Source organism: Neofelis nebulosa, chromosome 17 (assembly GCF_028018385.1).
Source record: "Neofelis nebulosa isolate mNeoNeb1 chromosome 17, mNeoNeb1.pri, whole genome shotgun sequence".
Taxonomy (NCBI): Eukaryota; Metazoa; Chordata; class Mammalia; order Carnivora; family Felidae; genus Neofelis; species Neofelis nebulosa.
In genome coordinates, this window is record NC_080798.1 from 5,659,173 (window position 1) to 5,731,261 (window position 72,089).

General features: G+C 41.6%; 2 protein-coding genes across 2 annotated transcripts; both read left to right on the top strand.

Annotated features, from left to right (window-relative positions):
• The first annotated feature begins 21,216 nt into the window (after positions 1-21,216).
• On the top strand, positions 21,217-50,197 carry LOC131500130 (zinc finger protein 420-like). The gene is given in 7 exon segments (XM_058708909.1): positions 21,217-21,222; positions 21,894-22,005; positions 23,509-23,645; positions 28,939-29,065; positions 29,558-29,653; positions 33,119-33,123; positions 48,203-50,197. Coding segments are annotated over 7 exon segments (2,478 nt in total).
• Positions 50,198-51,733: 1,536 nt separating this feature from the next.
• LOC131500131 (KRAB domain-containing protein 5-like) lies at positions 51,734-59,512 on the top strand. The gene is made up of 4 exons (XM_058708910.1): positions 51,734-51,737; positions 53,241-53,377; positions 58,674-58,800; positions 59,293-59,512. The coding sequence occupies exons 1-4, from the start codon at positions 51,734-51,736 to the stop codon at positions 59,400-59,402; spliced, it is 378 nt and encodes a 125-aa protein (XP_058564893.1). The 3' UTR covers positions 59,403-59,512.
• The last annotated feature ends 12,577 nt before the right edge of the window (positions 59,513-72,089 follow it).

Below are 72,089 nucleotides of genomic sequence, written 5' to 3' on the forward strand. Positions count from 1 at the left end.
CATTTCCATTGCAGGAGGGGTGGTCTATGGCCTTATTGCTCCTTGTGGGTTTTAAGTTTTATCATCTACTACTGGTTTTTAGTTAGGTCTTTAGTCAAATTCCTGAAGGGGAATAGGTGGTGTCTGTCACATTCTTAAGAGGAACCTGACAGCTAAGGGGGTTTTCTGTATTCAGACATTATCAGCATTGTTCCAAAATGTGTTTTCCCCACCCAGGGACCTCAGGTCCTAATGGTTCCCATTTTCCCTACTGAACCCTATGTTTTCCTACCAAATGCTAAGGGAAGCCAGAGTTAAGCTGAAAGGCTTCCCATTAAGTTATCAGAGTTGAGTGCAGGCTTTGGCTCAAGGGTCTCCAGTACAGGGGATGGGGAGGGTCAGGTCCATGTAACACACTGTTCCTATGCTCAAGCAGAATTTGTGGGCTTCTGTGGGAGGGGAGGCCCCCTGAAAGCAGAGACAGGAAACTCAGAGTCTAGTCTCCACGTGGGACACCATAGTTTCTGAATAGCTCCTGACACAAATGATGAGGAACTTGGGTCTTTTTTGCATTTCAAAGCCCTGCCTGCAGGTGACCAGGCTACTGGTGAAGAGGTTGCAGTGGTGGCTTTAAAGGCACTTGCTCCCACTTCAGCTGGGATTTCTCCACAAAAATCTTCTGAGAAAACTCTTGAAGAGGAGAGGAAAGGAGCAATGGCCAATTCTCAGGTAAGCTTCGGTCCATTGCAAGAGGACCTGTCACCTTGTTTTGAGGATCATCCATGCATGTAGAAATTGCAGGGCACCTGGGTGGTTCATTCAGTTGAGCATATGACTCTTGATTTAGGCTCAGGTCTTGATCCCAGGGACCTGCTATCCAGCCCTGCATCAGGGTTCCTTCTGAGCTTGGAGCCTACCTAAGATTTTCTCTCTCTACCTGAGTCCCTGTCCTCCATTTGCATGCATGCTCGCTCTCTCTCGCTCTCTCTCTCTCTCTCTCTAAATGAAAAAATTTTAAATACCAATGGTTTTATTTGTTTGGTTCTTATGGTTTTGCTTTAGGTTTTCACCTATTTTTTTTTTTAATTTTTTTCAACGTTTATTTTGTTGAGGCAGAGACAGACAGCATGAACAGGGTAGGGTCAGAGAAGGAGGGTGACACAGAATCTGGAACAGGCTCCAGGCTCTGAGCACAGAGCCGGATGTGGGGCTTGAACTCACAGACGGCGAGACCATGACTTGAGCCACAGTCGACTCTAAACAGTCTGAGCCACCCAGGTGCCCCAGATTTTCCCCTAATTATTAACATTTCAGAAATGATATTCCAGGTTATGTCTTCAGAACACTCCTCCCCTATATCCCAGAGACCTCTCTCCCTTTTCTCCAACCTGGCTTCTAGTAGGGCAACAGCAGTTGTCACTTTGAATTAAATTCCTACAAGTATTGAAAATATTCCCTTTGTGACAGATCCAGAGAGGAAGGTGTTGAGGCCAAGTGTGCTGTTGCTGATGGGGTCTGGTCCTGGGATACCAATCAGGGAAAACTATTCCCATGTAGGTCTTATCCAAATGCTTTCTGTGCCCCGGGTAGAGGAGGATTATGAAAATGCACAAATACACAAGATGGATATGAGGCAGAGAATAACTTAGAATGTTCCTGCTCTTGAGGATGTGGAAAAGCTACTTTAAGATATCCTAGATATTCCAGGACATGACAAGTATATGCGGTAAAGTCTGTATAAATCCACTGTGCTTAACTTGTTTATATTGTGATTTACTGTTTGGGGTCACAAGAGCACACCGGCGATCTCGTGTCCTGAGGTGTACCTTAGGCACTGATATCCATTTGTTTCCTTACAGCTGATGTTACCTTCTATCACTTGGGTTTGTGCTCTCTGCCAGATTCCTCCCCTGTAATGTTCATATTTTTCTTATCAGTTGTAATGATTTCAGCCAGATTCCCTGAGCAATTTCCAGACACCATCACATTTAAACTGGAAATATCTTTCTCCTAGTTTCTCTTTTCTTGCATTCTTTTTACCTTGTAGCTTTTTTTCTTTTAAGTTTTTAACTTTATTTTGAGAGAGAGAGAGAGAGTGTGTGTGTGTGTGAGAACATGGGAGTGGCCAAGAGAGAACCAAGTCCCAAGTAGGTGACACAGGGTCAGCACTGGGTGGGACACGGGGCTCGAACTCACAAATCAAGACGTCTTGACCTCAGCCTAATTCAAAAGTCAGAAGCTTGATTGAGCTATCCAGGCACCCCTTCCTCGTAGTTTCTGAGGAGGAGGACAAATGCAAAAGCAATGTGGATAAAATTAAAATTTCTCACAACTTACAAGCCCCGCAGAAATACTCGAGACTGGCCAAGGAAGATATTCCTCAAGGAATTCTCAACTGCTTTAATGGTGATGCTTTCCTAGAGGCAAACAGCAAGCTTAGGTTTACCCTGGACAGAATTCCAGGTCCTGGAAGTCTTCTTTAACATAGGAAATCCCTGTAGAAACTTATAATTCTTCCCACCCCCAACTTAAAGTATATAATCAACAGCTCCTCTCAATCTCCTTCAGCTCCTTCTTCCCACAGATCCTGTCCCTGTGCTTTTACACAAACAGCCTCGTTTACCAAAATGGCTCAAGGCTATTTCCTTGAACATTGTCTCCTGGCCCACCTCACATTAGTCCCCACCGGACAATGATACCGTCATTGTTGTGTAGTGGATGTAATGACCTCTACATAGAGGTTCTCAATGAGTCAGACCTTCATCCTGTAGCGTTTTGTTTTGCTGCATAGTCATGACACATGCATACTCTATTTACTTCTGTGTATTTCAGAAAAAGAAAGAAGAATCACATAGTACCAAGAATTACCATGTTTGAGTGTCTTAAAATCCTGAAATAAAACAGCACAAATGATGAATGAAATAAAGCTTTCAATGAGGGGCATGTGCATGGCTCAGTTCATTAAGCGTCGGACTTCCACTCAGTTCATGATCTCATCAGTCCTGAGCTGGAGCCCAGCATCAGGTGAACAGGAGCCATGCCTCTCCATTTCTCTCTCCCTCTCTCTCTGCCCCTCCTGGTATTCTCTCTCTCCCTGTCTCTGTCTCTCTGTCTCTCTCTCCTTAGTAATAATTAATTAAAAAATAAAATTTAAAAAAGCTTTCAAATAAAAACTATATTAGCAGATCATGGAGTACTATGGTCAAGACAACTCTTGAGATACTGTGTAGTGCCAGATAGTTTATTGAAGTAGCACAGGGCAGGACCCATGGGCAGAAAGAACTGTACTTTGGCTGCATGAAGCTTATATGTTCAAGGGGAGGGTAGGTGCACAGAGTGTTAAATCACAAATGTTTCCTTAAATTTCTACGTGTAAAAGTGCTTCTGCAAGATTTCTCTGGTGCTTACCATTCAGTTCAATATGAAGCAGTGGTGACATGTACCCGTGGTCATGAGACCCTGTAAAAGTGTAATAACCAGGGATACCTAGGTGGCTCAGTCACAGCCTGGAGCCTGGAGTCACAGCTTGGGGTTCTCTCCCTCTCTTTGCCTCTCCACCTTTCACACCGTGCTTACCCACGCTCTCTTTCACAATATAAATAAACTTAAAGAAAAATGTAGGAACCAGCCTTTATTTGATGAATGTCCACATAATACAACTGTATGTTAGCTTTCTGTGCTACAGGTGAAAAATTTTCGGATTGTATCCCTCATCATATTAGAGTCAGAAATAACTGTTGTATTTGTATCTTAATGTGTGTTTGTGTTGATAGTGTGAGTAAAAGACCTAAGCACCATTATCTACAATTAGTTTTATGAGTTTCATGTCACTGAAAATGTTTTGTTTGTTTTTGAGGAAGAGAGAGGCAGGGGCAGAGAGAGAGAATCCCTAGCCAGCTCCAGACTGTCAGCACAGAGCCTCAGGTGGGGTTTGAACTGGTGAACTGTGAAATCATGACCTGAGCCAAATTCAAGACGTGGACACTTAACCCCCTGAGCCACCCAGGTGTCCTTCATTGAAAATGTTTCCTAGTCACCAGTATACTTTTCTACGTTTAATATCTATACAACTTCTTTGAATATTTATGGATGTGAGCATGGAACATATAAAGGTGATCAATTTTGTGTGCATACCTTCTTTCCATCATTCTTCAGGTTTGACACCTGCTATGATCATTTGGTTACGGGCCCCTCCGTATATTTTAGGTGTCATTTTAGGTCAACTCCAGGTCAGATGACCTGGGTTAAAACCTGATCCCTACCACGTTGGATGCTTGAAAAAATATTCACATGGAAATAGAAGAATAATGTGTCTGTTGTCTTAGAATATGATTTATTTTCCAATAAGTTATGAAAAACTGTGAATGCTCTCTACTAACCAGGAAATGCTTGGAAAGGTTTATTGCCTTTCTTGCTATTCTAGTAAAACCTGTAGTTGCTATGAATCCCATTCAGTTCCAAGTTCCCCAAAAGTTCTTGTCTTTGAGTTCTACTTCTTCGCTATTGAAATATGTATCTCTTGGCCCATAGACTAATGCCTTGTTAGAAATGCAGACATCTACCCCATCCTAGAACTCCTGAACAATATCTGCATTTTAACAAGATCCCCAAGGTCCTGTTGTGAAATTCTAATTCATATTAGAATATGCTAAGTACATTTGCTAAGTGACAAATGGGGTGTTTCCATTTAAGAAATAGATAGCACATGTACTGTATGATGTAAATACAATATTCAAAATGTATATGCCTGTGTCGATGCCTTCATTTTAAAAATTCTCTTGAATAAAAACAGTATTTATAAAGGTTCTTACCTCCAAGGTAAAGAATATGCTAGAGAATAATACTGGGTGACAAATAATCTTACCTCATCAGGCAGGAACCTCACCTAAGCCAGAACCAGTTCTCCTGATCTAACTGAACTAACAGAAGTTCAGTCGTTGGTGGATCACAAAAAAGCTATATCAGGTGAGGATGTGAGCAAAGCAAAAATGATTTACAAGAAACATGGAAATCACAGGGAGGAAGTTCCAAATCAGATACTCACGGAGGAAGGCGGAATGGTGTCCTTTCATTTAGGGTTAGCGTGGATACTCAGAAAGGGGAGGCCATCATCTTATGTCAAGTGGAGTATAAGGTTGCACATAAGCCTTAAGAGAACAGTTGTGTACATACTCTGCATATTTCATAGGAAATGAGGTTTGTGCTCCTCCTTGGGTGAGATTTTAGTATTATAATGAGGTAAAAGGGAGCTCCTGGGTGACTGGGTCCATTGAGCATCCTACTCTTAATTTAGGCTCAGGTCAGGATGAAAGTCCTGAGGTCAGGCTCCACTCTGAGCATGGACCCTGGTTGGGATTCTGTCTCTCTCTCTCTGCCCCACCCCCACTTGGGCACGCTCTATCTCACTCAAAGACATAAGATTTAAAATAAAATGTATGTATGAGATGAAGGTAACTGTACTCACTCCGTAGTTTAGTCTATTATGCATTTGCTTAGGTGTGAGTCAGGGGTTAATCTCCAACTGAGTCCATCCAAGCTCTTCCTCAGGGCAGTCATTACCTTTTGTTGGATGGTTTCTGTTTCCACTACAGGAGACTGTACCCATGGGGTGTTTTTTGTGAAGTAAAAGATAAGATAGAAAAAGAGGTTAAGTAAAGTGTGGAACCAAGATCGGTGGGTACAAGCACAAGCATTAAAGTCAGGTCTTGGAGTCCGGCTGGTGACATTAACTGCCTCTTTCATTTGACCTAGCATTATGAACTCTGCCTGTGGCCACTTGACAAGTGTGTTTTTTATTGCAGGGATTGCTGACATTCAGGGATGTGGCCATAGAATTTTCTCAGAAAGAGTTGAGGTGCCTGAACCACAGTCAGTGGGAACTGTACAGGGATGTGATGTTAGAGAACTACGGCCACCTCCATTTCTTGGGTGAGGATAACTCCTTCCACGTTTCCCAAACCATACTCAGGGATTTGTTCCTTCCCTCGAAGACTGTCTCTTGGAATCTTCCTCTTTGCATGACTGGGATTCAGATCCCTGAAGTCAGGGAAAGAAGTATGGGTTTGTGGATGTACAGAAAAATCTTCATGGTGTTTCCTTTTCAGCTTTACCTTCCCTTCCTTAGGGTAACATCATCATTTCTGTACATTAATGACAATTCTAAAGGCTAAGTGGCATAAAACGGTATCTCTTTTGTCTTAAATACTGATTGCTACTCATTATTGTCATGGTAGTACTCGGAAGTGGAGGTCAAGATCTGAACATGGAAAATTTGTCCTGCATGTTCTAAAGGGGTTGTTGGGCCACAGCATTTGGGAAATCATTTTCTAGCTTCTACTCTGTCCTCTCTGCTCTACTGCGCACAATAGTGGATCAGAAGTTAGAATCTCCAACCACACTCATGTTCTGTTTTTCTAATAAACAGGTCTTGTTGTGTCAAAGCCAGACCTGGTCATCTTTTTGGAACACAAGAAGGATGTCTGGGCCGTGAAGAGAAAGGAGACAGTAGCTACACACCCAGGTAGGTGGAAATGAATCGGATGACAGAGCTGAGGTCCAGTCGTGAAGGAGGAATTGGACCTCAGAATGTGGTTGAGCAGCTCTCCTTGAATGCAAATTAGGTTGAAAAGGCCAGTTTCAGGTCTCTTCCTCTCACATCGGACATCTGCTTTCCAACATACCAAACTTTCCATTCTCTAAGGATTCTCCTTCAGTTCCACGGAGGGTTCTTCACATCCACAGTGAGGTCCTCCATAATCTAATTGGTTCTCCATTTGCTTTGAGGTCTTGCGGAAATCTCTGTATTTCTGAGGAACTGTACGCTAATGCATTTGTGACTTCTGTTTTGCTTCTTGTGTGAAGTGTGTCAGGATAGTGGTGGGCACCTTGAGGTGAGGTGCAGAAATCCCAGGAACGCTAGAGGGAGACATCACAAGTTTTCAGGTTGATCCTTTCCAGGATTAAGGTGGCTTTCATTTTAATCATACAAAATACAGACCCAGTAATCACATCAGGTGATAAAGCAACTCCCTAATATGAGGAAATCTTGTTCTTTGTTTCACTTCAAAAGTTCATTTCTTGGGTTGCCTGTTGGCTCAGTTGGTTAAGCGTCTAGGTTGAGCTCAAGCCATGATCTGACAGTTTGAATTTGAGCCCTGCATCAGCCTCTCTGCTGTCAGTGGAGAACCCATTTGGGATCCTTTGCCTCTCTGTCCATCTGGCACATGTTCTCTGTTTCTCAAAAATTAATATTAAAAGAAAAAAAAAAAGAAAGTTCAGGATGACTGGGTGAGTCAGTTGGTTAAGAGTCCAACTCTTGGTTTGGCTGAGGGCATGATCTCAGTGTTTCTGAGTTCAAGCCCCACATAGGGTTCTGGGCTGACAGCCCAGATGGTGCTTGGTTTCTCCCTCCCTCCCACAGTCCCTCCTTCCCCCCCCCCCCACCCTTTCCACACTGTTATTTATCTCTGCGTCTAAATAAACTTTCATTTTCTTTGTATTAAGTAAAATAAGAAATTTCCACTCAATGTTTTGCATTCCTCAATGGTGAAATAATGTAAAGCACCTATTATTTTCATATAATTCTATATAAATTAATGCCATAGGGGAGCTAGGATATTTAGAAGTGAAAACTCACAGCCTATAATTGTCTCAATTGTTACTTTATTTCTTAATTGAATCCTTTTATGAATTTATCTTGTATAATATGAAGTCCCTGTGACTTTGTCATATGTTTTTACTCTGAGTCGTTATATAGGAGATTCCTTTATGATGTGTTATATCAAAAGTCCTGATATACCATGGGCATTTGCTTTATAAGAAGTGAGGCAGACAATTAGGAAACGTCCTATGTTTAGAAAAAGAGTTCATTATAAATGTAATTTCACGTGAGAAAAAATCAATTATTATTTATTTACTCAGAATGTATCTGAATTTAACACCAAAGATTTTTTTTAAAAAGCGATTGTTGGCCTATTTTACATTTTTGATTGTGTTTGTTTATTTAGAAATGAAAGGTTTTGGGGCACTTGGGTGGTTCAGAGGGTTGAGCATCTGACTCTTGATTTCAACTCAGGTCATGACTTCATGGTTTGAATTTAAGCCCTAAGTCCAGTTCTGTACCCAGTGTGGAGCCCGCTTGGAATTCCCTTCTCTCTCTCCCTCTCCCAGCCTCCCTCCTCCCTCCCTCCCTTTCTCTCTCAAACTTTTTAAACATTCACAAAAAAGAAATGAAAGGTTTTTGTTTGCTTCATTCTAAAGAATGGATTATAGGGGACCTGCGTAGCTCAGTTGGTTAAGACTTCAACTTCAGCTTAGGAAATGATCTTGTGGTTTGTGACTTTCAGCCCCAAGTCTGGCTCTGTGCTGAGAGCTCACATAGCCTGGAGCCTGCTTCAGATTCTGCGTCTCCCTCTCTCTCTGAGTGTCCCTGGCTTGTGCTCTCTCTCTCTCTAAGATACATAAACATTAAAAAAATGAACAATGGATTATACCCTGAAATCTGTGTGATAGGAGGGATCTATTCACATAGCACATTGTTTAATGTCTTAAGTGCTTAATTCACAAAAGTTTTCATTAGAGGTTTCCATGGTTGATTTTAAGGAACATTCTTGACAATTGTAATGCCCGTGAAGACATGCCAGTAATTGAAAATGTTCCTTTTTCATGGGTACACAGTCACAGTTGAAAATTAGAGTTATAGCTAGGGGTGCCTGGGCTCCGGACATGATCTCAAGATCCATTAGTCTAGGGGCGCCTGGGTGGCGCAGTCGGTTAAGCGTCCGACTTCAGCCAGGTCACGATCTCGCGGTCCGTGAGTTCGAGCCCCGCGTCGGGCTCTGGGCTGATGGCTCGGAGCCTGGAGCCTGTTTCCGATTCTGTGTCTCCCTCTCTCTCTGCCCCTCCCCCGTTCATGCTCTGTCTCTCTCTGTCCCCAAAATAAATAAAAAAAAAAAAAATAAATAAATAAAAAAAAAAAAAAAAAAAAAAAAAAAAAGATCCATTAGTCTAAGGACTGCATTGGGCTCTGAGCTGACACTGTGGAACCTGCTTGGGATTCTTTCTTTCCCCTCTTTCTCTGTTTCTCCTCTGCTTTAGGAGAGCATTCTCTCTCAAGATAAGCTTTAAAAAACATCTACATTTATCATGGGCCTCTTTTAAATACTTCATCATTTTTATGTAGAATTTTTTGGGTTACATTTGTGTGGTCTTGCAATTCCATAATAATGTGCTTCCTTTTGTATGGAATTTCCACAGCATTATTTCGGTGGGATTTTGCTATTACCTTTGTATTTTGTTTTAGGGTCATGATTTTTTTAATTTTTTTTTACATCTTATTTTACTCTTGAAGGCAAGAGAGAGAATATGAGTGGGAGTGGGGCAGAGAGAGAGGGAGACACAGAATCTGAAGCAGGATCCAGGCTGTGAGCTGACAGCACAGAGCCCGATGTGGGGCTCAAACTCATAAACACCAAGATCATGACCTGAGCTGAAGTCCAACACTTAACTGAATGAGCCACTGAATCAACCCTTAACTCAGGACTTGAATTCCCAAACTGGGAGATCATGCCTTAACTGAAATCAGGAATTGTACACATAACCGAATGAGTCACCTTCGTGCCCCTAAGACACTGTTTTAAGCCGATAGTGTCAATTTTATACAAATTGTTCTACGTATCATCTCTGCACCTGCACCCACTTTATGTTGATGACATCATAAATTCTATTTTTATATTGCATATATTATTACCTAGATTTGATTTTTATGCTTTATTTAAGAAAAAGACTGTAGCAGAAATAAATGTGACGTGTCCTACCTTGTTACAACACTACAGGATTCTATTGTGTAAATATTTATACTTCTCAGAGCTTTAGGTTATGTGTTTTCAGTTACTGTTTAGAATCTTTTTAGTTCAATAAGGACGTTTTAAAAAAAATTTTTTTTCAACGTTTTTTATTTTTATTTTTAGGACAGAAGGAGACAGAGCATGAACGGGGGAGGGGCAGAGAGAGAGAGGGGGACACAGAATCGGAAACAGGCTCCAGGCTCCGAGCCATCAGCCCAGAGCCTGACGCGGGGCTTGAACTCACGGACCGCGAGATTGTGACCTGGCTGAAGTCGGACGCTTAACCGACTGCGCCACCCAGGCGCCCCTAAAAAAATTTTTTAATGTTTATTTCTATTTTGAGAGAGACACAGAGACAGAATCTGAAGCAGGCTCCAGGCACTAAGTCATCAGCAAGATAGTAACACAGGGCTTGAAGTCATGAACCGTGAGAACGTGACTTGAGCCAAAGTTGGATACTTGACAAACCGACGCACCCAGGTGCCCCTAGAAGGACTTTCTTTAACATGTCTTGTAGGGGCGCCTGGGTGGCTCAGTCGGTTGAGCGTCCAGCTTCGGCTCAGGTCGTGATCTCACAGTCTGTGAGTTCGAGCCCCGTGTCGGGCTCTGTGCTGACAGCATGTAGCCTGGAGCCTACTTCGGATTCTGTGTCTCCCTCTCTCTCTGCCCCTCCCCTGCTCATGCTCTGCCTCTCTCTGTCTCAAAAATAAATAAAAACATTTTTTAAAAAAGTTGAAAAAAACATTTCTTGTAGGACAGATCTGCTGATAAACTTAGAGGGGTTTTGCCTTGGCAAAGTCTTCATTTCTACATGCATGGAAAATAGCTGTGCCAGGTAGGGTATTCTTGGTGGATATTTTTTGATCTTTCAGTATTTGAATACATCGTTCAATGCTATTCTTTCTATAACATCTACCGCGAACCCCACTAACAATCTTGTAGGAGCTCTCTTGTACAAGATAAGTTGCCTTTGTCAAGCTTTTCAAAATTCTCTTTTCACTGGTCATTTTTGGTCGGTTAATTACAACTGTGTTCATGTCCTGTCTTTTTTCCTTCCATTTTTATTTAAATTTTAATTAGGTAATATGCAGTGCAATATTGATTTCAGTATAATTCATTCAGTGGCTCATCATTTGCTACAGTGCTCATCATAACAAGTGCTTTCCTTAATAGCCATCACCAAGCAAACTGTCTCTCACCCATTCCCCCCATTGATACTTATCCTACTGTGAATTTACTGTGCTTGTGAATTTGTCTCTCCTTTCCACATACAGGGGAACTACAAGCCTTTAGTCCTTCATGGAAACTCGCGGCCCCCTTTCACTCTGCTCTCTTTATGGGGTCCCCATAATGTACACATTGGTCCACTTGTAGGTGTCCCATGTGTCCTGAGTCTTTCTCCTTTTCCACATTTTTCTTTGGTCCTCTTAGGTAATTTAAAACAAGGGGTCTCCAGGTTGCCCAGTTCTTTCTTGTGCTTGATCAAGTCTGTTGCTGACTCCTTAGTATATTTTTAAATTCAAAGATTCTCCACCTGAGCTCCCAAATTCTGGGTGATTGTTTCTTATACTTTGCCTCTTTGGGTTTCCATTCTGGTCATGCATAGTTTTTCTGCTCTCATTTAGTTACCTGTCTGTTTTCTCTTCTTCCTCCATGGGCATCTTTATGATGTTTTCTTCTTGAATTCTTGGTCATACCATTAATACTTCCTAATTTATTCAAGGTCAGTTTTGGAGATTTATTTCATTCCTGTGAGTGAAACAAGTTCTTCTATTTCTTTATGGCCTTGTGGTCTTTTGTTGAGATTAGTGAATTTAAGAAAACAAACTCTGGGTTTAGGCTTACGAACTTGTTTGTACAGGAGAACACAAGTAATTGGTAATGTCTGAATTTTTGGAATTTCCCAGTTTACGGAAGTATAGTTACTTCTTTAGAGCCCATGATGCCTTCCTCTGTTGTCCTCAGCTCTGTAGTCTCTCCAGTGTGTAAACAAAAGCTCACCTGTTGTCTGAGCAGCCATCACAGTGCATCCAGCGGGTGCCCTCATTCTCTCTGCTTCCGTGTCCTTCATGACAGAAATAAGTCCCTCAGGCACCTGCAAAAAAGCCAGATCACTGAACATAGAGGTCACTCCTGTGTTTTCACCTCCTGATGAGAGGTAACTGTCTCCACACAGTGTTGCCAAGGAGTGTCAGGAAGGGTGAGTAGCTGTTGTGGACCAGTGTCACAAACTTTGTCTCTTTGATGTTTTTCTTTGTCTTTTGTACTTGCCTGCCTGGGTGGGGTTCTCCTAATTGCCTTATGGAGCACTGACAAGGTAACTTAGTCCATTTCTGTCTCCATGGAGGAGCAACTTCCCGGTCCTCCCTATTTCTCCACTGCTGATGTCCTGTGATGGGTGTTAATTTTGCATATTAGCATTTTCACATATATGCATGTGAGTGTAGTAAGTGAGAGAACTGATTGTGTATCTTTTACTTGTGTCTTTCCATAACACCATAGGCCTATTGGCAAAGTCAGGTAAGGAATATTCATTTTAAAGAGTGATGTAGGAACAATGAGATACCACCTCACACCTATCAGAATGGCTAACATGAACAACTCAGGGAACAGTAGATTTTGGCAAGCATGTGGAGAAAGAGGATCTCTTGTGCACTGCTGGTGGGCATGCAAACTGGTGCAGCCACTCTGGAAAACGGTATGGTGGTTCCTCAAAAAATAAAAAAAAGAACTACCCTGCTATCCAGCAATTGCACTAATAGGTATTTACACAAGGGATACAAATATGCTGTTTCAGAGGGGCACATGCACCCCGATGTTTATAACAGCACTATCACCAATAGCCAAAGTATGGAAAGACCCCAAATGTCCATCGATGGATGGATAAAGACGATGTGGAGTGTATGTGTATGTGTATACACACACACACACACACACACACGCACACACACACACATATATACATACAGACAGACAGACATACACAATCGAGTATTACTCGGCAATCAAAAGTAATGAAGTCTTGCCATTTGCAAGTCCGTGGATGAACTGGAGAGTATTATGCTGAGCCAAGTTAGAGAAAGACAAATATCATATGACTTCACTACATGAGGACTTAAGACCCAGAACAGATGAACAGAAAAGAAGGAAAGAAAACATAGTGTAAAAACAGGGAGGGGGATAAGACATAAGAGACTCTTAAATATGGAGAACAGAGGGTTATGGGAGGGGTTGTGGTGGAGGGGTGGGCTAAATGGGTAAGGGGCATCAAGGAATCTACACCTGAAATTATTGTTGCACTATATGTTAACTAACTTGGATGTAAATTTAAAAAATAATAGAAAAATTATAATGAACAAAAAAAAAAATACCTCAGGCAACCTAGAGTATACTCTGTACTGATTATTTCTTCACTCTGGCATTTTCTGTGCCCGTGATTGTCCTCATACTTGCTCACTCATGTCCCAGTGTACCTGCCCCACCAACATGCATCCAACCATGTTTCATGCAGCAAAGGGGGCAATGGAAATCTGACAGGATATAGAGAACTGGATCTGAAGTCTTTCTGTTTCCATTCAGGGAAGGCCCTCCTCCCCAAGTCACTACTCCCTCCAAGTCTTGGACCAGAATTGTGATATATGGGTTAGTCTAATTAGAAACCGTAGCACTGGTGGACACATAAGATATTTGCAAACTGCTCCCGTTCTCTGAACTGTTTCACAGTATTTGAAAAAAGGCCATCACAGTTTGCCCTGAAATTAGCCCTTAAATTTAGAATATCCTTAAACGTAACGCACGGGGATTTATTCTACATGCACATGGACTGCTGAGGAAGAACCGCATAAACCTGCAATTACTGATGGTCTTAGGGTAAAAGCCAGCAAGTACAGATTTATAGTGAGAAGGCTATATTTGGTCTCTTTACAACATATAACATGTATTAATGTCTTGTACAGATTGTGTTATTAGAGTCAGTTTTACTTAAGAAAATAAACCTGTTGTGTATGGTGAGTGTGAGACCACATGAGCATGATCACAAACAGATTTCTAAGAGTCACTTATCTGTGGCCAAGTCAAGGATGATCTCTGACTTAGTTCCTGCAGAGGTTGTCAAATTTAGCTTTCATCAGAATCATCTGGAGTACTTGTAAATTTTGGAATAGTACTAGAAGGATACTGGAAGAAGAGAAAAGGAGGTAGAAAAAATATTTGAAGGAATAATAACCAAAACATTCCCTATTCTGGCTAAGGAAACAGATCCAGAAGGCACAGGAGCACCTGGGTGGCTCAGTCAGTTAAGCGTCGCACGTCAGCTCAGGTCATAATCTCACAGTCCGTAAGTTTGAGCCCCATGTCAGGCGCTGTCCTGACAGCTCAGAACCTGCAGCCTGCTTCAGATTCTGTGTCTCCCTCTCTCTCTCCCCCTCCCGTGTTCGGGTTCTGTCTCTCTCTGTCTCAAAAGTAAAAACTTAAAGTTTTTTTAAATAAAAAAAAAAAAAGATCCGAAAGGCACAGAGAACTCCAGTTAAAATCAACAAAAGCAGGCCCACAGGAAGATATATTAGAATTAAATTTTCAAAATACGGTGATAAAAACTCTTCAAAGCAGGAAGACATCTTTCACTTATCAGGGAGAACCATAAGGTTACCTGGTGATTCTTCAACAGAAACTTGACAAGCCAGAAGGGAGTGGCATGATATATTCCACGTGCTGACTGGGAAAAATAGGCAGCAGGGAATTCTCTATCCAGCAAGGCTATCATTCAGAACGGAAGGAGAGACAGAGTTTCCCAGACAAGCAAAATCTCAAGGAATTCCTCACCACTGAACTAGCCCTGCAGGAAATGTCAAAGTGGAATCTTGAAATGCAAAGAAGACACCAAAAGTGACACAGAAAAAGGATCAAGAAAGTTTCTAGAAACAATGACAAAATGAGTAATAAAATGGCAATAAATATGTATCAATAAATACTTTCAATGAAAATGTACTGTACATGCCAATCAAAACACAAAAGGTCTCTGAATGGAATAAAGCAATCAAACAAAAACAACAAAAAATAAAGCCCAGGCCCAACTATGTGCTGCCTACAAGAGACTCCATGCAGACCTGAAGACACAGATACAAAGTGAGGGTGATAGAGGAACCTTTCTCATGCAGATGAAGGTGCAAAGAAAGCCAGAGTAGCAATACTTAGGAAGGACAAACCAGATATTTTGTTCTTGTGTGGCAATTACCCTGCTTTGGTACCAGGGTAATGCTGCCTCCTAGGGTTATTTTGAATGGGTTCCTTCTATTCTATGTTTAAGATTTTGATGAAGAGTGCCCTAAATTTTGTTTTCTTTTTAATGTTTGTTAGAATTGACCAATGAAGGCAAGAGGCTGTGGGCTTTCCTATGCTGGGAGGTTTTTTATTCTAAACTCAACTTGTACATTTGTGATGGTCTAAGATGATTCCTTATTTCTTGAGCTCAAAATTCATTTCTCAATCTTGGTAACTTGTGCGTTCTTTAAAATTACATTTTTTCCTACTTTGTCTAACTTGTTAGTATATCATCGTTGATAGTGATCTGTTATCACACTACATATTTCTCTGGTTAACTGTTCTGGGGTTTCTGTTTCATTTCCCATTGGTGCTTGAGTTACCTCTCCTTTTTTCTTAGTTAATGGAGTTGGGGAATTTCCATTTTTGCTTGTTTTGAAAAACCTGGGCATTATTTTCCATGTTCTTGTTTACTCTGGTCTCTTTTTTCTAATTTTTAAATTTTTAGTTTTCTTTATTTATTTATTCTGAGCGGGAGAGAGCACGCATGCAAGCTGGGGCAAGGGGCAGAGTGGGAGAGACAGAATCTTAGGCTCCTCACTGGGAGTGAAGCCCACCCGGGACTTGATCCCACAACTCTGGGATCATGACCTGAGCTGAAATCAGGAGTTAGACACTTAACAGACTGACCTACCCAGGTGCCCCAACTATTTAATGAATTTCTGATTTTTCCTTGCTATTTCCTTCTCCTCCTGCAGAGCTGAATGTGGGGCTTGAACTGGCTAACCACGAGTTTGTGAACTGAGCCAAATTCAATTGCTCAAACGACTGAGGGGCTCAGGCACCCCTGTTGTTGTTTTAATATTTATTTGTTTTTGGAAAGAGAGAATCCCAGGCGGGCCCTGTATGGACAGTACAGAGCCCGAGAAGGGACTGGATGTCACAAACCATGAGATCATGAAAGGAGCCAAAATCAAGAGTCTGATGCTAACCTACTGAGTCACCCAGGCGCTCCTTAAAGGCAAAGACCGTTTTGTGTGTTTCATTCACATTGCAGAATTTGGGTTCCCGATTCTCCAGTTTACATTTGCACACACATTCATTGCCAAGTGATTGTGGGAAGGGTGCACTAGCTGAGGGAAATTTGAGAGAGCCACAATTGCTGGCCTATGAAGCAGACTCAAACCAGAAATACTGAACTCAGACTATGTGCCTTAAAAGATCAGCAAAATAGTGCCAATCATTCTGGGTGACCTTGGGGAGAAACAGGCATGCTTGCTATTGGGGGTGAAATTATCTAAGTAGCTGTGGAAGGCAATTTGGTAATATCTAGCAAAATTATGTATACTTTTTCATCTCTTGGCTAACAGTTTCCCCTCAAATTTACCTCCACAGTACTTGCAAACTTGCACAACAGTGACCTTCAAGTATTCACCACCCCTATGTAAAAGCCAAAGATTGGGAACAACCCAAAGTCCTTTGGTAGAAAACCAATGAAGTGGAATAATGCCCAACTATAAGGAAGGAGGAAAATAATCTGCATTTATAATTGCATTAAAAAAAAACTCTTTTGGAGAGTATCTAAGGAAAGAAATATTTATATTTTGATAGAGTATTAATAGGTGGATACATGGATAATTATACGGATAATAATTTTATAATCCTTTAAATGATAGGAGGGAGACTTTTCTATCATTTTAAGATTCTCATCCTTAGGATCTATTAAAAACTTGAAAGTCAGTGTAAATATTAGTGTCACCTAAGAAAATAGCTTATTCCAATAAAGCAACAACCAGTATTCTCCCCTTGGACCGTAGTTCTCATTATATCGCAATTGTTGGCAAGTGTTCAATAATATCCTGCCCAATGCCATTATATTCAAAATGTGCCCAAAGCCATAGAGAACCACCACGTGGTGACCAGGATCCACTGGCCAGCTCTTACCTGGAAACTGAGATGCTGCTTGCCCACAGTCTACCCCATCTCAAATGAGCCCCTCCCCTGACGATGGAGGCTTGAGCCCCAGTATTGCCTCTGGTCCTGGCAACCAATGATTCTGCCATGACAGGCCTGCAAGGACCAAATGTGCAAGGCAGACCACCCGTTGTAAATAATCAAGCCCTCTCACCCTGTGGAGCTGTGCCAACTTCCCCTCCTGACACTCCAAATACGAGGAAATCTATCTATGTCTAGTTCTTCAAAATCAGAGGCACAGTTGTTGTAACAATCATTTCTTGGGGATGTGGAAAAGAGGAGAATGATCTTTCCTCCAAAATCTTGGGCAGGAGCTGCTTTCTGACCACAAGAGTACTGGTACAGTTCTCAAGGCTGTAAGGGAGGACGTCAAAATGCCATTGTGGTACATGCCTGGGCTCTTGCTCTACTCTCCAAATGAACTTGGACAGTGTGCCAAAATGCATCTTTCTTTCCCCCAGGTACCCAAAATCTTTATGCTGTATAAACACCCCAGATTGGTATGTAGGTAGGTAAGTAGGTAGCTAGGTCTCTAGGGAGACAGACAGACAGACAGATGTCTTCATGATGGAGTCCTGGTAGGTTTTATCTTTTTGGAAAGTCATAACCATTCTTTGTTATCTACTTCTTGCCATATAATTGTCTATTGTGGGCCAGATTTATTTTTATTTCTATGGGATCAGTTATACTGTGTCTGCCTTCACTTCTTCAGTTCTGATTTTAGTCTTCTCTATCATTCTGACTTCATTAGAGACAGGTCTGTTGACTTTGGGGGGTTTTCTGAACACCAACTTTTCTGTTGTTGATTGTTCCTATTTTTGCTTTATTCTACAGTTTTCATTTCTGTCTTAGGTTTCAATTGCCTTTCTTCTGCTAATTTTGAGCACATACGGTACTTTCTTCACTTTCTGAGAGACAAGAACGTGATTTGTGCTACAGCAAGAGATGCTACAGAATTCTCTACTAAGCTATGTGGTCAATTCCTTGTGTGCAAGTTTACGTGTCCATGGAAGAAGGAAGTCCTGGTGATTTCTTCTTAGCTGTCTTCCTGATATTCTGATTGATGTTAACGTTCTATATTAGAAATTGTCAGTACATTCCTCTGAGAGTAGTACCCCAGAATGATTTTACTTTTCTCTTTTTTGACCTCAGTCAGCTATATTTTCACATGGCACCGACACATTCCTGCCAAAGTCATGCATTGACGCTTCGTTCCAAAAAGGGTCATGAGTAGATATAAACACAGTTCCCTTGAGAATGTACACTTAACGACAGACTGGAACAAGGTTAGGGAAAGTGAATGGCAAAGGTATCTGGGGACTCCTTTCCAGAGAACAATGATGAATGTAATAGATATGGGGAAGTCTTTTATCAAAGCGCCAACCTTATTCCACACAGGAGTATCCCTAAGAGAGGGAATCTTAATAAATATATTGAATGTGGGAAAAATTTTAACCAGTCTTCCAATGTTGGTGGTCATCAGAGGATTCATGAGGGAAGAAACCATTGCAGATGTAATGTGGCAATGTCTTTAACCAGTCCTCACCCCTTACAGGATATCAAATAATTCATACTGGAGAGAAAACGTACCAAGATAAAGAAGATGGCAAGTCCTTTATCTGGCCCTCATCCCTTACAAGACATCAAAGAATTCATACTGCAGAGACACCTTCCAAAGGTAAACGATGTTGTAAGACCTTTAGGCATCATTCACAACTTTCTGAACATCACAGGATTCATACTGAGGAGAAACCTTATCAATGCAAAGAGTGTGGCCAGGGCTTTAACTGGTGCACAGCCCTTAGGAGACATCACAGAATCCATACTGGAGAGAAACCTTACCAATGTAAACAATGTGGCAAGGCCTTTACCCGGCCCTCAGCCCTTACAGAGCATTACAGAATTCATACTGGAGAGAAACCGTACCAATGTAAAGAATGCGATGAAGGCTTTTACTGGCACTCAGCCCTTAAGTTACATCAGAGAATCCATAGTGGAGAGAAACCTTACCAATGCAAAGAATGCGGCAAGGCCTTTTCCCGGGCCTCAGTCCTTACAGAACATCACAGAATTCATACTGGACAGAAACCTTACCAATGTAAAGAATGTGGTAAAGCCTTTAACCGGCTCTTAGCCCTTACGATGCATCGCAGAATTCATACTGGAGTGAAACCTTACCAATGTAAAGAATGTGGTAAGGCCTTTTTCCACCAGGAACACCTTGATGTACATCACAGAGTCCATACTGGACAGAAACCTTACCAATGTAAAGAATGTGGCAAGGCTTTTGGGTTCGTCTCAAACCTCATACAACATCGCAGAATTCATGCTGGAGTGAAACCTTACAAATGTAAAGAATGTGGCAAGGCCTTTTCCCACCAGGCATATCTTAATGTACATCACAGCATCCATATTGGAGAGAAACCTTACCAATGTAAAGAGTGTGGCAAGGCCTTTAAAGGGCACTCAGAACATACTCGACATCACAAAATTCACAGTGGAGAGAAACCTTACCAGTGTAAAGAATGTGGCAAGGCCTTTAACAAGCAATCATCCCTTAGACAACATGAAGGAATTCATACTGGACAGAAACCTTACCAATGTAAAGAATGTGGCAAAGCTTTTAACTGGCAATCGGCCCTTAAGAGACATCACAGAATTCATAGTGGAGAGAAACCTTACCAGTGTAAAGAATGTGACAAGGCCTTTTCCCGCCAGGAACATCTTGATATGCATCACAGAGTCCATACCGGACAGAAACCTTACCAATGTAAAGAATGTGGCAAGGCCTTTTCCCGCCAGGCACATCTTAGTGTACATCACAGAATTCATACTGGAGAGAAACATTACCAATGTAAAGAGTGTGGCAAGGCCTTTAAAGGGCACTCAGAACTTACTCGACATCACAAAATTCACTGTGGAGAGAAACCTTACCAATGTAAAGAATGTGGCAAAGCCTTTAACTGTCAATCGGCCCTTAAGAGACATCACAGAATTCACAGTGGAGAGAAACCTTACCAATGTAAAGAGTGTGGCAAGGCCTTTAAAGGGCACTCAGAACTTACTCGACATCACAAAATTCATAGTGGAGAGAAACCTTACCAATGTAAAGAATGTGGCAAAGCCTTTAACTCTCAATCGGCCCTTAAGAGACATCACAGAATTCACAGTGGAGAGAAACCTTACCAATGCAAAGAATGTGGCAAGGCCTTTACGCACCACTCAAGCCTTACCAACCATCACAAAATTCATACTGGAGATTGACCTTACCAATGTAATGAAAGTGGCAAGGCCTTTTCCCCCGAGGCACATCTTAATGTACATCACAGAATTCATCTTGGAGAGAAACTTTACCAACGTAAAGAGCGTGGGAAAACTTTTGATTACTGTTCAACTTTGACTTATTAACACAGAATTCATACTAGAGCAAATCTTCTAAATGTTAAGACTATGACAGAATTTCTAAGGACTGCTCAACTGTTATTCCACATCAGATAATTCATAGTAAAGAGTAATGATACCCATTGGGAATGTGGCAAGATACTAAAGCAAAGCTTAAACCCTGATTCTTCATCAGAGGATATATACTGGAGATGATCTTACCAATCCAAAGAATTTGGCAAGCCTTTTAATCAGTACTCAAGCCTCATCCAACATCACAGAACTCATACTGCAGAGAAAACTTACAAAGAATGTGGTAACAAACGTTTCAGACTGCTCAAGCCTTACTCATTACCATAGTTCCTGTTGCACAGAGACGTTACAAATGTAAGGAATGTGGCAAACCTCTAGCCTGGACCTCACAACTGCCTCAGTATCATAGTTATGACACAAGAACAAAAGTATAACATGTAAAGGGAGTGGCCATGCCTTTAACTGGAATTCAGTCATGACTCAGTATCTCCAAATGCCTACTTGGGCATAATGTATGAATAAGGAAAGATCTTTTTAAGTATACACTTTGGAAAACAAAGCCATACAGAGAGGAAAGTAACCTGAAAGATATAGTTAGTGATCCAGTTACCTGAACATCAACTGTCAATAAACGTCACAATTCACAGTAGAAAGGAGTACATCGGTCACTCTATTCAGACGTTCTTCTCCATAAAAATACTTAACCATATGGGATAAAACAAAGTTGAACACTTAGGTATCGAATATGCGGGTATGCCTGAAAATAGACTGGGGCTGTTTTTTGCATAGGGATAAGTAATTTCAATGTGTTTTTGTTTTACCTTGGCCCTCTTTAAGATGTTGACTACAAGTATTAATGTATTGGTGCTCCCAAATCACTTCAGACAATTCACTGATTCCCAGTGGGTGTTGAAAGTATGTGGATGATTCTTCCTGCATCAAAGATATCAGATGCCCTTCCCTCTTAGGTGGGACTCCTGCATACCTGATTTTCCATGGAGATGGAGGACAATATCATGTACAATCTATGAACAAACCTAACTGGAGATGTCACTTATGTTTCTAACACTGATGTAAGTTATTACGAAATGGGTGTTGAGAACGTCATTCTTGAACATTTATGAAAACTGAAAAAGTTTCTGAATGTTAGAAATAAAATGTTTTGTTTATTGGTTTTGTGCAGTCCAGGCACATACTGAGACAAGTTCTTAACAGATTTAGTTACAAGTAGAGAATACCAGTTGATGTGGTTGAAACGAAGAAACCTTCACACATATCATAAAGGGAGTAACTAACTCTTCCCTAACATGGCATAGGATTGTACACTGACCTCTTTTAAGAATTACCTCAGGTCTCAAAGTGTTCTGGTATGCAAAATTAAGATGGTAACAAAATAGATTTTTATAAGATGTCTCCTTAAAGCCTCCTGGTAACCACAAAGCAAAACCTGTAGTAGATACACAAAACCCAAATCGAAAGGAATCAAAGTACACCAGTAGAAAATCAACAAATCACAAAGAAAAAGACCAAATCGGTAAGAAAGGGGCAAGTACTTCTACAACAGCTAAAAACATGGAAAACAATGACAAGAGTAACTCCATCCATACCTGTGTCAATACATACTTTAAATATAGAGGGACTAAATTCTCCATCCAAGAGATACATTGGCTGAAAGGAAAGAAGTACACAAATGAAGGATATGTGCTGCCTTTAAGACACTCACTTCAGGTGTAGGAACACACTCAGGCTGAAAGCACAGGTGTGGAAAAAGATATTCCATGCCAATGGAAAAAATGTCTTCGAGAATTCTTTCTTGGCCATCGCTCTGGACCACCCCACTATCACCCCAAAACTTGCTCATTCGCATGTATCAGGGAAAGCTCCATTTGTAAACGCGTGTCCTTCTGTGAAGCAGAAAGGAGGAGAATGTGTAAATTTACAGAAACTCTGATCAGTGGAGAAGGCATGGATTCAAATCAGGACAATAACCATACCCATGGTTACTGTGTTTTCCTTGCTCACTTCCCAAATGCTTCCCAAAAGGATCCTGTGTGGAGTTTGCATTAATAATCATTGCTGCTACCCTCCCCCTCAGATTCCCTCAACTGGTGTGGGTGGAAACAACAGTGTTGTTTTAGTGAAGTGCTCCAGGGATTTCTGTTATGGGATTTTTACGTCAATACCCAGGATTCAGGGATTTGTTTTCTCAGCGATTCAAAGAATAAAGAGGTGGACACAAAATGAGCAACAGGCAAAACTTTATTACAGTATAACAGAGGAAGAGTAGTAGGAAAGCTCTCTTTACAGAGAGGGGGCATTGGAATGTGAATACCAGTGACAATAGGCAAGGGCCTTTGTGGTATAAGGTTCTGGTCTCTCCCTCTTCCCTTCCCCCTTGTTCCTTCTCAAGTCCTACGCATACTGGATTAACAACTCCAGGTGCTGGGTTTTCCCTCCTGATTGGCTCATTTCTATTCCAGGAGGAGTGGTCTATGGCCATACTGTTCCTTGTGGGTTTTAAGTTTTATCATCTACTACCAGCTTTTAGTTAGGTCTTTAGTCAAATTCCTGCAGGGGAGTAGGTGGTGTCTGTCATATTCTTAAGAGGAACCTTACTCCTCAGGGGGTTTGCAGTAGTCAGACATTCCCAGCATTGTTCCAAAATGTGTTTTCCCAACCCAGGGACCTCAGGTCCTAATGGTTCCCTTTCTCCCTACTGAATCGATCTTTTCCTATCAAAATGATAAGGGAAGCCAGAGTTAAGCCGAAAGGTTTCCCATTAAGTTATCAGAGTTGAGTCCAGGCTTTGGCTCAAGGGTCTCCGGTACAGGAGATGGGGAGGGTCAGGTCCATGTAACACACTGTTCCTATGCTCAAGCAGAATTTGTGGGCTTCTGTGCGAGGGGAGGCCCCCTGAAAGCAGAGACAGGAAACTCAGAAGCTGGTCTCCACGTGGGACACCATAGTTTCTGAATAGCTCCTGACACAAATGATGAGGAACTTGGGTCTTTTTTGCATTTCAAAGCTCTGCCTGCAGGTGACCAGGCTACTGGTGAAGAGGTTGCAGTGGTGGCTTTAAAGGCTTTTGCTCCCACTTCAGCTGGGATTTCTCCACAAAAATCTTCTGAGAAAAATCTTGAAGAGGAGAGGAAAGGAGAAATGGCCAATTCTCAGGTAAGCCTTGAGTCCATTGCAAGAGAACCTGTCACCTTGTTCTCAGGATAATCCATGCATGTAGAAATTGCAGGACACCTGGGTGGTTCATTCATTTGAGCATATGACTCTTGATTTAGGCTCAGGTCTTGATCCCAGGGATCTGCTATCCAGCCCTGCATCAGGGTTCCTTCTGAGCTTGGAGCCTACTTAAGATTTTCTCTCTCTACCTGAGTCCCTGTCCTCCATTTGCATGCGTGCACGCGCTCTCTCTCTCTCTCTCTAAATTAAAAAAATTTTAAATACCAATGGTTTTATTTGTTTAGTTCTTATGGTTTTGCTTTAGGTTTTCACCTATTTTTTTTTAATTTTTTTCAACGTTTATTTTGTTGAGGCAGAGACAGACAGCATGAACAGGGTAGGGTCAGAGAAGGAGGGAGACACAGAATCCGGAACAGGCTCCAGGCTCTGAGCACAGAGCCGGATGTGGGGTTCGAACTCACAGACTGCAAGACCATGACCTGAGCCGCAGTCGACGCTCAACAGACTGAGCCACCCAGGTGCCCCAGATTTTAACCTATTATTAACATTTCACAAAAGATATTCTAGGTTATGTCTTCAGAACATTCCTCCCCTATATCCCAGAGACCTCTCTCCCTTTTCTCCAACCTGGCTTCTAGTAGGGCAACAGCAGTTGTCACTTTGAATTAAATTCCTACAAGTATTGAAAATATTCCCTTTGTGACAGATCCAGAGAGGAAGGTGTTGAGGCCAAGTGTGCTGTTGCTGATGGGGTCTGGTCCTGGGATACCAATCAAGGAAAACCATTCCCGTGTAGGTCTTATCCGAATGCTTTCTGTGCCCCGGGTAGAGGAGGATTATGAAAATGCACAAATACACAAGATGGTTATGAGGCACAGAATAACTTAGAATGTTCCTGCTCTTGAGGATGTGGAAAAGCTACTTTAAGATATCCTAGATATTCCAGGACATGACAAGTATATGTGGTAAAGTCTGTATAAATCCACTGTGTCCTTAACTTGTTTATAGTGTGATTTACTGTTTGGGGTCACAAGAGCACACCCGGGATCCCGTGTCCTGAGGTGTGCCTTAGGCACTGATATCCATTTGTTTCCTTACAGCTGATGTTATCTTCTATTACTTGGGTTTGTTCTCTCTGCCAGAATCCTCCCCTGTAATGTTCATACTTTTCTCTTCAGTTGTAATGATTTCAGCCAGATTCCCTGAGCAATTTCCAGACACCATCACATTTAAACTGGAAATATCTTTCTCCTAGTTTCTCTTTTCTTGTATCTTTTTTACCTTGTAGCTATTTTTTCTTTTTTAAGTTTTTAAGTTTATTTTGAGAGAGAGAGAGAGAGAGAGCAGGGGAGTGGCCAAGAGAGAGCCACGTCACAAGTAGGTGACTCAGGTCAGCACTGAGTGGGACAAGGGGCTCGAACTCACAAATCAAGACGTCTTGACCTCAGCCTAAATCAAAAGTCAGACGCTTGATTGAGCCATCCAGGCACCCCTTCCTTGTAGTTTCTGAGGAGGAGGACAAATGCGAAAGAAATGTGGATAAAATTAAAACTTCTCACAACTTACAACCCCGGCAGAAATACTCAGGACTGGCCAAGGAAGATATTCCTCAATGAATTCACAACTGCTTTAATGCTGATGCTTTCCTAGAGGCAAACAGCAAGCTTAGCTTTAACCTAGACAGACTTCCAGGTCCTGGAAGTCTTCTTTAACATATTAAATCCCTGTAGAAACTTATATTTCTCCCCCCCCCCCCCGCAACTAAAAGTATATAATCAACAGCTCCTCTCAATCACCCTGTGGCTCATTCTTCCCACAGATCCTGTCCCTGTGCTTTTACACAAACAGCCTCGTTTACCAAAAAGGCTCAAGACTATTTCCTTGAACATTGACTCCTGGCCCACATCACATTCGTCCCCACCAGACAATGAGACCCTCACTGTTGTGATGTAATGACCTCTGGGGGTCAAGGTTCTCAATGAGTCAGACCTTCATCCTGTAGCTTTTTATTTTGCTGCAAAGTCATGACACATGTTTACTCAACTTCTGTGTATTTCAAAAAACGAAAGAAGAATCACATAATTACCATGTTTGAGTGTCTTAAAATCCTGAAATAAAACAGAGCACAAATGATGAATGAAGTAAAGCTTTCAATGAGGGGCACATGCATGGCTCAGTTCATTAAGTGTCGGACTTCCACTCAGTTCATGATCTCACCGATCCTGAGCAGGAGCCCAGCATCAGGTGAACAGGAGCCATGACTCTCTTTCTCTCTCCCTTTCTCTCTGCCCTTCCTGGTATTCTCTCTCTCCCTGTCTCTGCCCTCTCTCCTTTCCACCCTGTCTCTCTGTCTCTCTCCATCTCTCTCTCTCTCCTTAGTAATAATTAATTAAAAAATAAAATTTAAAAAAGCTTTCAAATAAAAACTATATTAGCAGATCATGGAGTACTATGGTCAAGACAACTCTTCAGATACTATGTAGTGCCAGATAGTTTATTGAAGTAGCACAGGGCAGGACCCGTGGGCAGAAAGAACTGTACTTTGGCTGCATGAAGCTTATATGTTCAAGGGGAGGGTAGGTTCATAGAGTGTTCAATCACAAATGTTTCTTTAAATTTCTACGTGTAAAACTGCTTCTGCAAGATTTCTCTGGTGCTTACCATTCAGTTCAATATGAAGCAGTGGTGACATGTACCCGTGGTCATGAGACCCTGTAAAAGTGTAATAACCAGAGATACCTGGGTGGCTCAGTCACAGCCTGGAGCCTGGAGTCACAGCTTGGGGTTCTCTCCCTCTCTTTGCCTCTCCACATTTCACACCGTGCTTACCCACGCTCTCTTTCACAATATAAATAACCTTAAAGAAAAATGTAGGAACCAGCCTTTATTTGATGAATGTCCACATAATACAACTGTATGTTAGCTTTCTGTGCTACAGGTGAAAAATTTTCTGATTGTATCCTTCATCATACTAGAGTCAGAAATAACTGTTGTATTTGTATCTTTTTTTTTTTTTTTTAACGTTCATTTATTTTGGAGACAGAGAGAGACAGAGCATGAATGGGGGAGGGTCAGAGAGGGGGACACACAGAATCCAACAGGCTCCAGGCTCTGAGCTGTCAGCACAGAGCCCGATGCAGGGCTCAAACTCACGGACCGCGAGATCATGACCTGAGCCGAAGTCAGCCGCTTAACCGACTGAGCCACCCAGGCGCCTCTGTATTTGTATCTCAATGTGTGTTTGTGTTGATAGTGTGAGTAAAAGACCTAAGCATCATTATCTACAATTAGTTTTATGAGTTTCATGTCACGGAAAATGTTTTGTTTGTTTTTGAGGAAGAGAGAGGCAGGGGCAGAGAGAATCCCTAGCCAGCTCCAGACTGTCAGCACAGAGCCTGAGGTGGGGTTTGTACTGCTGAACTGTGAAATCATGACCTGAGCCAAATTCAAGACGTGGACACTTAACCCCCTGAGCCACCCAGGTGTCCTTCATTGAAAATGTTTCCTAGTCACCAGTATACTTTTCTACATTTAATATCTATACAACTTCTTTGAATATTTATGGATGTGAGCATGGAACGTATAAAGGTGATCAATTTTGTGTGCATACCTTCTTTCCATCATTCTTCAGGTTTGACACCTGCTATGATCATTTGGTTAGGGGCCCCTCCGTATATTTTAGGTGTCATTTTAGGTCAACTCCAGGTCAGATGACCTGGGTTAAAACCTGATCCCTACCACGTTGGATGCTTGAAAAAATATTCACATGGAAATAGAAGAATAATGTGTCTGTTGTCTTAGATTATGATTTATTTTCCAATAAGTTATGAAAAACTGTGAATGCCCTCTACTAACCAGGAAATGCTTGGAAAGGTTTATTGCCTTTCTTGCTATTCTAGTAGAACCTGTAGTTGCTATGAATCCCATTCAGTTCCAAGTTCCCCAAAAGTTCTTGTCTTTGAGTTCTTCTTCGTTATGGAAGTATGTATCTCTTGGCCCATAGACTAATGCCTTGTTAGAAATGCAGACATCTACCCCATCCTAGAACTCCTGAACAATATCTGCATTTTAACAAGATCACCAAGGTCCTGTTGTGAAATTCTAATTCATATTAGAATATGCTAAGTACATTTGTCACTCCCCAGAACTTTCCATTTAAGAAATAGATAGCACATGTACTGTATGATGTAAATACAATATTAAAAATGTATATGCCTGTGTTGATGCCTTCATTTTAAAAATTCTCTTGAATAAACACAGTATTTATAAAGGTTCCTACCTCCAAGGTAAAGAATATGCTAGAGAATAATACTGGGTGACAAATAATCTTACCTCATCAAGCAGGAACCTCACCTAAGCCAGAACCAGTTCTCCTGATCTAACTGAACTAACAGAAGTTCAGGCGTTGGTGGATCACAAAAAAAACTATACCAGGTGAGGATGTGAGCAAAGCAAAACTAATTTACAAGAAACAAGGAAATCACAGGGAGGAAGTTCCAAATCAGATACTCACAGAGGAAGGGGGAATGGTGTCCTTTCATTTAGGGTTAGCGTGGATATTCAGAAAGGGGAGGCCATCATCTTATGTCAAGTGGAGTATAAGGTTGCACATAAGCCTTAAGAGAACAGTTGTGTACATACTCTGCATATTTCATAGGAAATGAGGTTTGTGCTCCTCCTTGGGTGAGATTTTAGTATTATAATGAGGTAAAAGGGAGCTCCTGGGTGGCTGAGTCCATTGAGTGTCCTACTCTTAATTTAGGCTCAGGTCAGGATGAAAGTCCTGAGGTCAGGCTCCACTCTGAGCATGGACCCTGGTTGGGATTCTGTCTCTCTCTCTCTCTGCCCCACCCCCACTTGGGCACGCTCTATCTCACTCAAAGACATAAGATTTAAAATAAAATGTATGTATGAGATGAAGGTAACTGTACTCACTCCGTAGTTTAGTCTATTATGCATTTGCTTAGGTGTGAGTCAGGGGTTAATCTCCAACTGAGTCCATCCAAGCTCTTCCTCAGGGCAGTCATTACCTTTTGTTGGATGGTTTCTGTTTCCACTACAGGAGACTATACCCATGGGGTGTTTTTTGTGAAGTAAAACATAAGATAGAAAAAGAGGTTAAGTAAAGTGTGGAACCAAGATCGGTGGGTACAAGCACAAGCATTAAAGTCAGGTCTTGGAGTCCGGCTGGTGACATTAACTGCCTCTTTCATTTGACCTAGCATTATGAACTCTGCCTGTGGCCACTTGACAAGTGTGTTTTTTATTACAGGGATTGCTGACATTCAGGGATGTGGCCATAGAATTTTCTCAGGAAGAGTTGAGGTGCCTGAACGACAGTCAGTGGGAACTGTACAGGGATGTGATGTTAGAGAACTACGGACACCTCCATTTCTTGGGTGAGGATAACTCCTTCCACGTTTCCCAAACCATACTCAGGGATTTGTTCCTTCCCTTGAAGACTGTCTCTTGGAATCTTCCTCTTTGCATGACTGGGATTCAGATCCCTGCAGTCATGGAGAGAAGTATGGGTGGATGTAGAGAAAAATCTTCATAGTGTTTCCTTTTCAGCTTTACCTTCCCTTCCTTAGGGTAACATCATCATTTCTGTACATTAATGACAATTCTAAAGGCTAAGTGGCATAAAACGGTATCTCTTTTGACTTAAATACTGATTGCTACTCATTAGTGTCATGGTAGTACTCGGAAGTGGAGGTCAAGATCTGAACATGGAAAATTTGTCCTGCATGTTCTAAAGGGGTTGTTGGGCCACAGCACTTGGGAAATCATTTTCTAGCTTCTACTCTGTCCTCTCTGCTCTACTGCGCACAATAGTGGATCAGAAGTTAGAATCTCCAACCACACTCATAATCTGTTTATCTAATAAACAGGTCTTGTTGTGTCAAAGCCAGACCTGGTCATCTTTTTGGAACACAAGAAGGATGTCTGGGCCGTGAAGAGAAAGGAGACAGTAGCTACACACCCAGGTAGGTGGAAATGAAGCGGATGACAGAGGTGAGGTCCAGTCGTGAAGGAGGAATTGGACCTCAGAATGTGGTTGAGCAGCTCTCCTTGAATGCAAATTAGGTTGAAAAGGCCAGTTTCAGGTCTCTTCCTCTCACATCGGACATCTGCTTTCCAACATACCAAGCTTTCCATTCTCTAAGGATTCTCCTTCAGTTCCACGGAGGGTTCTTCACATCCCCAGTGAGGTCCTCCATAATCTAATTGGCTCTCCATTTGCTTTGAGGTCTTGCGGAAATCTCTGTATTTCTGAGGAACTGTATGCTAATGCATTTGTGACTTCTGTTTTGCTTCTTGTGTGAAGTGTGTCAGAATAGTGGTGGGCACCTTGAGGTGAGGTGCAGAAATCCCAGGAACGCTAGAGGGAGACATCACAAGTTTTCGGGTTGATCCTTTTTCCAGGATTAAGGTGGCTTTCATTTTAATCATACAAAATACAGACCCAGTAATCACATCAGGTGATAAAGCAACTCCCTAATATGAGGAAATCTCATTCTTTGTTTCACTTCAAAAGTTTATTTCTTGGGTTGCCTGGTTGGCTCAGTTGGTTAAGCGTCTGGGTTGAGCTCAAGCCATGATCTGACAGTTTGAATATGAGCCCTGCATCAGCCTCTCTGCTGTCAGTGGAGAACCCATTTGGGATCCTTTGCCTCTCTGTCCATCTGGCACATGTTCTCTGTTTCTCAAAAATAAAAAAAAAAATTAAAAAAAAAAGTTCAGGATGCCTGGGTGAGTCAGTTGGTTAAGAGTCCAACTCTTGGTTTGGCTGAGGGCATGATCTCAGTGTTTCTGAGTTCAAGCCCCACATAGGGTTCTGGGCTGACAGCCCAGATAGTGCTTGGTTTCTCCCTCCCTCCCACCATCCCTCCCTACCACCGTCCCTCCTTCCACACCCCCCCCCCCGCCTTTTCCACACTGTTCTTTATCTCTCTGTCTCAATAAACTTTCATTTTCTTTGTATTAAGTAAAATAAGAAATTTCCACTCAATGTTTTGCATTCCTCAATGGTGAAATAATGTAAAGCACCTATTATTTTCATATAATTCTATATAAATTAATGCCATAGGGGAGCTAGGATATTTAGAAGTGAAAACTCACAGCCTATAATTAAGTCTCAATTGTTACTTTATTTGTTAATTGAATCCTTTTATGAATTTATCTTGTATAATATGAAGTCCCTGTGACTTTGTCATATGTTTTCACTCTGAGTCGTTATGTAGGAGATTCCTTTATGATGTGTTATATCAAAAGTCCTGATATACCATGGGCATTTGCTTTATAAGAAGTGAGGCAGACAATTAGGAAACGTCCTATGTTTAGAAAAAGAGTTCATTATAAATGTAATTTCACTTGAGAAAAAATCAATTATTATTTATTTACTGAGAATGTATCTGAATTTAACACCAAAGATTTTTTTAAAAAGTGATTGTTGGCCTATTTTACATTTTTGATTGTGTTTGTTTATTTAGAAATGAAAGGTTTTGGGGCACTTGGGTGGTTCAGAGGGTTGAGCATCTGACTCTTGATTTCAACTCAGGTCATGACTTCATGGTTTGCATTTAAGCCCTAAGTCCAGTTCTGTACCCAGTGTGGAGCCTGCTTGGAATTCCCTTCTCTATCTCCATCTCCCACCCTCTCTCCCTTTCTCTCTCAAACTTTTTAAACATTCACAAAAAAGAAATGAAAGGTTTTTGTTTGCTTGATTCTAAAGAATGGATTACAGGGGACCTGCGTAGCTCAGTTGGTTAAGCCTTCAACTTCAGCTTAGGAAATGATCTTGGGTTTGTGACTTTGAGCCCCATGTCTGGCTCTGTGCTGAGATCTCACACAGCCTGGAGCCTGCTTCGGATTCTGTGTCTGCCTCTCTCTCTAAGTCTCCCTGGCTTGTGCTCGCTCGCTCGCTCTCTCTCTCTCTCTCTCTCTCTCTAAGATACATAAACATTAAAAAAAATGAACAATGGATTATACCCTGAAATCTGTGTGATAGGAGGAATCTATTAACATAACACATTGTTTAATGTCTTAAGTGCTTAATTCACAAAAGTTTTCATTAGAGGTTTCCATGGTTGATTTTAAGGAACATTCTTGACAATTGTAATGCCCGTGAAGACATGCTAGTAATTGAAAGTGTTCCTTTTTCATAGGTACACAGTCACAGTTGAAAATTACAGCTATAAAAAAAAAAATTAAACAACAAAAAAAAACAAAATTACAGCTATAGCTAGGGGTGCCTGGGCTCTGGTCATGATCTCTTGATTCATGAGTCTGAGGACTGCATTGGGCTCTGAGCTGACACTGTGGAACCTGCTTGGGATTCTTTCTTTCCCCTCTTTCTCTGTTTCTCCTCTGCTTTAGGAGAGCATTCTCTCTCAAAATAAGCTTTAAAAAATATCTACATTTATCATGGGCCTCTTTTAAATACTTCATCATTTTTATGTAGAATTTTTTGGGTTACATTTTGTCTGGTCTTGCAATTCCATAATAATGTGCTTCCTTTTGTATGGAACTTTCCAAAGCATTATTTAGGTGGGATTTTGCTTTTACCTTTGTATTTTGTTTTAGGGTCTCAATTTCCTTTTTAATTTTGTTTTTATGTCTTATTTCACTCTTGAAGGTGAGAGAGAGAGAGAGAGAGATGTGAGTGGGGTTGGGGCAGAGAGAGAGGGAGACACAGAATGTGAAGCAGGCTCCAGTCTCTGCGCTGTCAGCACAGAGCCCGATGTGGGGCTCAAACTCATTATTTGTGAGATCATGACCTGAAGGAAGTTCATTGCCCAACCGACTGAGCCACCCAGGTGCCCGATAGGGTGACAATTTTCAATTCCTAATGTTTTTGGACAACGTGAGGAAGTCTAACTCAGATAAGATCAGCTTTATGCCCTTCGCTAATAAAAGTATCTATGTACTTGTAGCAATATTACCTGTGCATACTTGTGACTCATCTTGTGTATTTCTTTCCTTGATTAGTGGTAAATGAATGTTGTATCCTGTTTAGGTGAGTTATCATGCTAATAGAATTAATTTCATCATGTATTTATTGGTGAATGTAATGTCTGTATGTACTTTCATTCCAGTTACCTTAGAGATTACTTAAAGCATCTTAAAGGTATAAAAAAGTTTTATACATGCTGCTAGTGCAGAGCTCAACACAGGGCTTGCTTTTTTTTTTTTTTTTTTTTAATGTTTATTTATTCCTCAGAGAGAGACCAAGTCCATGCAGGGGAGGGGCAGAGAGGGAGGGAGACACAGAATCTGGATCTCCAGGTTCCTTGCTGTTAGCATAGAGCCCAATGCGGGGCTCAAACTCATGAACCCCGAGATCATGACCTGAGCTGAAGTCCAACACTTAACCGAATGAGCCACTGGAGCAACCCTCAACTCAGGACATGAATTCCCAAAATGGGAGACCATGCCTTAACTGAAATCAGGAATTGTACACATAACCAAATGAGCCACCTTCGTGCCCCTAACACACTGTTTTAAGCCTAGAGTGTCAAGTTTATACAAATTCTTCTACTTATCATCTCTGCATCTGCACCCACTTTATATTGATGACATTACAAATTCTATTTTTATATTGCATATATTATTACCTAGATTTGATTTTTATGCTTTGATTTAAGAAAAAGACTGTAGCAGAAATATGTGTGACTTGTCCTACCTTGTTACAACACTACAGGTCTATAATTGTGTAAACATTTATACTTCTCAGAGCTTTAGGTTATCATGTGTTTTCAGTTACTGTTTAGAATCTTTTTAACTCAATGAGGACTGTTTTAAAAAAATTTTTAATGTTTATTTATATTTTGAGAGAGACGCAGAGACAGAATCTGAAGCAGGCTCCAGGCACTAAGGCGTCAGCAAGATAGTAACACAGGTCTCGAAGTCACGAACCGTGAGAACATGACTTGAGCCAAAGTTGGATACTTGACAAACCGATACACCCAGGTGCCCCTAGAAGGACTTTCTTTAACATTTCCTGTAGGTTGCCTGGGTGGCTCAGTCGGTTGAGCGTCCAGCTTCGGCTCAGGTCGTGATCTCACAGTCTGTGAGTTCGAGCCCCGCGTCGGGCTCTGTGCTGACAGCATGTAGCCTGGAGCCTACTTCGGATTCTGTGTCTCCCTCTCTCTCTGCCCCTCCCCTGCTCATGCTCTGCCTCTCTCTGTCTCAAAAATAAATAAAAACATTTTTTAAAAAAGTTGAAAAAAACATTTCTTGTAGGACAGATCTGCTGATAAACTTAGAGGGGTTTTGCCTTGGCAAAGTCTTCATTTCTACATGCATGGAAAATAGCTGTGCCAGGTAGGGTATTCTTGGTGGATATTTTTTGATCTTTCAGTATTTGAATACATCGTTCAATGCTATTCTTTCTATAACATCTACCGCGAACCCCACTAACAATCTTGTAGGAGCTCTCTTGTACAAGATAAGTTGCCTTTGTCAAGCTTTTCAAAATTCTCTTTTCACTGGTCATTTTTGGTCGGTTAATTACAACTGTGTTCATGTCCTGTCTTTTTTCCTTCCATTTTTATTTAAATTTTAATTAGGTAATATGCAGTGCAATATTGATTTCAGTATAATTCATTCAGTGGCTCATCATTTGCATACAGTGCTCATCATAACAAGTGCTTTCCTTAATAGCCATCACCAAGCAAACTGTCCCTCACCCATCTCCTGCCATTGATACTTATCCTACTGTGAATTTACTGTGCTTGTGAACTTGCCTCTCCTTTCAACATACAGGGGAACTACAAGACTTTAGTCCTTCATGGAAACTCACTGCCCCCGTTCACTCTCTTTATGGGGTCCCCATAATGTACACATTGGTCCACTTGTAGGTGTCCCATGTGTCCTGAGTCTTTCTTCTTTTCCACAGTTTTCTTTGGTCCTCTTAGGTAATTTAAAACAAGGGGTCTCCAGGTTGCCCAGTTCTTTCTTGTGCTTGATCAAGTCTGTTGCTGACTCCTTAGTATAATTTTTAAATTCAAAGATTCTCCACCTGAGCTCCCAAATTCTGGGTGATTGTTTCTTATACTTTGCCTCTTTGGGTTTCCATTCTGGTCATGCATAGTTTTTCTGCTCTCATTTAGTTACCTGTCTGTTTTCTCTTCTTCCTCCATGGGCATCTTTATGATGTTTTCTTCTTGAATTCTTGGTCATACCATTAATACTTCCTAATTAATTCAAGGTCAGTTTTGGAGATTTATTTCATTCCTGTGAGTGAAACAAGTTCTTCTATTTCTTTATGGCCTTGTGGTCTTTTGTTGAGATTAGTGAATTTAAGAAAACAAACTCTGGGTTTAGGCTTACGAACTTGTTTGTACAGGAGAACACAAGTAATTGGTAATGTCTGAATTTTTGGAATTTCCCAGTTTACGGAAGTATAGTTACTTCTTTAGAGCCCATGATGCCTTCCTCTGTTGTCCTCAGCTCTGTAGTCTCTCCAGTGTGTAAACAAAAGCTCACCTGTTGTCTGAGCAGCCATCACAGTGCATCCAGCGGGTGCCCTCATTCTCTCTGCTTCCGTGTCCTTCATGACAGAAATAAGTCCCTCAGGCACCTGCAAAAAGCCAGATCACTGAACATAGAGGTCACTCCTGTCTTTTCACCTCCTGATGAGAGGTAACTGTTTCCACACAGTGTTGCCAAGGAGTGTCAGGAAGGGTGAGTAGCTGTTGTGGACCAGTGTCACAAACTTTGTCTCTTTGATGTTTTTCTTTGTCTTTTGTACTTGCCTGCCTGGGTGGGGTTCTCCTATTTGCCTTCTGGAGCACTCACAAGGTAATTTAGTCCATTTCTGTCTCCATGGAGGAGCAACTTACTGGTCCTCCCTATTTCTCCACTGCTGATGTCCTGTGATGGGTGTTAATTTTGCATATTAGCATTTTCACATATATGCATGTGAGTGTAGTAAGTGAGAGAACTGATTGTGTATCTTTTACTTGTGTCTTTCCATAACACCATAGGCCTATTGGCAAAGTCAGGTAAGGAATATTCATTTTAAAGAGTGATGTAGGAACAATGAGATACCACCTCACACCTATCAGAATGGCTAACATGAACAACTCAGGGAACAGTAGATTTTGGCAAGCATAGTGCTGGAAGTTCTAGCATCAGCAATCAGACAACAAAAGGAAATCAAAGGCATCAAAATTGGCAAAGATGAAGTCAAGCTTTTGCTTTTTGCAGATGACATGATATTATACATGGAGAATCCGATAGACTCCACCAAAAGTCTGCTAGAACTGATGCATGAATTCAGCAAAGTTGCAGGATACAAAATCAATGTACAGAAATCAGTTGCATTCTTATACACTAACAATGAAGCAACAGAAAGACAAATCAAGGAACTGATCCCATTCACAATTGCACCAAGAAGCATAAAATACCTAGGAATAAATCTAACCAAAGATGTAAAAGATCTATATGCTGAAAACTATAGAAAGGTTATGAAGGTAATTGAAGAAGATATAAAGAAATGGAAAGACATTCCCTGCTCATGGATTGGAAGAATAAATATTGTCAAAATGTCAATACTACCCAAAGCTATCTACACATTCAATGCAATCCCAATCAAAATTGCACCAGCATTCTTCTCGAAGCTAGAACAAGCAATCCTAAAATTCATATGGAACCACAAAAGGCCCCGAATAGCCAAAGTAATTTTGAGGAAGAAGACCAAAGCAGGAGGCATCACAATCCCAGACTTTAGCCTCTACTACAAAGCTGTAATCAAGACAGCATGGTATTGGCACAAAAACAGACACATAGACCAGTGGAATAGAATAGAAACCCCAGAACTAGACCCACAAACGTATAGCCAACTCATCTTTGACAAAGCAGGAAAGAACATCCCATGGAAAAATGACAGTCTCTTTAACAAATGGTGCTGGGAGAACTGGACAGCAACATGCGGAAGGTTGAAACTAGACCACTTTCTCACACCATTCATAAAAATAAATTCAAAATGGATAAAGGACCTGAATGTGAGACAGGAAACCATCAAAACCCTAGAGGAGAAAGCAGGAAAAGACCTCTCTGACCTCAGCCGTAGCAATCTCTTACTCGACTCATCCCCAAAGGCAAGGGAATTAAAAGCAAAAGTGAATTACTGGGACCTTATGAGGATAAAAAGCTTCTGCACAGCAAAGGAAACAACCAACAAAACTAAAAGGCAACCAATGGAATGGGAAAAGATATTTGCAAATGACATATCGGACAAAGGGCTAGTATCCAAAATCTATAAAGAGCTCACCAAACTCCACACCCGAAAAACAAAGAACCCAGTGAAGAAATGGGCAGAAAACATGAATAGACACTTCTCTAAAGAAGACATCCAGACGGCCAACAGGCACATGAAAAGATGTTCAACGTCGCTCCTTATCAGGGAAATACAAATCAAAACCACACTCAGATATCACCTCACACCAGTCAGAGTGGCCAAAATGAACAAATCAGGAGACTATAGATGCTGGAGAGGATGTGGAGAAATGGGAACCCTCTTGCACTGTTGGTGGGAATGCAAATTGGTGCAGCCGCTCTGGAAAGCAGTGTGGAGGTTCCTCAGAAAATTGAAAATAGACCTACCCTATGACCCAGCAATAGCACTGCTAGGAATTTATCCAAGGGATACAGGAGTACTGATGCATAGGGGCACTTGTACCCCAATGTTCATAGCAGCACTCTCAACAATAGCCAAATTATGGAAAGAGCCTAAATGTCCATCAACTGATGAATGGAGAAAGAAATTGTGGTTTATATACACAATGGAATACTATGTGGCAATGAGAAAGAATGAAATATGGCCTTTTGTAGCAACATGGATGGAACTGGAGAGTGTGATGCTAAGTGAAATAAGCCATACAGAGAAAGACAGATACCATGTGGTTTCACTCTTGTGTGGATCCTGAGAAACTTAACAGAAACCCATGGGGGAGGGGAAGGAAAAAAAAAAAAAAAAGGTTAGAGTGGGAGAGAGCCAAAGCATAGGAGACTGTTAAAAACTGAGAACAGGGGGAGTTCCGGAAGATGGCGGCGTAGGAGGACGCTGGGCTCACCGCGCGTCCTGCTGATCACTTAGATTCCACCTACACCTGCCTAAAGAACCCAGAAAACCGCCAGAGGATTAGCAGAACGGAGTCTCCGGAGCCAAGCGCAGACGAGAGGCCCACGGTAGAGGGTAGGAAGGGCGGCGAGGCGGTGCGCGCTCCACGGACTGGCGGGAGGGAGCCGGGGCGGAGGGGCGGCTCGCCGGCCAAGCAGAGCCCCCGAGTCGGGCTGGCAAAAGCGGAGGGGCCGGATGGACTGTGTTCCGACAGCAAGCGCGACTTAGCATCTGGGAGGTCATAAGTTAACAGCTCTGCTCAGAAAGCGGGAAGGCTGGAGGACAAAGGGAGGGAGAGCTGCTGAGCCCCCGGACGGCAGAGCTCAGCTTGGCGGGGAACAAAGGCGCTCGCCAGCGCCATCTCCCCCGCCCATCCCCCAGCCAAAATCCCAAAGAGAACCAGTTCCTGCCAGGGAACTTGCTCGCTCCGCGCAAACACCCAACTCTGTGCTTCTGCGGAGCCAAACCTCCGGCAGTGGATCTGACTCCCTCCCGCTGCCACAGAGCCCCTCCTGAAGTGGATCACCTAAGGAGAAGCGAGCTAAGCCTGCCCCTCCCGCCCCCGTGCACCTTGCCTACCCACCCCAGCTAATACGCCAGATCCCCAGCACCACAAGCCTGGCAGTGTGCAAGTAGACCAGACGGGCCACACCACCCCACAGTGAATCCCGCCCCTAGGAGAGGGGAAGAGAAGGCACACACCAGTCTGACTGTGGCCCCAGCGGTGGGCTAGGGGCAGACATCAGGTCGGACTGTGGCCCCGCCCACCAACTCCAGTTATACACCACAGTACGGGGGAAGTGCCCTGCAGGTCCTCACCACTCCAGGGACTATCCAAAATGACCAAACGGAAGAATTCCCCTCAGAAGAATCTCCAGGAAATAACAACAGCTAATGAACTGATCAAAAAGGATTTAAATAATATAACAGAAAGTGAATTTAGAATAATAGTCATAAAATTAATTGCTGGGCTTGAAAACAGTATACAGGACAGCAGAGAATCTCTTGCTACAGAGATCAAGGGACTAAGAAACAGTCACGAGGAGCTGAAAAACGCTTTAAACGAAATGCAAAACAAAATGGAAACCACGACGGCTCGGATTGAAGAGGCAGAGGAGAGAATAGGTGAACTAGAAGATAAAGTTATGGAGAAAGAGGAAGCTGAAAGAAAGAGAGATAAAAAAATCCAGGAGTATGAGGGGAAAATTAGAGAACTAAGTGATACACTAAAAAGAAATAATATACGCATAATTGGTATCCCAGAGGAGGAAGAGAGAGGGAAAGGTGCTGAAGGGGTACTTGAAGAAATTATAGCTGAGAACTTCCCTGAACTGGGGAAGGAAAAACGCATTGAAATCCAAGAGGCACAGAGAACTCCCTTCAGACATAACTTGAATCGATCTTCTGCATGACATATCATAGTGAAACTGGCAAAATACAAGGATAAAGAGAAAATTCTGAAAGCAGCAAGGGATAAACGTGCCCTCACATATAAAGGGAGACCTATAAGACTCGTGACTGATCTCTCCTTTGAAACTTGGCAGGCCAGAAAGGCTTGGCACGATATCTTCAGTGTGCTAAACAGAAAAAATATGCAGCCGAGAATCCTTTATCCAGCAAGTCTGTCATTTAGAATAGAAGGAGAGATAAAGGTCTTCCCAAACAAACAAAAACTGAAGGAATTTGTCACCACGAAACCAGCCCTACAAGAGATCCTAAGGGGGATCCTGTGAGACAAAGTACCAGAGACATCACTACAAGCATAAAACATACAGACATCACAATGACTCTAAACCCGTATCTTTCTATAATAACACTGAATGTAAATGGATTAAATGCGCCAACCAAAAGACATAGGGTATCAGAATGGATAAAAAAACAAGACCCATCTATTTGCTGTCTACAAGAGACTCATTTTAGATCTGAGGACACCTTTAGATTGAGAGTGAGGGGATGGAGAACTATTTATCATGCTACTGGAAGCCAAAAGAAAGCTGGAGTAGCCATACTTATATCAGACAAACTAGACTTTAAATTAAAGGCTGTAACAAGAGATGAAGGAGGGCATTATATAATAATTACAGGGTCTATCCATCAGGAAGACCTAACAATTATAAATGTCTATGCGCCAAATACCGGAGCCCCCAGATATATAAAACAGTTACTCATAAACATAAGCAACCTTATTGATAAGAATGTGGTCATTGCAGGGGACTTTAACACCCCACTTACAGAAATGGATAGATCATCTAGACACACAGTCAATAAAGAAACAAGGGCCCTGAATGATACATTGGATCAGATGGACTTGACAGATATATTTAGAACTCTGCATCCCAAAGCAACAGAATATACTTTCTTCTCGAGTGCACATGGAACATTCTCCAAGATAGATCATATACTGGGTCACAAAACAGCCCTTCATAAGTTTACAAGAATTGAAATTATACCATGCATACTTTCAGACCACAATGCTATGAAGCTTGAAATCAACCACAGGAAAAAGTCTGAAAAACCTCCAAAAGCATGGAGGTTAAAGAACACCCTACTAACGAATGAGTGGGTCAACCAGGCAATTAGAGAAGAAATTAAAAAATATATGGAAACAAACGAAAATGAAAATACAACAATCCAAACGCTTTGGGACGCAGCGAAGGCAGTCCTGAGAGGAAAATACATTGCAATCCAGGCCTATCTCAAGAAACAAGAAAAATCCCAAATACAAAATCTAACAGCACACCTAAAGGAAATAGAAGCAGAACAGCAAAGGCAGCCTAAACCCAGCAGAAGAAGAGAAATCATAAAGATCAGAGCAGAAATAAACAATATAGAATCTAAAAAAACTGTAGAGCAGATCAACGAAACCAAGAGTTGGTTTTTTGAAAAAATAAACAAAATTGACAAACCTCTAGCCAGGCTTCTCAAAAAGAAAAGGGAGATGACCCAAATAGATAAAATCATGAATGAAAATGGAATTATTACAACCAATCCCTCAGAGATACAAACAATTATCAGGGAATACTATAAAAAATTATATGCCAACAAATTGGACAACCTGGAAGAAATGGACAAATTCCTAAACACCCACACTCTTCCAAAACTCAATCAGGAGGAAATAGAAAGCTTGAACAGACCCATAACCAGCGAAGAAATTGAATCAGTTATCAAAAATCTCCCAACAAATAAGAGTCCAGGACCAGATGGCTTCCCAGGGGAGTTCTACCAGACGTTTAAAGCAGAGATAATACCTATCCTTCTCAAGCTATTCCAAGAAATAGAAAGGGAAGGAAAACTTCCAGACTCATTCTATGAGGCCAGTATTACTTTGATTCCTAAACCAGACAGAGACCCAGTAAAAAAAGAGAACTACAGGCCAATATCCCTGATGAATATGGATGCAAAAATTCTCAATAAGATACTAGCAAATCGAATTCAACAGCATATAAAAAGAATTATTCACCATGATCAAGTGGGATTCATTCCTGGGATGCAGGGCTGGTTCAACATTCGCAAATCGATCAACGTGATACATCACATTAACAAAAAAAAAGAGAAGAACCATATGATCCTGTCAATCGATGCAGAAAAGGCCTTTGACAAAATCCAGCACCCTTTCTTAATAAAAACCCTTGAGAAATTCGGGATAGAAGGAACATACTTAAAGATCATAAAAGCCATTTATGAAAAGCCCACAGCTAACATCATCCTCAATGGGGAAAAACTGAGAGCTTTTTCCCTGAGATCAGGAACACGACAGGGATGCCCACTCTCACCGCTGTTGTTTAATATAGTGCTGGAAGTTCTAGCATCAGCAATCAGACAACAAAAGGAAATCAAAGGCATCCAAATTGGCAAAGATGAAGTCAAGCTTTCGCTTTTTGCAGATGACATGATATTATACATGGAAAATCCGATAGACTCCACCAAAAGTCTGCTAGAACTGATGCATGAATTCAGCAAAGTTGCAGGATACAAAATCAATGTACAGAAATCAGTTGCATTCTTATACACTAACAATGAAGCAACAGAAAGACAAATAAAGAAACTGATCCCATTCACAATTGCACCAAGAAGCATAAAATACCTAGGAATAAATCTAACCAAAGATGTAAAAGATCTGTATGCTGAAAACTATAGAAAGCTTATGCAGGTAATTGAAGAAGATATAAAGAAATGGAAAGACATTCCCTGCTCATGGATTGGAAGAATAAATATTGTCAAAATGTCAATACTACCCAAAGCTATCTACACATTCAATGCAATCCCAATCAAAATTGCACCAGCATTCTTCTTGAAACTAGAACAAGCAATCCTAAAATTCATATGGAACCACAAAAGGCCCCGAATAGCCAAAGTAATTTTGAAGAAGAAGACCAAAGCAGGAGGCATCACAATCCCAGACTTTAGCCTCTACTACAAAGCTGTCATCATCAAGACAGCATGGTATTGGCATAAAAACAGACACATAGACCAATGGAATCGAATAGAAACCCCAGAACTAGACCCACAAACGTATGGCCAACTCATTTTTGACAAAGCAGGAAAGAACATCCAATGGAAAAAAGACAGTCTCTTTAACAAATGGTGCTGGGAGAACTGGACAGCAACATGCAGAAGGTTGAAACTAGACCACTTTCTCACACCATTCACAAAAATAAACTCAAAATGGATAAAGGACCTGAATGTGAGACAGGAAACCATCAAAACCTTAGAGGAGAAAGCAGGAAAAGACCTCTCTGACCTCAGCCGTAGCAATCTCTTACTCGGCACATCCCCAAAGGCAAGGGAATTAAAAGCAAAAGTGAATTACTGGGACCTTATGAAGATAAAAAGCTTCTGCACAGCAAAGGAAACAACCAACAAAACTAAAAGGCAACCAACGGAATGGGAAAAGATATTTGCAAATGACACATCGGACAAAGGGCTAGTATCCAGAATCTATAAAGAGCTCATCAAACTCCACACCCGAAAAACAAATAACCCAGTGAAGAAATGGGCAGAAAACATGAATAGACACTTCTCTAAAGAAGACATCCGGATGGCCAACAGGCACATGAAAAGATGTTCAATGTCGCTCCTCATCAGGGAAATACAAATCAAAACCACACTCAGATACCACCTCACGCCAGTCAGAGTGGCCAAAATGAAGAAATCAGGAGACTATAGATGCTGGAGAGGATGTGGAGAGACGGGAACCCTCTTGCACTGTTGGTGGGAATGCAAATTGGTGCAGCCGCTCTGGAAAGCAGTGTGGAGGTTCCTCAGAAAATTAAAAATAGACCTACCCTATGACCCAGCAATAGCACTGCTAGGAATTTATCCAAGGGATACAGGAGTACTGATGCATAGGGGCACTTGTACCCCAATGTTTATAGCAGCACTCTCAACAATAGCCAAATTATGGAAAGAGCCTAAATGTCCATCAACTGATGAATGGATAAAGAAATTGTGGTTTATATACACAATGGAATACTACGTGGCAATGAGAAAAAATGAAATATGGCCTTTTGTAGCAACGTGGATGGAACTGGAGAGTGTGATGCTAAGTGAAATAAGCCATACAGAGAAAGACAGATACCATGTGGTTTCACTCTTGTGTGGATCCTGAGAAACTTAACAGAAACCCATGGGGGAGGGGAAGGGAAAAAAAAAAAAGGTTAGAGTGGGAGAGAGCCAAAGCATAGGAGACTGTTAAAAACTGAGAACAAACTGAGGGTTGATGGGGGGTGGGAGGGAGGGCAGGGTGGGTGATGGGTATTGAGGAGGGCACCTTTTGGGATGAGCACTGGGTGTTGTATGGAAACCAATTTGACAATAAATTTCATATATTAAAAAAAAAAACAGGGGCACCTGGGTGGCGCAGTCGGCTAAGCGTCCGACTTCAGCCAGGTCACGATCTCGCGGTCCGTGAGTTCGAGCCCCGCGTCAGGCTCTGGGCTGATGGCTCGGAGCCTGGAGCCTGTTTCCGATTCTGTGTCTCCCTCTCTCTCTGCCCCTCCCCCGTTCATGCTCTGTCTCTCTCTGTCCCAAAAATAAATAAAAAACGTTGAAAAAATTAAAAAAATAATAATAAATAAAAAAACAAAAACAAAGTGAGGGTGATAGAGAAACCTTTCTCATGCAGATGAAGGTCCAAAGAAAGCCAGAGTAGCAATACTTAGGACGGACAAACCAGATATTTTGTTCTTGTGTGGCAATTACCCTGCTTTGGTACCAGGGTAATGCTGCCTCCTAGGGTTATTTTGAATGGGTTCCTTCTATTCTGTGTTTAAGATTTTGATGAAGAGTGCCCTAAATTTTCTTTTCTTTTTAATGTTTGTTAGAATTGACCAATGAAGGCAAGAGGCTGTGGGCTTTCCTATGCTGGGAGGTTTTCTATTCCAAATTCAACTTGTATATTTGTGATGCTCTAAGAAGATTCCTTATTTCTTGAGCTCAAAATTCATTTCTCAATCTTGGTAACTTGTGCGTTCTTTAAAATTACATTTTTTCCTACTTTGTCTAACTTGTTAGTATATCATCGTTGATAGTGATCTGTTATCACACTATATATTTCTGCGGTTATCTGTTAGGAGGTTTCTCTTTCATTCCTATTGGTGTTTGAGTTACCTCTCCTTTTTTCTTAGTTAATGGAGTTGGAGAATTTCCATTTTTGTTTGTTTTGAAAAACCTGGGCATTATTTTCCATGTTATTGTTTATTATGGTCTCCCATTTCTAATTTTTAAGTTTTTAGTTTTCTTTATGTGTTTATTTATTCTGAGCGAGAGAGAGCGTGCATGCAAGCTGGGGCAAGGGGCAGAGTGGGAGAGACAGAATCTTATACCCGGGACTTGATCCCACAACTCTGGGATCATGACCTGAGCTGAAATCAGGAGTCAGAGGCTTAACAGACTGACCTACCCAGGTGCCCCAACTATTTTATGAATTTCTGATTTTTCCTTGGTATTTCCTTCTCCTCCTGCAGAGCTGAATGTGGGGCTTGAACTGGCTAACCACGAGTTTGTGAACTGAGCCAAATTCAATTGCTCAAACGACTGAGGGGCTCAGGCACCTCTGTTGTTGTTTTTAATATTTATTTGTTTTTGGAAAGAGAGAATCCCAGGTGGGCCCTGTATGGACAGCACAGAGCCCGAGAAGGGACTGGATGTCACAAACCATGAGATCATGAAAGGAGCTAAAATCAAGAGTCTGATGCTAACCTACTGAGTCACCCAGGCGCTCCTTAAAGGCAAAGACCTTTTTGTGTGTTTCATTCACATTGCAGAATTTGGATTCCCGATTCTCCAGTTTACATTTGCACACACATTCATTGCCAAGTGATTGTGGGAAGGGTGCACTAGCTGAGGGAAATTTGAGAGAGCCACAACTGCTGGCCTATGAAGCAGACTCAAGCCAGAAATACTGAACTCAGACTATGTGCCTTAAAAGATCAGCAAAATAGTGCCAATCATTCTGGGTGACCTTGGGGAGAAACAGGCATGCTTGCTATTGGGGGTGAAATTATCTAAGTAGCTGTGGAAGGCAATTTGGTCATATCTAGCAAAATTATGTATACTTTTTCATCTCTTGGCTAACAGTTTCCCCTCAAATTTACCTCCACAGTACTTGCAAACTTGCACAACAGTGACCTTCAAGTATTCACCACCCCTATGTAAAAGCCAAAGATTGGGAACAACCCAAAATCCTATGGTAGAAAACCAGTGAAGTGGAATAATGCCCAACTAAAAGGAAGGAGGAAAATAATCTACATTTATAATTGTGTTTTAAAAAAAAACACTCTTGGAGAGTATCTAAGGAAAGAAAGCTTTGTATTTTGGTAGAGTATTAATAGGTGGATACATGGATAATTATACAGATAATAATTTTATAATCCTTAAATGATATGAGGGAGACTTTTCTATCATTTTAAGATTCTCATCCTTAGGATCTATTAAAAACTTGAAAGTCAGTGTAAATATTAGTGTCACCTAAGAAAATAGCTTATTCCAATAAAGCAACAACCAGTATTCTCCCCTTGGACCGTAGTTCTCATTATATCGCAATTGTTGGCAAGTGTTCAATAATATCCTGCCCAATGCCATTATATTCAAAATGTGCCCAAAGCTATAGAGAACCACCACGTGGTGACCAGGATCCACTGGCCAGCTCTTACCTGGAAACTGAGATGCTGCTTGCCCACAGTCTACCCCATCTCAAATGAGCCCCTCCCCTGATGATGGAGGCTTGAGCCCCAGTATTGCCTCTGGTCCTGGCAACCAATGATTCTGCCATGACAGGCCTGCAAGGACCAAATGTGCAAGGCAGACCACCCGTTGTAAATAATCAAGCCCTCTCACCCTGTGGAGCTGTGCCAACTTCCCCTCCTGACACTCCAAATACGAGGAAATCTATCTATGTCTAGTTCTTCAAAATCAGAGGCACAGTTGTTGTAACAATCATTTCTTGGGGATGTGGAAAAGAGGAGAATGATCTTTCCTCCAAAATCTTGGGCAGGAGCTGCTTTCTGACCACAAGAGTACTGGTACAGTTCTCAAGGCTGTAAGGGAGGACGTCAAAATGCCATTGTGGTACATGCCTGGGCTCTTGCTCTACTCTCCAAATGAACTTGAACAGTGTGCCAAAATGCACCTTTCTTTCCCCCAGGTACCCAAAATCTCTATGCTGTGTTAAACACCCCAGATTGATATGTAGGTAGGTAAGTAGGTAGCTAGTTCGCTAGGGAGACAGACAGACAGGTGTCTTCATGATGGAGTCCTGGTAGGTTTTATCTTTTTGGAAAGTCATAACCACTCTTTGTTATCTACTTCTTGCCATATAATTATCTATTGTGGGCTAGATTTATTTTTATTTCTATGGGATCAGTTTTACTGTGTCTGCCTTCACTTCTTCAGTTCTGATTTTAGTTAGTCTTCTCCATCATTCTGACTTCATTAGAGACAGGTCTGTTGACTTAGGGGGGTTTTCTGAACACCAACTTTTCTGTTGTTGATTGTTCCTATTTTTGCTTTATTTTACAGTTTTCATTTCTGTCTTAGGTTTCAATTGCCTTTCTTCTGCTAATTTTGAGCACATACGGTACTTTCTTCACTTTCTGAGAGACAAGAACGTGATTTGTGCTACAGCAAGAGATGCTACAGAATTCTCTAAGCTATGTGGTCAATTCCTTGTGTGCAAGTTTACGTGTCCATGGAAGAAGGAAGTCCTGGTGATTTCTTCTTAGCGGTCTTCCTGATATTCTGATTGATTTTAAGGTTCTATATTAGAAGTTGTCAGTACATTCCTCTGAGAGTAGTACCCCAGAATGATTTTACTTTTCTCTTTTTTGATCTCAGTCAGCTATATTTTCACATGGCACCGAGACATTCCTGCCAAAGTCGTGCATTGACGCTTCGTTCCAAAAAGGGTCATGAGTAGATATAAACATAGTTCCCTTGAGGGGCGCCTGGGTGGCGCAGTCGGTTAAGCATCCGACTTCAGCCAGGTCACGATCTCGCGGTCCGTGAGTTCGAGCCCCACGTCAGGCTCTGGGCTGACGGCTCGGAGCCTGGAGCCTGTTTCCGATTCTGTGTCTCCCTCTCTCTCTGCCCCTCCCCCGTTCATGCTCTGTCTCTCTCTGTCCCAAAAATAAATACAAAATGTTGAAAAAAAAATTAAAAAAAAAAAACATAGTTCCCTTGAGAATGTACACTTAACGACAGACTGGATCAAGTTTGGGCAGAGTCAAGGGCAAAGGTATCTGGGGACTCCTTTTCAAGAGAACGATGATGAATGTAATAGATATGGGGAAGTCTTTTATCAAAGTGCCAACCTTATTCCACACAGGAGTATCCCTAAGAGAGGGAATCTTTATAAATATATTGAATGTGGGAAAATTTTAACCAGTCTTCCAATGTTGGTGGTCATCAGAGGATTCATGAGGGAAGAAACCATTGCAGATGTAATCAACCTGGGAGCATGTTTAGTCATTCATCAAGATTCAGTACAGGTCAGACAACTGGTACAGGAAAGGAAAGTTATATAGGTAACGTATGTGGCAAAGCCTTTGACCACCAGCAACGGCATACTGGACAGAAACCTTACGAATGTGTAGAGTGTGGCAAGAGCTTTAAATTGTGCCCAACCCTTACTCAACATAAGTTAACTCATATTGGAGAGAAACCTTACCAATGTAAAGAATGTGGCAATGTCTTTAACCAGTTCTCAACCCTTACAGGATATCAAAGAATTCATACTGGAGAGAAAACGTACCAAGATAAAGAAGATGGCAAATCCTTTATCCAACCCTCATCCCTTACAAGACATCAAAGAATTCATACTGCAGAGACACCTTCCAAAGGTAAACGATGTCGTAAGACCTTTAGGCATCATTCACGACTTTCTGAACATCACAGGATTCATACTGAGGAGAAACCTTATCAATGCAAAGAGTGTGGCAAGGCCTTTAACTGGCACACAGCCCTTAGGAGACATCACAGAATCCATACTGGAGAGAAATCTTACCAATGTAACGAATGTGGCAAGGTCTTTGGGTACCGCTCAACCTTTACACAACATCGCAAAATTCATACTGGAGTGAACCCTTACAAATGTAACAAATGTGGCAAGGCCTTTTCCCGCCAGGCACATCTTAATGTACATCACAGAATCCATACTGGAGAGAAACCTTACCAATGTAAACAATGTGGCAAGGCCTTTCGGTACTTCTCAAACTTTATAAAACATCGCAGAATTCATACTGGAGTGAAACCTTATAAATGTAAAGAATGTGGTAAAGCTTTTAACTGGCACTCAGCCCTCAAGACACATCACAGAATTCATAGTGGAGGGAAACCTTACCAATGTAAACAATGTGGCAAGGCCTTTACCCGGCCCTCAGCCCTTACAGAGCATTACAGAATTCATACTGGAGAGAAACCGTACCAATGTAAAGAATGCGATGAAGGCTTTTACTGGCACTCAGCCCTTAAGTTACATCAGAGAACCCATAGTGGAGAGAAACCTTACCAATGCAAAGAATGCGGCAAGGCCTTTTCCCGGGCCTCAGTCCTTACAGAACATCACAGAATTCATACTGGACAGAAACCTTACCAATGTAAAGAATGTGGTAAAGCCTTTAACCGGCTCTCAGCCTTTACGATGCATCGCAGAATTCATACTGGAGTGAAACCTTACCAATGTAAAGAATGTGGCAAGGCCTTTTTCCGCCAGGAACATCTTGATGTACATCACAGAGTCCATACTGGACAGAAACCTTACCAATGTAAAGAATGTGGCAAGGCTTTTGGGTTCGTCTCAAACTTTATACAACATCGCAGAATTCATACTGGAGTGAAACCTTACAAATGTAAAGAATGTGGCAAGGCCTTTTCCCGCCAGGCATATCTTAATGTACATCACAGCATCCATATTGGAGAGAAACCTTACCAATGTAAAGAGTGTGGCAAGGCCTTTAAAGGGCACTCAGAACATACTCGACATCACAAAATTCACAGTGGAGAGAAACCTTACCAGTGTAAAGAATGTGGCAAGGCCTTTAACAAGCAATCATCCCTTAGACAACATGAAGGAATTCATACTGGACAGAAACCTTACCAATGTAAAGAATGTGGCAAAGCTTTTAACTGGCAATCGGCCCTTAAGAGACATCACAGAATTCATAGTGGAGAGAAACCTTACCAGTGTAAAGAATGTGACAAGGCCTTTTCCCGCCAGGAACATCTTGATATGCATCACAGAGTCCATACCGGACAGAAACCTTACCAATGTAAAGAATGTGGCAAGGCCTTTTCCCGCCAGGCACATCTTAGTGTACATCACAGAATTCATACTGGAGAGAAACATTACCAATGTAAAGAGTGTGGCAAGGCCTTTAAAGGGCACTCAGAACTTACTCGACATCACAAAATTCACTGTGGAGAGAAACCTTACCAATGTAAAGAATGTGGCAAAGCCTTTAACTGTCAATCGGCCCTTAAGAGACATCACAGAATTCACAGTGGAGAGAAACCTTACCAATGTAAAGAGTGTGGCAAGGCCTTTAAAGGGCACTCAGAACTTACTCGACATCACAAAATTCATAGTGGAGAGAAACCTTACCAATGTAAAGAATGTGGCAAAGCCTTTAACTCTCAATCGGCCCTTAAGAGACATCACAGAATTCACAGTGGAGAGAAACCTTACCAATGCAAAGAATGTGGCAAGGCCTTTACGCACCACTCAAGCCTTACCAACCATCACAAAATTCATACTGGAGATTGACCTTACCAATGTAATGAATGTGGCAAGGCCTCTTCCCCCGAGGCACATCTTAATGTACATCACAGAATTCATCTTGGAGAGAAACTTTACCAACGTAAAGAGCGTGGGAAAACTTTTGATTACTGTTCAACTTTGACTTATTAACACAGAATTCATGCTAGAGCAAATCTTCTAAATGTTCAGACTATGACAGAATTTCTAAGGACTGCTCCATTGTTATTCCACATCAGATAATTCATAGTGAAGAGTAATGATACCCATTGGGAATGTGGCAAGATACTAAAGCAAAGCTTAAACCCTGATTCTTCATCAGAGGATATATACTGGAGATGATCTTACCAATCCAAAGAATTTGGCAAGCCTTTTAATCAGTACTCAAGCCTCATCCAACATCACAGAACTCATACTGCAGAGAAAACTTACAAAGAATGTGGTAACAAACGTTTCAGACTGCTCAAGCCTTACTCATTACCATAGTTCCTGTTGCACAGAGACGTTACAAATGTAAGGAATGTGGCAAACCTCTAGCCTGGACCTCACAACTGCCTCAGTATCATAGTTATGACACAAGAACAAAAGTATAACATGTAAAGGGAGTGGCCATGCCTTTAACTGGAATTCAGTCATGACTCAGTATCTCCAAATGCCTACTTGGGCATAATGTATGAATAAGGAAAGATCTTTTTAAGTATACACTTTGGAAAACAAAGCCATACAGAGAGGAAAGTAACCTGAAAGATATAGTTAGTGATCCAGTTACCTGAACATCAACTGTCAATAAACGTCACAATTCACAGTAGAAAGGAGTACATCGGTCACTCTATTCAGACGTTCTTCTCCATAAAAATACTTAACCATATGGGATAAAACAAAGTTGAACACTTAGGTATCGAATATGCGGGTATGCCTGAAAATAGACTGGGGCTGTTTTTTGCATAGGGATAAGTAATTTCAATGTGTTTTTGTTTTACCTTGGCCCTCTTTAAGATGTTGACTACAAGTATTAATGTATTGGTGCTCCCAAATCACTTCAGACAATTCACTGATTCCCAGTGGGTGTTGAAAGTATGTGGATGATTCTTCCTGCATCAAAGATATCAGATGCCCTTCCCTCTTAGGTGGGACTCCTGCATACCTGATTTTCCATGGAGATGGAGGACAATATCATGTACAATCTATGAACAAACCTAACTGGAGATGTCACTTATGTTTCTAACACTGATGTAAGTTATTACGAAATGGGTGTTGAGAACGTCATTCTTGAACATTTATGAAAACTGAAAAAGTTTCTGAATGTTAGAAATAAAATGTTTTGTTTATTGGTTTTGTGCAGTCCAGGCACATACTGAGACAAGTTCTTAACAGATTTAGTTACAAGTAGAGAATACCAGTTGATGTGGTTGAAACGAAGAAACCTTCACACATATCATAAAGGGAGTAACTAACTCTTCCCTAACATGGCATAGGATTGTACACTGACCTCTTTTAAGAATTACCTCAGGTCTCAAAGTGTTCTGGTATGCAAAATTAAGATGGTAACAAAATAGATTTTTATAAGATGTCTCCTTAAAGCCTCCTGGTAACCACAAAGCAAAACCTGTAGTAGATACACAAAACCCAAATCGAAAGGAATCAAAGTACACCAGTAGAAAATCAACAAATCACAAAGAAAAAGACCAAATGGGTAAGAAAGGGGCAAGTACTTCTACAACAGCTAAAAACATGGAAAACAATGACAAGAGTAACTCCATCCATACCTGTGTCAATACATACTTTAAATATAGAGGGACTAAATTCTCCATCCAAGAGATACATTGGCTGAAAGGAAAGAAGTACACAAATGAAGGATATGTGCTGCCTTTAAGACACTCACTTCAGGTGTAGGAACACACTCAGGCTGAAAGCACAGGTGTGGAAAAAGATATTCCATGCCAATGGAAAAAATGTCTTCGAGAATTCTTTCTTGGCCATCGCTCTGGACCACCCCACTATCACCCCAAAACTTGCTCATTCGCATGTATCAGGGAAAGCTCCATTTGTAAACGCGTGTCCTTCTGTGAAGCAGAAAGGAGGAGAATGTGTAAATTTACAGAAACTCTGATCAGTGGAGAAGGCATGGATTCAAATCAGGACAATAACCATACCCATGGTTACTGTGTTTTCCTTGCTCACTTCCCAAATGCTTCCCAAAAGGATCCTGTGTGGAGTTTGCATTAATAATCATTGCTGCTACCCTCCCCCTCAGATTCCCTCAACTGGTGTGGGTGGAAACAACAGTGTTGTTTTAGTGAAGTGCTCCAGGGATTTCTGTTATGGGATTTTTACGTCAATACCCAGGATTCAGGGATTTGTTTTCTCAGCGATTCAAAGAATAAAGAGGTGGACACAAAATGAGCAACAGGCAAAACTTTATTACAGTATAACAGAGGAAGAGTAGTAGGAAAGCTCTCTTTACAGAGAGGGGGCATTGGAATGTGAATACCAGTGACAATAGGCAAGGGCCTTTGTGGTATAAGGTTCTGGTCTCTCCCTCTTCCCTTCCCCCTTGTTCCTTCTCAAGTCCTACGCATACTGGATTAACAACTCCAGGTGCTGGGTTTTCCCTCCTGATTGGCTCATTTCTATTCCAGGAGGAGTGGTCTATGGCCATACTGTTCCTTGTGGGTTTTAAGTTTTATCATCTACTACCAGCTTTTAGTTAGGTCTTTAGTCAAATTCCTGCAGGGGAGTAGGTGGTGTCTGTCACATTCTTAAGAGGAACCTTACTCCTCAGGGGGTTTGCAGTAGTCAGACATTCCCAGCATTGTTCCAAAATGTGTTTTCCCAACCCAGGGACCTCAGGTCCTAATGGTTCCCTTTCTCCCTACTGAATCGATCTTTTCCTATCAAAATGATAAGGGAAGCCAGAGTTAAGCCGAAAGGTTTCCCATTAAGTTATCAGAGTTGAGTCCAGGCTTTGGCTCAAGGGTCTCCGGTACAGGAGATGGGGAGGGTCAGGTCCATGTAACACACTGTTCCTATGCTCAAGCAGAATTTGTGGGCTTCTGTGCGAGGGGAGGCCCCCTGAAAGCAGAGACAGGAAACTCAGAAGCTGGTCTCCACGTGGGACACCATAGTTTCTGAATAGCTCCTGACACAAATGATGAGGAACTTGGGTCTTTTTTGCATTTCAAAGCTCTGCCTGCAGGTGACCAGGCTACTGGTGAAGAGGTTGCAGTGGTGGCTTTAAAGGCTTTTGCTCCCACTTCAGCTGGGATTTCTCCACAAAAATCTTCTGAGAAAAATCTTGAAGAGGAGAGGAAAGGAGAAATGGCCAATTCTCAGGTAAGCCTTGAGTCCATTGCAAGAGAACCTGTCACCTTGTTCTCAGGATAATCCATGCATGTAGAAATTGCAGGACACCTGGGTGGTTCATTCATTTGAGCATATGACTCTTGATTTAGGCTCAGGTCTTGATCCCAGGGATCTGCTATCCAGCCCTGCATCAGGGTTCCTTCTGAGCTTGGAGCCTACTTAAGATTTTCTCTCTCTACCTGAGTCCCTGTCCTCCATTTGCATGCGTGCACGCGCTCTCTCTCTCTCTCTCTAAATTAAAAAAAATTTTAAATACCAATGGTTTTATTTGTTTAGTTCTTATGGTTTTGCTTTAGGTTTTCACCTATTTTTTTTTAATTTTTTTCAACGTTTATTTTGTTGAGGCAGAGACAGACAGCATGAACAGGGTAGGGTCAGAGAAGGAGGGAGACACAGAATCCGGAACAGGCTCCAGGCTCTGAGCACAGAGCCGGATGTGGGGTTCGAACTCACAGACTGCAAGACCATGACCTGAGCCGCAGTCGACGCTCAACAGACTGAGCCACCCAGGTGCCCCAGATTTTAACCTATTATTAACATTTCACAAAAGATATTCTAGGTTATGTCTTCAGAACATTCCTCCCCTATATCCCAGAGACCTCTCTCCCTTTTCTCCAACCTGGCTTCTAGTAGGGCAACAGCAGTTGTCACTTTGAATTAAATTCCTACAAGTATTGAAAATATTCCCTTTGTGACAGATCCAGAGAGGAAGGTGTTGAGGCCAAGTGTGCTGTTGCTGATGGGGTCTGGTCCTGGGATACCAATCAAGGAAAACCATTCCCGTGTAGGTCTTATCCGAATGCTTTCTGTGCCCCGGGTAGAGGAGGATTATGAAAATGCACAAATACACAAGATGGTTATGAGGCACAGAATAACTTAGAATGTTCCTGCTCTTGAGGATGTGGAAAAGCTACTTTAAGATATCCTAGATATTCCAGGACATGACAAGTATATGTGGTAAAGTCTGTATAAATCCACTGTGTCCTTAACTTGTTTATAGTGTGATTTACTGTTTGGGGTCACAAGAGCACACCCGGGATCCCGTGTCCTGAGTTGTGCCTTAGGCACTGATATCCATTTGTTTCCTTACAGCTGATGTTATCTTCTATTACTTGGGTTTATTCTCTCTGCCAGATTCCTCCCCTGTAATGTTCATATTTTTCTCTTCAGTTGTAATGATTTCAGCCAGATTCCCTGAGCAATTTCCAGACACCATCACATTTAAACTGGAAATATCTTTCTCCTAGTTTCTCTTTTCTTGTATCTTTTTTACCTTGTAGCTATTTTTTCTTTTTTAAGTTTTTAAGTTTATTTTGAGAGAGAGAGAGAGAGAGAGAGCAGGGGAGTGGCCAAGAGAGAGCCACGTCACAAGTAGGTGACACAGGTCAGCACTGAGTGGGACAAGGGGCTCGAACTCACAAATCAAGACGTCTTGACCTCAGCCTAAATCAAAAGTCAGACGCTTGATTGAGCCATCCAGGCACCCCTTCCTTGTAGTTTCTGAGGAGGAGGACAAATGCGAAAGAAATGTGGATAAAATTAAAACTTCTCACAACTTACAACCCCGGCAGAAATACTCAGGACTGGCCAAGGAAGATATTCCTCAATGAATTCACAACTGCTTTAATGCTGATGCTTTCCTAGAGGCAAACAGCAAGCTTAGCTTTAACCTAGACAGACTTCCAGGTCCTGGAAGTCTTCTTTAACATATTAAATCCCTGTAGAAACTTATATTTCTCCCCCCCCCCCCCGCAACTAAAAGTATATAATCAACAGCTCCTCTCAATCACCCTGTGGCTCATTCTTCCCACAGATCCTGTCCCTGTGCTTTTACACAAACAGCCTCGTTTACCAAAAAGGCTCAAGACTATTTCCTTGAACATTGACTCCTGGCCCACATCACATTCGTCCCCACCAGACAATGAGACCCTCACTGTTGTGATGTAATGACCTCTGGGGGTCAAGGTTCTCAATGAGTCAGACCTTCATCCTGTAGCTTTTTATTTTGCTGCAAAGTCATGACACATGTTTACTCAACTTCTGTGTATTTCAAAAAACGAAAGAAGAATCACATAATTACCATGTTTGAGTGTCTTAAAATCCTGAAATAAAACAGAGCACAAATGATGAATGAAGTAAAGCTTTCAATGAGGGGCACATGCATGGCTCAGTTCATTAAGTGTCGGACTTCCACTCAGTTCATGATCTCACCGATCCTGAGCAGGAGCCCAGCATCAGGTGAACAGGAGCCATGACTCTCTTTCTCTCTCCCTTTCTCTCTGCCCTTCCTGGTATTCTCTCTCTCCCTGTCTCTGCCCTCTCTCCTTTCCACCCTGTCTCTCTGTCTCTCTCCATCTCTCTCTCTCTCCTTAGTAATAATTAATTAAAAAATAAAATTTAAAAAAGCTTTCAAATAAAAACTATATTAGCAGATCATGGAGTACTATGGTCAAGACAACTCTTCAGATACTATGTAGTGCCAGATAGTTTATTGAAGTAGCACAGGGCAGGACCCGTGGGCAGAAAGAACTGTACTTTGGCTGCATGAAGCTTATATGTTCAAGGGGAGGGTAGGTTCATAGAGTGTTCAATCACAAATGTTTCTTTAAATTTCTACGTGTAAAACTGCTTCTGCAAGATTTCTCTGGTGCTTACCATTCAGTTCAATATGAAGCAGTGGTGACATGTACCCGTGGTCATGAGACCCTGTAAAAGTGTAATAACCAGAGATACCTGGGTGGCTCAGTCACAGCCTGGAGCCTGGAGTCACAGCTTGGGGTTCTCTCCCTCTCTTTGCCTCTCCACATTTCACACCGTGCTTACCCACGCTCTCTTTCACAATATAAATAACCTTAAAGAAAAATGTAGGAACCAGCCTTTATTTGATGAATGTCCACATAATACAACTGTATGTTAGCTTTCTGTGCTACAGGTGAAAAATTTTCTGATTGTATCCTTCATCATACTAGAGTCAGAAATAACTGTTGTATTTGTATCTTTTTTTTTTTTTTTTAACGTTCATTTATTTTGGAGACAGAGAGAGACAGAGCATGAATGGGGGAGGGTCAGAGAGGGGGACACACAGAATCCAACAGGCTCCAGGCTCTGAGCTGTCAGCACAGAGCCCGATGCAGGGCTCAAACTCACGGACCGCGAGATCATGACCTGAGCCGAAGTCAGCCGCTTAACCGACTGAGCCACCCAGGCGCCTCTGTATTTGTATCTCAATGTGTGTTTGTGTTGATAGTGTGAGTAAAAGACCTAAGCATCATTATCTACAATTAGTTTTATGAGTTTCATGTCACGGAAAATGTTTTGTTTGTTTTTGAGGAAGAGAGAGGCAGGGGCAGAGAGAATCCCTAGCCAGCTCCAGACTGTCAGCACAGAGCCTGAGGTGGGGTTTGTACTGCTGAACTGTGAAATCATGACCTGAGCCAAATTCAAGACGTGGACACTTAACCCCCTGAGCCACCCAGGTGTCCTTCATTGAAAATGTTTCCTAGTCACCAGTATACTTTTCTACATTTAATATCTATACAACTTCTTTGAATATTTATGGATGTGAGCATGGAACGTATAAAGGTGATCAATTTTGTGTGCATACCTTCTTTCCATCATTCTTCAGGTTTGACACCTGCTATGATCATTTGGTTAGGGGCCCCTCCGTATATTTTAGGTGTCATTTTAGGTCAACTCCAGGTCAGATGACCTGGGTTAAAACCTGATCCCTACCACGTTGGATGCTTGAAAAAATATTCACATGGAAATAGAAGAATAATGTGTCTGTTGTCTTAGATTATGATTTATTTTCCAATAAGTTATGAAAAACTGTGAATGCCCTCTACTAACCAGGAAATGCTTGGAAAGGTTTATTGCCTTTCTTGCTATTCTAGTAGAACCTGTAGTTGCTATGAATCCCATTCAGTTCCAAGTTCCCCAAAAGTTCTTGTCTTTGAGTTCTTCTTCGTTATGGAAGTATGTATCTCTTGGCCCATAGACTAATGCCTTGTTAGAAATGCAGACATCTACCCCATCCTAGAACTCCTGAACAATATCTGCATTTTAACAAGATCACCAAGGTCCTGTTGTGAAATTCTAATTCATATTAGAATATGCTAAGTACATTTGTCACTCCCCAGAACTTTCCATTTAAGAAATAGATAGCACATGTACTGTATGATGTAAATACAATATTAAAAATGTATATGCCTGTGTTGATGCCTTCATTTTAAAAATTCTCTTGAATAAACACAGTATTTATAAAGGTTCCTACCTCCAAGGTAAAGAATATGCTAGAGAATAATACTGGGTGACAAATAATCTTACCTCATCAAGCAGGAACCTCACCTAAGCCAGAACCAGTTCTCCTGATCTAACTGAACTAACAGAAGTTCAGGCGTTGGTGGATCACAAAAAAAACTATACCAGGTGAGGATGTGAGCAAAGCAAAACTAATTTACAAGAAACAAGGAAATCACAGGGAGGAAGTTCCAAATCAGATACTCACAGAGGAAGGGGGAATGGTGTCCTTTCATTTAGGGTTAGCGTGGATATTCAGAAAGGGGAGGCCATCATCTTATGTCAAGTGGAGTATAAGGTTGCACATAAGCCTTAAGAGAACAGTTGTGTACATACTCTGCATATTTCATAGGAAATGAGGTTTGTGCTCCTCCTTGGGTGAGATTTTAGTATTATAATGAGGTAAAAGGGAGCTCCTGGGTGGCTGAGTCCATTGAGTGTCCTACTCTTAATTTAGGCTCAGGTCAGGATGAAAGTCCTGAGGTCAGGCTCCACTCTGAGCATGGACCCTGGTTGGGATTCTGTCTCTCTCTCTCTCTGCCCCACCCCCACTTGGGCACGCTCTATCTCACTCAAAGACATAAGATTTAAAATAAAATGTATGTATGAGATGAAGGTAACTGTACTCACTCCGTAGTTTAGTCTATTATGCATTTGCTTAGGTGTGAGTCAGGGGTTAATCTCCAACTGAGTCCATCCAAGCTCTTCCTCAGGGCAGTCATTACCTTTTGTTGGATGGTTTCTGTTTCCACTACAGGAGACTATACCCATGGGGTGTTTTTTGTGAAGTAAAACATAAGATAGAAAAAGAGGTTAAGTAAAGTGTGGAACCAAGATCGGTGGGTACAAGCACAAGCATTAAAGTCAGGTCTTGGAGTCCGGCTGGTGACATTAACTGCCTCTTTCATTTGACCTAGCATTATGAACTCTGCCTGTGGCCACTTGACAAGTGTGTTTTTTATTACAGGGATTGCTGACATTCAGGGATGTGGCCATAGAATTTTCTCAGGAAGAGTTGAGGTGCCTGAACGACAGTCAGTGGGAACTGTACAGGGATGTGATGTTAGAGAACTACGGACACCTCCATTTCTTGGGTGAGGATAACTCCTTCCACGTTTCCCAAACCATACTCAGGGATTTGTTCCTTCCCTTGAAGACTGTCTCTTGGAATCTTCCTCTTTGCATGACTGGGATTCAGATCCCTGCAGTCATGGAGAGAAGTATGGGTGGATGTAGAGAAAAATCTTCATAGTGTTTCCTTTTCAGCTTTACCTTCCCTTCCTTAGGGTAACATCATCATTTCTGTACATTAATGACAATTCTAAAGGCTAAGTGGCATAAAACGGTATCTCTTTTGACTTAAATACTGATTGCTACTCATTAGTGTCATGGTAGTACTCGGAAGTGGAGGTCAAGATCTGAACATGGAAAATTTGTCCTGCATGTTCTAAAGGGGTTGTTGGGCCACAGCACTTGGGAAATCATTTTCTAGCTTCTACTCTGTCCTCTCTGCTCTACTGCGCACAATAGTGGATCAGAAGTTAGAATCTCCAACCACACTCATAATCTGTTTATCTAATAAACAGGTCTTGTTGTGTCAAAGCCAGACCTGGTCATCTTTTTGGAACACAAGAAGGATGTCTGGGCCGTGAAGAGAAAGGAGACAGTAGCTACACACCCAGGTAGGTGGAAATGAAGCGGATGACAGAGGTGAGGTCCAGTCGTGAAGGAGGAATTGGACCTCAGAATGTGGTTGAGCAGCTCTCCTTGAATGCAAATTAGGTTGAAAAGGCCAGTTTCAGGTCTCTTCCTCTCACATCGGACATCTGCTTTCCAACATACCAAGCTTTCCATTCTCTAAGGATTCTCCTTCAGTTCCACGGAGGGTTCTTCACATCCCCAGTGAGGTCCTCCATAATCTAATTGGCTCTCCATTTGCTTTGAGGTCTTGCGGAAATCTCTGTATTTCTGAGGAACTGTATGCTAATGCATTTGTGACTTCTGTTTTGCTTCTTGTGTGAAGTGTGTCAGAATAGTGGTGGGCACCTTGAGGTGAGGTGCAGAAATCCCAGGAACGCTAGAGGGAGACATCACAAGTTTTCAGGTTGATCCTTTTTCCAGGATTAAGGTGGCTTTCATTTTAATCATACAAAATACAGACCCAGTAATCACATCAGGTGATAAAGCAACTCCCTAATATGAGGAAATCTCATTCTTTGTTTCACTTCAAAAGTTTATTTCTTGGGTTGCCTGGTTGGCTCAGTTGGTTAAGCGTCTGGGTTGAGCTCAAGCCATGATCTGACAGTTTGAATATGAGCCCTGCATCAGCCTCTCTGCTGTCAGTGGAGAACCCATTTGGGATCCTTTGCCTCTCTGTCCATCTGGCACATGTTCTCTGTTTCTCAAAAATAAAAAAAAAAATTAAAAAAAAAAGTTCAGGATGCCTGGGTGAGTCAGTTGGTTAAGAGTCCAACTCTTGGTTTGGCTGAGGGCATGATCTCAGTGTTTCTGAGTTCAAGCCCCACATAGGGTTCTGGGCTGACAGCCCAGATAGTGCTTGGTTTCTCCCTCCCTCCCACCATCCCTCCCTACCACCGTCCCTCCTTCCACACCCCCCCCCCGCCTTTTCCACACTGTTCTTTATCTCTCTGTCTCAATAAACTTTCATTTTCTTTGTATTAAGTAAAATAAGAAATTTCCACTCAATGTTTTGCATTCCTCAATGGTGAAATAATGTAAAGCACCTATTATTTTCATATAATTCTATATAAATTAATGCCATAGGGGAGCTAGGATATTTAGAAGTGAAAACTCACAGCCTATAATTAAGTCTCAATTGTTACTTTATTTGTTAATTGAATCCTTTTATGAATTTATCTTGTATAATATGAAGTCCCTGTGACTTTGTCATATGTTTTCACTCTGAGTCGTTATGTAGGAGATTCCTTTATGATGTGTTATATCAAAAGTCCTGATATACCATGGGCATTTGCTTTATAAGAAGTGAGGCAGACAATTAGGAAACGTCCTATGTTTAGAAAAAGAGTTCATTATAAATGTAATTTCACTTGAGAAAAAATCAATTATTATTTATTTACTGAGAATGTATCTGAATTTAACACCAAAGATTTTTTTAAAAAGTGATTGTTGGCCTATTTTACATTTTTGATTGTGTTTGTTTATTTAGAAATGAAAGGTTTTGGGGCACTTGGGTGGTTCAGAGGGTTGAGCATCTGACTCTTGATTTCAACTCAGGTCATGACTTCATGGTTTGCATTTAAGCCCTAAGTCCAGTTCTGTACCCAGTGTGGAGCCTGCTTGGAATTCCCTTCTCTATCTCCATCTCCCACCCTCTCTCCCTTTCTCTCTCAAACTTTTTAAACATTCACAAAAAAGAAATGAAAGGTTTTTGTTTGCTTGATTCTAAAGAATGGATTACAGGGGACCTGCGTAGCTCAGTTGGTTAAGCCTTCAACTTCAGCTTAGGAAATGATCTTGGGTTTGTGACTTTGAGCCCCATGTCTGGCTCTGTGCTGAGATCTCACACAGCCTGGAGCCTGCTTCGGATTCTGTGTCTGCCTCTCTCTCTAAGTCTCCCTGGCTTGTGCTCGCTCGCTCGCTCTCTCTCTCTCTCTCTCTCTCTCTCTCTAAGATACATAAACATTAAAAAAAATGAACAATGGATTATACCCTGAAATCTGTGTGATAGGAGGAATCTATTAACATAACACATTGTTTAATGTCTTAAGTGCTTAATTCACAAAAGTTTTCATTAGAGGTTTCCATGGTTGATTTTAAGGAACATTCTTGACAATTGTAATGCCCGTGAAGACATGCTAGTAATTGAAAGTGTTCCTTTTTCATAGGTACACAGTCACAGTTGAAAATTACAGCTATAAAAAAAAAAATTAAACAACAAAAAAAAACAAAATTACAGCTATAGCTAGGGGTGCCTGGGCTCTGGTCATGATCTCTTGATTCATGAGTCTGAGGACTGCATTGGGCTCTGAGCTGACACTGTGGAACCTGCTTGGGATTCTTTCTTTCCCCTCTTTCTCTGTTTCTCCTCTGCTTTAGGAGAGCATTCTCTCTCAAAATAAGCTTTAAAAAATATCTACATTTATCATGGGCCTCTTTTAAATACTTCATCATTTTTATGTAGAATTTTTTGGGTTACATTTTGTCTGGTCTTGCAATTCCATAATAATGTGCTTCCTTTTGTATGGAACTTTCCAAAGCATTATTTAGGTGGGATTTTGCTTTTACCTTTGTATTTTGTTTTAGGGTCTCAATTTCCTTTTTAATTTTGTTTTTATGTCTTATTTCACTCTTGAAGGTGAGAGAGAGAGAGAGAGAGATGTGAGTGGGGTTGGGGCAGAGAGAGAGGGAGACACAGAATGTGAAGCAGGCTCCAGTCTCTGCGCTGTCAGCACAGAGCCCGATGTGGGGCTCAAACTCATTATTTGTGAGATCATGACCTGAAGGAAGTTCATTGCCCAACCGACTGAGCCACCCAGGTGCCCGATAGGGTGACAATTTTCAATTCCTAATGTTTTTGGACAACGTGAGGAAGTCTAACTCAGATAAGATCAGCTTTATGCCCTTCGCTAATAAAAGTATCTATGTACTTGTAGCAATATTACCTGTGCATACTTGTGACTCATCTTGTGTATTTCTTTCCTTGATTAGTGGTAAATGAATGTTGTATCCTGTTTAGGTGAGTTATCATGCTAATAGAATTAATTTCATCATGTATTTATTGGTGAATGTAATGTCTGTATGTACTTTCATTCCAGTTACCTTAGAGATTACTTAAAGCATCTTAAAGGTATAAAAAAGTTTTATACATGCTGCTAGTGCAGAGCTCAACACAGGGCTTGCTTTTTTTTTTTTTTTTTTTTAATGTTTATTTATTCCTCAGAGAGAGACCAAGTCCATGCAGGGGAGGGGCAGAGAGGGAGGGAGACACAGAATCTGGATCTCCAGGTTCCTTGCTGTTAGCATAGAGCCCAATGCGGGGCTCAAACTCATGAACCCCGAGATCATGACCTGAGCTGAAGTCCAACACTTAACCGAATGAGCCACTGGAGCAACCCTCAACTCAGGACATGAATTCCCAAAATGGGAGACCATGCCTTAACTGAAATCAGGAATTGTACACATAACCGAATGAGCCACCTTCATGCCCCTAACACACTGTTTTAAGCCTAGAGTGTCAAGTTTATACAAATTCTTCTACTTATCATCTCTGCATCTGCACCCACTTTATATTGATGACATTACAAATTCTATTTTTATATTGCATATATTATTACCTAGATTTGATTTTTATGCTTTGATTTAAGAAAAAGACTGTAGCAGAAATATGTGTGACTTGTCCTACCTTGTTACAACACTACAGGTCTATAATTGTGTAAACATTTATACTTCTCAGAGCTTTAGGTTATCATGTGTTTTCAGTTACTGTTTAGAATCTTTTTAACTCAATGAGGACTGTTTTAAAAAAATTTTTAATGTTTATTTATATTTTGAGAGAGACGCAGAGACAGAATCTGAAGCAGGCTCCAGGCACTAAGGCGTCAGCAAGATAGTAACACAGGTCTCGAAGTCACGAACCGTGAGAACATGACTTGAGCCAAAGTTGGATACTTGACAAACCGATACACCCAGGTGCCCCTAGAAGGACTTTCTTTAACATTTCCTGTAGGTTGCCTGGGTGGCTCAGTCGGTTGAGCGTCCAGCTTCGGCTCAGGTCGTGATCTCACAGTCTGTGAGTTCGAGCCCCGCGTCGGGCTCTGTGCTGACAGCATGTAGCCTGGAGCCTACTTCGGATTCTGTGTCTCCCTCTCTCTCTGCCCCTCCCCTGCTCATGCTCTGCCTCTCTCTGTCTCAAAAATAAATAAAAACATTTTTTAAAAAAGTTGAAAAAAACATTTCTTGTAGGACAGATCTGCTGATAAACTTAGAGGGGTTTTGCCTTGGCAAAGTCTTCATTTCTACATGCATGGAAAATAGCTGTGCCAGGTAGGGTATTCTTGGTGGATATTTTTTGATCTTTCAGTATTTGAATACATCGTTCAATGCTATTCTTTCTATAACATCTACCGCGAACCCCACTAACAATCTTGTAGGAGCTCTCTTGTACAAGATAAGTTGCCTTTGTCAAGCTTTTCAAAATTCTCTTTTCACTGGTCATTTTTGGTCGGTTAATTACAACTGTGTTCATGTCCTGTCTTTTTTCCTTCCATTTTTATTTAAATTTTAATTAGGTAATATGCAGTGCAATATTGATTTCAGTATAATTCATTCAGTGGCTCATCATTTGCATACAGTGCTCATCATAACAAGTGCTTTCCTTAATAGCCATCACCAAGCAAACTGTCCCTCACCCATCTCCTGCCATTGATACTTATCCTACTGTGAATTTACTGTGCTTGTGAACTTGCCTCTCCTTTCAACATACAGGGGAACTACAAGACTTTAGTCCTTCATGGAAACTCACTGCCCCCGTTCACTCTCTTTATGGGGTCCCCATAATGTACACATTGGTCCACTTGTAGGTGTCCCATGTGTCCTGAGTCTTTCTTCTTTTCCACAGTTTTCTTTGGTCCTCTTAGGTAATTTAAAACAAGGGGTCTCCAGGTTGCCCAGTTCTTTCTTGTGCTTGATCAAGTCTGTTGCTGACTCCTTAGTATAATTTTTAAATTCAAAGATTCTCCACCTGAGCTCCCAAATTCTGGGTGATTGTTTCTTATACTTTGCCTCTTTGGGTTTCCATTCTGGTCATGCATAGTTTTTCTGCTCTCATTTAGTTACCTGTCTGTTTTCTCTTCTTCCTCCATGGGCATCTTTATGATGTTTTCTTCTTGAATTCTTGGTCATACCATTAATACTTCCTAATTAATTCAAGGTCAGTTTTGGAGATTTATTTCATTCCTGTGAGTGAAACAAGTTCTTCTATTTCTTTATGGCCTTGTGGTCTTTTGTTGAGATTAGTGAATTTAAGAAAACAAACTCTGGGTTTAGGCTTACGAACTTGTTTGTACAGGAGAACACAAGTAATTGGTAATGTCTGAATTTTTGGAATTTCCCAGTTTACGGAAGTATAGTTACTTCTTTAGAGCCCATGATGCCTTCCTCTGTTGTCCTCAGCTCTGTAGTCTCTCCAGTGTGTAAACAAAAGCTCACCTGTTGTCTGAGCAGCCATCACAGTGCATCCAGCGGGTGCCCTCATTCTCTCTGCTTCCGTGTCCTTCATGACAGAAATAAGTCCCTCAGGCACCTGCAAAAAGCCAGATCACTGAACATAGAGGTCACTCCTGTCTTTTCACCTCCTGATGAGAGGTAACTGTTTCCACACAGTGTTGCCAAGGAGTGTCAGGAAGGGTGAGTAGCTGTTGTGGACCAGTGTCACAAACTTTGTCTCTTTGATGTTTTTCTTTGTCTTTTGTACTTGCCTGCCTGGGTGGGGTTCTCCTATTTGCCTTCTGGAGCACTCACAAGGTAATTTAGTCCATTTCTGTCTCCATGGAGGAGCAACTTACTGGTCCTCCCTATTTCTCCACTGCTGATGTCCTGTGATGGGTGTTAATTTTGCATATTAGCATTTTCACATATATGCATGTGAGTGTAGTAAGTGAGAGAACTGATTGTGTATCTTTTACTTGTGTCTTTCCATAACACCATAGGCCTATTGGCAAAGTCAGGTAAGGAATATTCATTTTAAAGAGTGATGTAGGAACAATGAGATACCACCTCACACCTATCAGAATGGCTAACATGAACAACTCAGGGAACAGTAGATTTTGGCAAGCATAGTGCTGGAAGTTCTAGCATCAGCAATCAGACAACAAAAGGAAATCAAAGGCATCAAAATTGGCAAAGATGAAGTCAAGCTTTTGCTTTTTGCAGATGACATGATATTATACATGGAGAATCCGATAGACTCCACCAAAAGTCTGCTAGAACTGATGCATGAATTCAGCAAAGTTGCAGGATACAAAATCAATGTACAGAAATCAGTTGCATTCTTATACACTAACAATGAAGCAACAGAAAGACAAATCAAGGAACTGATCCCATTCACAATTGCACCAAGAAGCATAAAATACCTAGGAATAAATCTAACCAAAGATGTAAAAGATCTATATGCTGAAAACTATAGAAAGGTTATGAAGGTAATTGAAGAAGATATAAAGAAATGGAAAGACATTCCCTGCTCATGGATTGGAAGAATAAATATTGTCAAAATGTCAATACTACCCAAAGCTATCTACACATTCAATGCAATCCCAATCAAAATTGCACCAGCATTCTTCTCGAAGCTAGAACAAGCAATCCTAAAATTCATATGGAACCACAAAAGGCCCCGAATAGCCAAAGTAATTTTGAGGAAGAAGACCAAAGCAGGAGGCATCACAATCCCAGACTTTAGCCTCTACTACAAAGCTGTAATCAAGACAGCATGGTATTGGCACAAAAACAGACACATAGACCAGTGGAATAGAATAGAAACCCCAGAACTAGACCCACAAACGTATAGCCAACTCATCTTTGACAAAGCAGGAAAGAACATCCCATGGAAAAATGACAGTCTCTTTAACAAATGGTGCTGGGAGAACTGGACAGCAACATGCGGAAGGTTGAAACTAGACCACTTTCTCACACCATTCATAAAAATAAATTCAAAATGGATAAAGGACCTGAATGTGAGACAGGAAACCATCAAAACCCTAGAGGAGAAAGCAGGAAAAGACCTCTCTGACCTCAGCCGTAGCAATCTCTTACTCGACTCATCCCCAAAGGCAAGGGAATTAAAAGCAAAAGTGAATTACTGGGACCTTATGAGGATAAAAAGCTTCTGCACAGCAAAGGAAACAACCAACAAAACTAAAAGGCAACCAATGGAATGGGAAAAGATATTTGCAAATGACATATCGGACAAAGGGCTAGTATCCAAAATCTATAAAGAGCTCACCAAACTCCACACCCGAAAAACAAAGAACCCAGTGAAGAAATGGGCAGAAAACATGAATAGACACTTCTCTAAAGAAGACATCCAGACGGCCAACAGGCACATGAAAAGATGTTCAACGTCGCTCCTTATCAGGGAAATACAAATCAAAACCACACTCAGATATCACCTCACACCAGTCAGAGTGGCCAAAATGAACAAATCAGGAGACTATAGATGCTGGAGAGGATGTGGAGAAATGGGAACCCTCTTGCACTGTTGGTGGGAATGCAAATTGGTGCAGCCGCTCTGGAAAGCAGTGTGGAGGTTCCTCAGAAAATTGAAAATAGACCTACCCTATGACCCAGCAATAGCACTGCTAGGAATTTATCCAAGGGATACAGGAGTACTGATGCATAGGGGCACTTGTACCCCAATGTTCATAGCAGCACTCTCAACAATAGCCAAATTATGGAAAGAGCCTAAATGTCCATCAACTGATGAATGGAGAAAGAAATTGTGGTTTATATACACAATGGAATACTATGTGGCAATGAGAAAGAATGAAATATGGCCTTTTGTAGCAACATGGATGGAACTGGAGAGTGTGATGCTAAGTGAAATAAGCCATACAGAGAAAGACAGATACCATGTGGTTTCACTCTTGTGTGGATCCTGAGAAACTTAACAGAAACCCATGGGGGAGGGGAAGGAAAAAAAAAAAAAAAAGGTTAGAGTGGGAGAGAGCCAAAGCATAGGAGACTGTTAAAAACTGAGAACAGGGGGAGTTCCGGAAGATGGCGGCGTAGGAGGACGCTGGGCTCACCGCGCGTCCTGCTGATCACTTAGATTCCACCTACACCTGCCTAAAGAACCCAGAAAACCGCCAGAGGATTAGCAGAACGGAGTCTCCGGAGCCAAGCGCAGACGAGAGGCCCACGGTAGAGGGTAGGAAGGGCGGCGAGGCGGTGCGCGCTCCACGGACTGGCGGGAGGGAGCCGGGGCGGAGGGGCGGCTCGCCGGCCAAGCAGAGCCCCCGAGTCGGGCTGGCAAAAGCGGAGGGGCCGGATGGACTGTGTTCCGACAGCAAGCGCGACTTAGCATCTGGGAGGTCATAAGTTAACAGCTCTGCTCAGAAAGCGGGAAGGCTGGAGGACAAAGGGAGGGAGAGCTGCTGAGCCCCCGGACGGCAGAGCTCAGCTTGGCGGGGAACAAAGGCACTCGCCAGCGCCATCTCCCCCGCCCATCCCCCAGCCAAAATCCCAAAGAGAACCAGTTCCTGCCAGGGAACTTGCTCGCTCCGCGCAAACACCCAACTCTGTGCTTCTGCGGAGCCAAACCTCCGGCAGTGGATCTGACTCCCTCCCGCTGCCACAGAGCCCCTCCTGAAGTGGATCACCTAAGGAGAAGCGAGCTAAGCCTGCCCCTCCCGCCCCCGTGCACCTTGCCTACCCACCCCAGCTAATACGCCAGATCCCCAGCACCACAAGCCTGGCAGTGTGCAAGTAGACCAGACGGGCCACACCACCCCACAGTGAATCCCGCCCCTAGGAGAGGGGAAGAGAAGGCACACACCAGTCTGACTGTGGCCCCAGCGGTGGGCTAGGGGCAGACATCAGGTCGGACTGTGGCCCCGCCCACCAACTCCAGTTATACACCACAGTACGGGGGAAGTGCCCTGCAGGTCCTCACCGCTCCAGGGACTATCCAAAATGACCAAACGGAAGAATTCCCCTCAGAAGAATCTCCAGGAAATAACAACAGCTAATGAACTGATCAAAAAGGATTTAAATAATATAACAGAAAGTGAATTTAGAATAATAGTCATAAAATTAATTGCTGGGCTTGAAAACAGTATACAGGACAGCAGAGAATCTCTTGCTACAGAGATCAAGGGACTAAGAAACAGTCACGAGGAGCTGAAAAACGCTTTAAACGAAATGCAAAACAAAATGGAAACCACGACGGCTCGGATTGAAGAGGCAGAGGAGAGAATAGGTGAACTAGAAGATAAAGTTATGGAGAAAGAGGAAGCTGAAAGAAAGAGAGATAAAAAAATCCAGGAGTATGAGGGGAAAATTAGAGAACTAAGTGATACACTAAAAAGAAATAATATACGCATAATTGGTATCCCAGAGGAGGAAGAGAGAGGGAAAGGTGCTGAAGGGGTACTTGAAGAAATTATAGCTGAGAACTTCCCTGAACTGGGGAAGGAAAAACGCATTGAAATCCAAGAGGCACAGAGAACTCCCTTCAGACATAACTTGAATCGATCTTCTGCATGACATATCATAGTGAAACTGGCAAAATACAAGGATAAAGAGAAAATTCTGAAAGCAGCAAGGGATAAACGTGCCCTCACATATAAAGGGAGACCTATAAGACTCGTGACTGATCTCTCCTTTGAAACTTGGCAGGCCAGAAAGGCTTGGCACGATATCTTCAGTGTGCTAAACAGAAAAAATATGCAGCCGAGAATCCTTTATCCAGCAAGTCTGTCATTTAGAATAGAAGGAGAGATAAAGGTCTTCCCAAACAAACAAAAACTGAAGGAATTTGTCACCACGAAACCAGCCCTACAAGAGATCCTAAGGGGGATCCTGTGAGACAAAGTACCAGAGACATCACTACAAGCATAAAACATACAGACATCACAATGACTCTAAACCCGTATCTTTCTATAATAACACTGAATGTAAATGGATTAAATGCGCCAACCAAAAGACATAGGGTATCAGAATGGATAAAAAAACAAGACCCATCTATTTGCTGTCTACAAGAGACTCATTTTAGATCTGAGGACACCTTTAGATTGAGAGTGAGGGGATGGAGAACTATTTATCATGCTACTGGAAGCCACAAGAAAGCTGGAGTAGCCATACTTATATCAGACAAACTAGACTTTAAATTAAAGGCTGTAACAAGAGATGAAGGAGGGCATTATATAATAATTACAGGGTCTATCCATCAGGAAGACCTAACAATTATAAATGTCTATGCGCCAAATACCGGAGCCCCCAGATATATAAAACAGTTACTCATAAACATAAGCAACCTTATTGATAAGAATGTGGTCATTGCAGGGGACTTTAACACCCCACTTACAGAAATGGATAGATCATCTAGACACACAGTCAATAAAGAAACAAGGGCCCTGAATGATACATTGGATCAGATGGACTTGACAGATATATTTAGAACTCTGCATCCCAAAGCAACAGAATATACTTTCTTCTCGAGTGCACATGGAACATTCTCCAAGATAGATCATATACTGGGTCACAAAACAGCCCTTCATAAGTTTACAAGAATTGAAATTATACCATGCATACTTTCAGACCACAATGCTATGAAGCTTGAAATCAACCACAGGAAAAAGTCTGAAAAACCTCCAAAAGCATGGAGGTTAAAGAACACCCTACTAACGAATGAGTGGGTCAACCAGGCAATTAGAGAAGAAATTAAAAAATATATGGAAACAAACGAAAATGAAAATACAACAATCCAAACGCTTTGGGACGCAGCGAAGGCAGTCCTGAGAGGAAAATACATTGCAATCCAGGCCTATCTCAAGAAACAAGAAAAATCCCAAATACAAAATCTAACAGCACACCTAAAGGAAATAGAAGCAGAACAGCAAAGGCAGCCTAAACCCAGCAGAAGAAGAGAAATCATAAAGATCAGAGCAGAAATAAACAATATAGAATCTAAAAAAACTGTAGAGCAGATCAACGAAACCAAGAGTTGGTTTTTTGAAAAAATAAACAAAATTGACAAACCTCTAGCCAGGCTTCTCAAAAAGAAAAGGGAGATGACCCAAATAGATAAAATCATGAATGAAAATGGAATTATTACAACCAATCCCTCAGAGATACAAACAATTATCAGGGAATACTATAAAAAATTATATGCCAACAAATTGGACAACTTGGAAGAAATGGACAAATTCCTAAACACCCACACTCTTCCAAAACTCAATCAGGAGGAAATAGAAAGCTTGAACAGACCCATAACCAGCGAAGAAATTGAATCAGTTATCAAAAATCTCCCAACAAATAAGAGTCCAGGACCAGATGGCTTCCCAGGGGAGTTCTACCAGACGTTTAAAGCAGAGATAATACCTATCCTTCTCAAGCTATTCCAAGAAATAGAAAGGGAAGGAAAACTTCCAGACTCATTCTATGAGGCCAGTATTACTTTGATTCCTAAACCAGACAGAGACCCAGTAAAAAAAGAGAACTACAGGCCAATATCCCTGATGAATATGGATGCAAAAATTCTCAATAAGATACTAGCAAATCGAATTCAACAGCATATAAAAAGAATTATTCACCATGATCAAGTGGGATTCATTCCTGGGATGCAGGGCTGGTTCAACATTCGCAAATCGATCAACGTGATACATCACATTAACAAAAAAAAAGAGAAGAACCATATGATCCTGTCAATCCATGCAGAAAAGGCCTTTGACAAAATCCAGCACCGTTTCTTAATAAAAACCCTTGAGAAAGTCGGGATAGAAGGAACATACTTAAAGATCATAAAAGCCATTTATGAAAAGCCCACAGCTAACATCATCCTCAATGGGGAAAAACTGAGAGCTTTTTCCCTGAGATCAGGAACACGACAGGGATGCCCACTCTCACTGCTGTTGTTTAATATAGTGCTGGAAGTGCTAGCATCAGCAATCAGACAACAAAAGGAAATCAAAGGCATCCAAATTGGCAAAGATGAAGTCAAGCTTTCGCTTTTTGCAGATGACATGATATTATACATGGAAACTCCGACAGACTCCACCAAAAGTCTGCTAGAACTGATACATGAATTCAGCAAAGTTGCAGGATACAAAATCAATGTACAGAAATCAGTTGCATTCTTATACACTAACAATGAAGCAACAGAAAGACAAATAAAGAAACTGATCCCATTCACAATTGCACCAAGGAGCATAAAATACCTAGGAATAAATCTAACCAAAGATGTAAAAGATCTGTATGCTGAAAACTATAGAAAGCTTATGCAGGTAATTGAAGAAGATATAAAGAAATGGAAAGACATTCCCTGCTCATGGATTGGAAGAATAAATATTGTCAAAATGTCAATACTACCCAAAGCTATCTACACATTCAATGCAATCCCAATCAAAATTGCACCAGCATTCTTCTTGAAACTAGAACAAGCAATCCTAAAATTCATATGGAACCACAAAAGGCCCCGAATAGCCAAAGTAATTTTGAAGAAGAAGACCAAAGCAGGAGGCATCACAATCCCAGACTTTAGCCTCTACTACAAAGCTGTCATCATCAAGACAGCATGGTATTGGCATAAAAACAGACACATAGACCAATGGAATCGAATAGAAACCCCAGAACTAGACCCACAAACGTATGGCCAACTCATTTTTGACAAAGCAGGAAAGAACATCCAATG

What these genes read in the sequence shown, in the direction of transcription:
- LOC131500131 (XM_058708910.1), top strand. An exon ending in GAGAAATGGCCAATTCTCAG is followed by an intron (nt 53,378 to 58,673) that starts GTAAGCCTTGAG and finishes TTTTTATTACAG; the next exon opens with GGATTGCTGACATTCAGGGA. An exon ending in CGGACACCTCCATTTCTTGG is followed by an intron (nt 58,801 to 59,292) that starts GTGAGGATAACT and finishes TCTAATAAACAG; the next exon opens with GTCTTGTTGTGTCAAAGCCA.